At 38.4% G+C, this 72,089-nt stretch overlaps 3 protein-coding genes and 2 long non-coding RNA genes across 9 annotated transcripts in view; all 5 read left to right on the top strand.

Moving 5' to 3' along the window:
* The first annotated feature begins 10,331 nt into the window (after window positions 1-10,331).
* On the top strand, window positions 10,332-41,813 carry LOC129371613 (uncharacterized). Its single transcript, XM_055048302.1, has 22 exons — window positions 10,332-10,398; window positions 10,653-10,688; window positions 10,780-11,091; window positions 22,370-22,678; window positions 22,956-23,267; window positions 24,326-24,634; window positions 24,787-25,098; window positions 25,258-25,566; window positions 27,467-27,751; window positions 28,925-29,212; window positions 29,374-29,655; window positions 31,328-31,651; window positions 32,637-32,771; window positions 35,748-35,779; window positions 36,008-36,077; window positions 36,217-36,252; window positions 36,344-36,655; window positions 38,677-38,961; window positions 39,410-39,694; window positions 39,821-40,144; window positions 41,163-41,297; window positions 41,383-41,813. The coding sequence occupies exons 1-22, from the start codon at window positions 10,359-10,361 to the stop codon at window positions 41,685-41,687; spliced, it is 5,037 nt and encodes a 1,678-aa protein (XP_054904277.1). The 5' UTR covers window positions 10,332-10,358; the 3' UTR covers window positions 41,688-41,813.
* Window positions 11,203-21,235, top strand: LOC129371740 (uncharacterized). The gene is made up of 4 exons (XR_008607189.1): window positions 11,203-11,632; window positions 12,164-12,323; window positions 20,131-20,220; window positions 20,707-21,235. It is a non-coding gene; the product is annotated as an uncharacterized LOC129371740 (long non-coding RNA).
* A 9,890-nt stretch (window positions 41,814-51,703) lies between the features above and the next one.
* Window positions 51,704-58,846, top strand: si:dkey-8e10.3 (serine/threonine-protein kinase SBK1). Of its 5 annotated transcripts, none has more exons than XM_055048515.1 (5): window positions 51,704-51,816; window positions 52,780-52,817; window positions 53,641-53,806; window positions 54,926-55,128; window positions 56,504-58,846. In XM_055048515.1, the coding sequence occupies exons 3-5, from the start codon at window positions 53,644-53,646 to the stop codon at window positions 57,095-57,097; spliced, it is 960 nt and encodes a 319-aa protein (XP_054904490.1). In that variant the 5' UTR covers window positions 51,704-51,816; window positions 52,780-52,817; window positions 53,641-53,643; the 3' UTR covers window positions 57,098-58,846. The 5 variants fall into 5 exon arrangements, with proteins under 5 accessions (XP_054904490.1, XP_054904492.1, XP_054904491.1 ...); XM_055048517.1 differs by having other exon boundaries at window positions 53,644-53,806; XM_055048516.1 differs by having other exon boundaries at window positions 51,704-51,798.
* A 5,552-nt stretch (window positions 58,847-64,398) lies between these two features.
* On the top strand, window positions 64,399-66,130 carry LOC129371741 (uncharacterized). Its single transcript, XR_008607190.1, has 3 exons — window positions 64,399-64,447; window positions 65,389-65,415; window positions 66,045-66,130. It is a non-coding gene; the product is annotated as an uncharacterized LOC129371741 (long non-coding RNA).
* A 4,088-nt stretch (window positions 66,131-70,218) lies between these two features.
* LOC129371614 (uncharacterized) overlaps window positions 70,219-72,089 on the top strand; it is a 3,386-nt gene continuing 1,515 nt past the window's right edge. Inside the window, exons 1-2 of the mRNA XM_055048303.1 lie at window positions 70,219-70,444; window positions 70,577-70,900. Of these exons, the coding sequence (XP_054904278.1) occupies window positions 70,297-70,444; window positions 70,577-70,900 (472 nt within the window). The 5' untranslated portion in view covers window positions 70,219-70,296. The remainder of the gene's footprint in view (window positions 70,445-70,576; window positions 70,901-72,089) is intronic.

The raw sequence follows: 72,089 nt of genomic DNA on the forward strand, positions 1-72,089 counted from the left end.
TTGGTGGAGCTGGAGCTGTGACATGTGCTGGGTGTGACAGCGTTGCCTGCACTGTGTTTCTGCACAGCTGTCACTCAGACATTCGCCTTCATCTGCATCTTTTACAAAAGCTGACCCTCGTCCGCTCTGTCGCTTCTCCAACAACGTGCCAACATCAGGAAATCTTTGCATTAACGTCCGGGAAGAGATTTCTCCGAGTTGGACTGTTGACTTTTGTAGAGCTGGCCAGTAGATTGCATTATCTGTTAAGAGTAAAGGGGAAAAATAAAGCCGCAGCGAGTCCTGGATCCCCATGCCTGGTTTTTCTGAGCTTTGTTGCTTCTGCAAATATTTGTTTGGATGCTGCTGATTTGATCTCCAGCAGCAGCATCACTGAGCTGGCTGGTGAAAGCAGTTCTCAAACTGAAACAACACACAGATTGCATAATAACAATAAACCAATACATTTGAAACAGGATAGTTACATACACAGAATAATAAGCAGACATGAACAAATTTTTTCTCACGGTCCAGAGTTAAGCCAAACTTTTCTAGATTCAGCTTGGTTGAAATTGACAAAATTATTTCTATTTGCTAAATGTCAGAAAACCTGGCGAGAATATTTTTTTTACAAACGATTTTTTAACTTTGTGCCAGTCAGTTTAATAAAACAGTTTGTGATTCGCGTATTATTTTTTGACTGTTTCTTTTCAATATGAAGATATTAGTTTACAACTTTAAATTGTATTACCTAATGTTCCAGTTCACAATAGAGAGCACAGACTGCAACAGAGACATTCCCAACTTGGCTCGAAACGATCCAGACATTAACCAGCAAGACTGAAGTTTCACAATAGAGAAGCAGCTGATGAGTCTGAGATGGTATTCATACATTTTTTTACCATTTCTCTAGGCGTAGTATTTTGGGCTTCGAGGTGAATTTGTAGTCCGGAAAAATTTCCGGACTACAGCCGCACCTGAATATAAGCCGCAGAAGCTAAATTGCATGATTTGTACATATACAAGCCGCACCGGACTATAAGCCGCAGGTTTTTTATGTTTACGTAATTACCATATGGTTCGTGCACAGAGGGGATTGTTGGGAAAGAGGCAACTGTTTGGGGAATCTCCTATTTATTAACATTTTAACACAAATTGCATATTTACATATGATAACTGTTACAATTTAGTGCAATAGTAGCTCCCATTTATAAACATTTGAACAAACAAGTTGCATATTTGCCTAACGTTTTCAACCATTTAGTGCAATAGTAGCTACAGAAGCTAGAGAACATATAAAGCTACAACAACAAATAAAGTGCCTGTGACACGACAGTAAGTCTAAATTGCAGTAACACGGCTGCTTAAAATATAGGGTTATCAGCCTACCAGAAAAGTTATTACCATAACCCTCCTCTTCATCTTTGGTGAAGTAAACGGCTGTAACCAGAAAAGTAAAGTCATTAATCCTCATCTTTGTCTTCTTCCTCCGTACTAAACCCACAAAAGTCCTCATCTTCAGTGTCGGAAACAAACAGGTTCAGGGCTTTGTCAGCCACTCTCCCCTCTCTTTCGATGTCGCTCTCAAAACCAACGAACTCCTTTTCGTCACTGTCGGAATCGAACAGCCTCTGAAAGGCCTCAGGTGTGGCGGCGTCCTCCTCTCAATCACGCAGCAGTCCAGCCTTTCTGAACCCGTTGGTGATTGTGAATTTTTTTACACTCATCCACGCCATCAGGATCCACTCGCAAACTTGTGTGAGTGGATAATGAGGGTGTCTCACAAACTGTCTTGTGCTCGCAATGTCTGTCTTTCTCGCTGTCGTTCTGTCTCGTACCACTCGCGGTAGAAGTCTGCTTCCGGAGGATCTCCGCGTTCCCGTGCTCACGGCTACTTGTGTGTTGAAGCAAATGTGACGTCAACATGGTGGATGGTAAAATCTATAGATTTTATGGCAAGCCTTTTAACATAAATTTGGTTTTGCCGCCCTTACATTCCAGATATCTCAAATTGTTTTATGACTAGACATTTTAGCAATTATTATTATTATTATTATTAATTATTATTCATACTAGTCAGAATATATGTGCAGATATCTTAAATTACCATTCCGGATAGTCAAAATGTAGTTTTGTCTAGTCAAAATGCATTTTCAGATATCTAGAATATAATTACGGATAGTCAGACGGAACCAAATTTATGTTAAAATGGCTTGCCATAGAGATTTAGGTATCCCCCTAGTGGCCGTTAGCTGTAAAAATCCATAGATAAGCGCACTGTTATATAAGCCGCAGGGTCGAAAAATGGGAAAAAAGTCGCGGCTTATAGTCCGAAAATTACGGTATTTTAAATGTATTATTTATTATGATTCCTGGCCTTTCTTTATGTATTGTAATTCAATTCAGTGGTTTTACTTAATAGGACAAAATCAGGCTCTTTAAAATTATTTAAATTTAATCCCAAGATAAACAGATTTCACATTATTTTATAAATAAAATTTAAGCCAATATGAAAATTAAATACCCTTAAAAAGTCCATTTGTGCTTTCTTACAATACAAGACAACAGCAAATACCTCGGAAAAACAGCTATTATGTCTCATAGTCAACAGGTTTCTGAACAATTTTAAGTGGAAGACAAGAGCGCACTCTGGTGGTCACTTAAGGGTATGTTCTTAAACACTGAAAAGCTACAAAATCCACAGCATTAAATATTATGTGTATGATTCTGTTTTTATGTGTTAATGTAGCTCATTATAAAGTTTTCTCATAGGTTCAGTTCAACATTCCATGTATTTAAATTATAATGGGGAGCCTGAGTCTGCTTTCATGAATGGTACGATGTAATACAGTAGAAAGGAACTGATCAGATTAAATAGAGATAACATGCTTTATTATTCCACACTAATAATCAGACATAACTACAAGGGCAGTTCACAGGGGAGAGACTGTAATATACCATGGATTTTCTGTTCTGGCTTCAAATTTTTGGAATACACAACCATTACAAATAATACAAATTACACCATTGAAGTGTTTCAGAAAATCACCTAGTCAGTGGTTATCAGATGATCAAAACTGTTACTCATGTTTTGAATAATTTATAAATGAACTGTTTTTACATGATTTTTTCTCTTTTTTTAATGGATGTGACTTGTTTACGTTTTATAAATGCCTTACGTTAAATAAATACCTTTAGATATACTTTGAAATTTGTTATATATCATAGGCCTTATATATTGTTATGCATGTTAATAGTAATTATTTTTAGTCCCTTTCATCAAACTATTAGGGGACCTTTTTGACTGAATGTGGCATATGTACAGTCCCGTTGACTAATATGCATTTATAAAATAAAACACTTTATAAAATAAATAAATTCTAATTGGACACCAGTGATTGGTAGTTTTACGGTTCTGTATCTATTTTAATACTCCTACCACCAGAGCTGTGGTTTACATTTAGTACCACTAGATGGCAGTTTTTCATTTTCTTTTTTGCACCACCTTTCCCAGGTTTTGACTAAAAAGGCAGCTGGACCAAAATAACACAGAGTTTCACTTTTTTGGATCTGATGTGAATCGACAGCATATTTGACCAGTTGTAGCCAAGTGCTTGCCAGATCACAGATCATTGACTGAGACTTTCCATCATTGTGTTCCAGAGGTGAACAGGTCACCCAGGCTTTGACAAAGAGAAAATGCACAGATGAGTCATGTCTGAATGAAAGACAGTTCATTCCAGAGCCTTCAGCATGACATAACATGGGCCAGTGGACTTTACACTTCATTATCAGAGCTCGTAAAACAGACACCCTTTACTATAAATATTCAGGGCAGCTACTCTCACCTTCTCTGAGGATGAGAATAACGTACAACATAGGACTGCATCCTTCAGAGTGAGAAGAAATATTTTCAAAATATATTGAGAATGTTTTTATTTAAATAAAAATAATTACAAAAAGAAAAAAATACTTTATTTTGGTATTTATTTTTGTCTAGGCCATGTCATGTCAATTCCATCTTACAAAACTTTCCCTTCTTTTATCTGTGAAATATTGTCAGATTTAGAAATATCCTGTCCAGGAATGATGCTGAAAAACTAGCATGTGTCTTTCTCTTCCAGGCTCCACTACCGTTTTTCTTTATCATCAGAAAGTCCACATAATGCAGTTAAAAGCCTTCAGCTGATCCATAATGCTGCAGCAAGAGGTCAGATAAAAATCAAAAAGATGGATCATATTTCTCCTATTTTAGCTTCCCTTCATTAGCCCCCTCTTAAATCCACAGTAGAATTTAAAGAGGCAGTATTATGTAAAACTGACTTTTGTGACCTTTACATAATGTGATCTTATTCCCCAATGTTCATATCTTTTATTTCAAAGAGTTAGAATACTATTGCATCTGATTTGACAATTTCAGCACTTCCCTGTGCTGACCAATAATATATATATATATTGGTCTGGTGTAATATTCTAATATTGATCGTCATGTTTGTAAGTAGCAGATAGCAGAAAATCTTCCTGAGAGGAATGAAGGGGTTAAAACATTGATCTTTGTTTCACTTGGTGACGGAGTTACTGAAATAAATGAACTTTTCAATAATGGTTTTAATTTAGTGAATGTGTCTGTATGCTGTTAGATATGCTGATGATCTTAACAGGAAGAGGAGCCAAAATCATTTTCTGCTGAAAGCCCCATACGTCGGGCGAGTCCTACTTGTGCAATTAGTAGATAATAGTAGAATGACCAAAAGATATGGCATCCTGCACGATAAACACAGAAAACATGGCCTCAATCAGCTGTATGAGAAAATATTAGAAAACCTTTTGTTGTGTTTTATGATCCTGTTGAGATCAAAACCTCACTAAGACCTCTGCTGACATCGCTGCCTCCCTCTGAGTATTTCCACACCTCTGTGAGCCAGCCTCACATAGCATCAGCTACTCATGAGCTATTCTTAGAGATCCAGCACAACAGGAAAGCCGGCGCTCTAATCTTACAGTAGTTGTTGACAAAACAAAACACACCGTAACCAGCAACACGGAAGTCCTTCGGGGATTTGTGTCATCTGCTGTGATCAGGGATACATATCCAAACCTCTGCTGGTTGTAAAGTCTCTATGGAATCCCTGAGGCTCCCTGTTACACCCGCCACAGGAACAAGTGGACGTGAGGCTCATACCACACAATTATTTCAATTACCACAAACTGCAAGGCATGCTTGTAAGCAGAAGAACATCACTGTGTGGGTGTTGAGTTTGGAATCAAGAAATGACAAAAAGCCAAATGCTGGAGAGAGAATGACAGAGAGCGACTCCATCCTTGTTGCTTTCCATTTCAGTTTTCATATATTTTTTGGCAGCAATAGAAATATAAAAAAAAACACATCATTAGGACTCATGGCCACTTGGCATAATCTCAGCCTATCTGAAGCCACGTCAGCCTCTGTCAGTTCTAATCATTATAATTATTAATTTATTTTCTTTTACTGTCAAATTAAGTCATCAGTCATGTAAGTGTTCCGCAAAACAGAGACAACTCAACAACAAATTTCAAAAGCACCTCACCACTGACCTTACTTCATCATACAGCTATGAAATTTGGGACTGTTGTATAACTTCCCAAGGCCTACAGAAATACAAAGAGTTGGCTATCTTGTCTTCCTATTTTGACCTCATTTTTTGGCTGCTTACAGTTGAATCCCTACACAGATCCTGAAGACTAGCCAGCAACAATTAGCAAATACAGAACTATGCATCTGCTAAGCTTATTGTACAAATTACTTCTCAGTCCAACGCTCCTAAGAACTCTTGTTAGCGGCATAAATTGTCACGATGATGTGCTGAGACATGGACAGTTGGGATAAGTTGGAGTTTGTTAACCCTTGTATTATGTTGAGAAATAATTACATGTATGATGTTGTGGGTCATTTTGACCCGTATTGTGTAATTCATCTCAAAACAATCAAAAATGAAGTCAAACTAGTCAGAACTTTATTTTAGATTATATACACACTTATGAGAGATGAGAAGAACAGATACACAACTTGAACACTCTTGAGGGTTGGAGATGTCCCACACATTTCTGTGTTAAGGAGCCACAATGATCTTTATCTGTATCCTGAGAGTGGTCATCATTGTGTCCCAACAATGGGACATCAACGGAAGACTCCCAGAACATCCTGTAATGTATTGGTCAATTGTTTGCATGTCTGAGTGAGAAAGCCAACCTCTTTGTGTATTCACATAATAATAAAAGGCAGTTGGGGACTGAGAGCCGATGGCTCTTTTCCCCTTTTCTGTGGAAAAGTAATCTGTGTCTTCACCCTTCGACCTGTATACTCCAGCTAACACCAGAATTTCGATGTAGGCATGCAAACCAGTTGGATCCAGTTGTTTCCATTTTTCTTGAAAGAAACGTCTCCCCTCCAAGTTGGTCATCTCAAGAATTATCTTCTCTATGGGTGGGGATATGAAAAGCTGAAATGCTGATTCAATGTCAATAACTCTTGTGACGGAAAATCTTGTTGGACCAGGAGTCATTTTGATGACATTAGAAGATGACAATCTGCCTTGGCTTTGGTGTGGTGATGATGACCATCTTATCTTACCATCTTTAGATGTCCACGTCCCCTTTGTGAATGAGAATAGTTGCGTTTCTTGATTTTCATCTGATGAAGAATCGTCCTCTGAATCTTCCTCATCTTGGGAAAAATGACAATCTGGATCATCAACAGCATTGTCCTCTGGCTCTGAAGGATCTTCCGTCTCTGAAATTTCTTCATCGACATCGCTATCCCAATTCAAAATCTTCAATGAAGCTTCTTCTTCTGGAGCTCATTTTGGATGTATCTCTCAAAGAAAGGACTGTAAAAGTGACAAGGAGAGGGAAGAGAAAGTCCCTCCTCCACACACACCTGGTTCTCAATAGCTATTCTGAGGCAATCAAAACCAATCACATCAAAGAGGCATGTTTTTTTTGTATTTAAACGGCTACTTTATGTCTGGGTCAAAATGACCCACATCATCTTTTTACACAAATTGTGTGCAGACACTTCTCAACACATCAAAGACTCCAGATTTTACTCAGAAGTTCATGACCCTAGATGAGGAAAAGTCACAAAATTTCATGAAAAAAAAAAAGAATAACCTGCACTTTGGTCAACTCAAAAATTGAAACGGGTCAAATTGACCTGAGCATAACAAAAGGGTTAAAGACAGAGGCCCAATTTCAAGCCATCAAGTTACTAAGACATGTTTGATACATACAGGATATTTTTCATGGTATCATAGAGATTATATTCTACCATAAAATGGCGATATGTGTATGAAAGATACATAATACAACCCTTTAAAAAAGTTAACCAATTCAAATAAATTCCACCAGAATTATACCAGAAACCTGTTCTGATAAATGTGTAACTTATAAGAGGACATTTTCCAAACATCAAAGGTGGTGACTGTATGTTTCATTTTGAGTCTTTGTAAATAAAATCACATGATATTTATGTCTAAACTCTAAGCAAAGCTGCAAATACATAATTATCTGAACACATCTGAGACACTGTCCTCTGGATTAACATGAGCCAGCAGCACCAGTTTTTCAACTCAACCATAAATGTTCCAAATCTTAACTATTTAGCAAGAACTTACAGGTTTATGTAAAACCTATAAAAAGTATTCACTCTCTTTAATTGCTTCTGCAAATCAATCACAATCAATTATATTTGTCTATTTTGTCAAAAGGAAAGCATAAAAACTCAAGTGAAATTAAATTTTTTGACTTTGTTGTCAGTATGTAGAATGGTGGAATAACTTTTACCACATGTTCACATATCAAATGTTTAGCTCCATCTTTACTGATGTGCCCAGAAAACAAATAGTCTTTTCTCCTTAACCCTCTCCAGGCAGATGTTGCAGATTTGCAACAGCTTAATGCTACTTTGCTAGTCTTTGCAAGTAATTTGAGCCTGAGAGGGTTAAAAAAGTATTGCATGTCTGTTTTTCTCCTGCTTCTAACATTTGCAACAACTATGCATGTTGTTAAGTACGGAGAAAAGAAGATGGCTTTGTGCTTAATTAAGGTTTGTTGGGACGCTCAACTTTCTCACCTGGTAGTTTCCCTCCTCCTGTGTATTTATTGCTTTTCAGGAACAAATTGTTCATTGTAAATTTGATGGGATTTATCCCAAAACTTGGCAGAACAAACCAGGGTGACCATTTACAAGCAGTCAAAAGTTGTAATCCATGTTCATGGGAGGTTGACATGCTTGCTCAGCTGTGACTTCAGTTTGCCGTTAGCTTTTGAGGCAGGGATTGTTGATGTGTCATTCTGAATTCCTCTAAATTGAGGATCTGAAACTATTTTCTCATGCTTCTTGATAAATGCAAGAAAATTGTGAAACTGAGCTCTGATTTCCCATATGTCGTAAGGACCTCTGTTTCAATAATTTTATGTGTTCATTGGCACATCAAATGTTTCCTTAAAATTATGAAATCCACAGTAGTAAAAGAGATTCCACTTGCAACATCTTTGCGTCTTCATTGTGTAATGAAGAGACCTTCATTACTGAATTAATTTATTCAATGTATTGTATAGCACTGTAAAAACATTTGCACTTTCTCACTATGCACTTTATTTAGCACTGCACGTTTAAAATAGATCTATAAATTAATAACATTTTGCACTCAGGAAGTTTTAATTGTATTTATTGAGTATTTTAGGTATTAGTGTGTAGCCTTTGTTCTGGGCTCTGCACAGCTGCTCCTCATTGGCCAGTGGAGGTGGTTGACTGTGAAGAAAGGATAATTGATACTCAGAGCAATGAGCTATTGGTAGATAAAACTAAGTAAATGGTGTGCATAATTTATTAGGTGTGGAATGTGCTAATATAGTGACTCACCTGTCTTTTCTGTGTCCTCTCAGGATGTTTGGACAAATATTGTCCTAAGGGGCTGGACAATGATATAGTTTGTATTGTTTCATGGTGTACTGTTTTATGGTGTTTTAGTAAGGGTAAGGATAAAACATAAAAAAATATTTATAAAAAGGAAGTTGATGTGTTTATAGTAAAATGTATTTTATTCAATTAAGTGGAACAGGGTAAGATGGAACTACCTTATGAATTTTCAGATTGTTTTATCTGTCACAGCTGGGACTATTTAAGATTGCAATTTTCACCTGTGAGACAGATATTGAGACATTGAGATTTGTGAGACCAAGAGTGTGACTTATTGTTTGTGATGCTGGGAGGAATAAACCTGCTGTTCCACCTAAACTCTGCTTGATATCATCTATCTGCACTGAAAAATCCAGCCGTAAAAGGCCAACCTGTTACACATTGCAATGGACGACCGGGCTAATGCCTTTTCAATGAAAGCAGCTGGGACGTTTCATCCAAGGTGTTCTTTGAACAACTGTTTTGCTTTTACATACCTGGTCATGCAGCTACATGTTAACACTGTGCACCAGGCCTGTTAACCATCCAAATAATACAGCAGTCACTTCTGTTACTCTTTTCATCGACTCCTTGTTTATACACTCCGATGAAGGAAATGCACTGAAGAGGGTTTTGTCTTTGCATAGCAGTAAAAACATCTTCAAAGTCTTTCTTGAATTGTGTGACGAAAGATCCAGAAGTTGTGTTGTTTGTGGAGTCAGACTCTGACTCTTTAGTTGAGATAGGACCACTATCAATACGTTACTCACTGTTTCCCCTTTTTCCCTTCACTGTTTTATTGAGATGAAATGCAACTGTGGCTTTTTGGCTTTCCTTTTGATCAAATGATTTTGATAACACTTTTAGATTTACTTGGAAACTCAGAAGCTTGTCAAATTGCTAAATTTGCATTCGTGGCAGAAAGCAAAGCTTTAAGCGCAAGTCATTCTCTCTTCCTTGATGATGTTTGTTCATGTTCCTCCAAACCATGAGAAACATGGTTTGGAGGAAAAAAAACAAGAGAAGCATGGTCTGGAGGAACATGATTTCCTCTGTAGCAGTTGGAACTGCTACAGAGGAAATAATGCAGATTCTTTTGCCTTTCTGACAGATTAACAATTCCAAGAAACTGAATTACTGAGAGCCAATATCAGCTCTAAAAACACAAAACTTCATAACCAGATAACCATTCTCTCTATAAAAATTTCAACTAAAGTAATTATAAAACTATCTTTAAATGAAATCTTAAAGGAGGATCAGGTTAATCTGCTGTTATGACAACATGGACAATGTTACTACTTAAAGAAGTTTTTTCCTGAGCTGAGTAACTTTTAAAAAAACACACATATGTAAAGAGGAAGTGTCTCAGGAATGGACTCAGTGGGAAACCAAATGTGTTTCTGAACACCAGTTGAAGAACACAGTGAAGCTACATGCAGCTATGTGGAACAAAAAGCTTCAATTTTTTACAGGCTTTTTTTGTAAGTTCATATTTTCATTATTATCAATAGTATTTGTTTTATCACTTTCATGATAAACAGAGAAGTACGCAGCCCCCGAGGGGACATGGGGAATTTTTTTGTCTTTTGCGTCCCCCTGTAAAACAAAAGGTTTTGCGAGGGGACCCAAAAGAAAAAAAAATCTCCATGTCCCCTCGGGGGCTCCGTAGATAAGCAATGTCATAGTTTACATGAATTCTGTTAAGAAAATAACAGTCCAAGTGTTTATCTTACAGTTGTGCTTGTTTTGACTTCATCGGCATTCATTAGAGGTCAGATTTTCTTTTCTATTTCCATAGTACATAAAAGTATTTTACTCTTATCAGAACATTAACATCATCATATTCAATTTTGTTCTTATAGGTCAGGTCAGGTTGGCAGGTTCTGGATCAACTCGGTGCTCTGGAAGGGTTGAAATTTTCTATGGATATGCCTGGGGAACGGTTTGTGATGACGGCTGGGACATGACTGATGCTGAAGTGGTTTGTAAACAGCTGGGCTGTGGTACAGCACTCAGTGCACCAGGTTCTGCTCACTTTGGTCAAGGAGATGGACAAATCTTGCTTGATGAAGTTCGGTGCTCAGGAAATGAAAGCTCTCTAACCAGCTGTAGACACAACGGTTATTGGACACATGGCTGTAGTCATAGTGAGGATGCTGGTGTGATCTGTTCAGGTAAAGGAAAAATGATTTACAAATATTTAAATGTTCAGTTTTAAATATTCAGACATTTTAGTCAGTAAAGATTTTTGACTGAAAGCATTTGAACACAAAATATAGGTAGAGCTTATGTGTGGTGTGTTCACTGATTCTCATAATCAGCAGATTCCTCTGTGAATCTCAGACATTTTCTTGAATACAGTGCTGGTTTAGTTTGCATGAGTTTGATTATTTCTTTTATAGCAGCCACTATGTCTACACTGTAAAATGTAATAGTATATCTTACTCTAAAAGAAAATTCACCTTAACTCATTCTAGCTTACTCTGTTGACTATACTAACTTAAAATTAGCAAAGACAACTTTTTACTGAGGCAAGTTATCAAACTCATCAGCACCAAGTAACCCGAACTTGGAGTTATGAGTGAGCAAGTCGCATCTGCATAACCAGCAGAAAACTCCGCATCATTCGGCAGCTCTCGTTGAACGCACATGCGCAGTTAAAGAAGTACCAAACTGTCAACAATACGGCGGTTGCTGCAGCCAAGTTTTGTCAAGGTAAGTTCCACTGGTTTTTAGCAAACTTATATTTGTTATATCTGCCGTATAATTCATCCGTAAGTCCAGGTTTTGAGGTTAACTTTATGTGTAATGATTTAGCGATGGTTTGCCTGGGACTAACTTTAGTCTAAAATATTATGTTTATTTAGTAGCAACAAAATGGAGCGGCAGAGAGAAAAGCTGTCCGGGGCGCAAAATAAAAAAAAAAGGAAAAGGGATAAAGATAAAGATGTTGGCGGGATAAAAAAAGCTAACTTTCCACCACCTTTCAGTGTGGTGGAAAGTTAGTAGGCTTTCCACCACACTGAGAGGCTTTTTTCTTTCTTTCTTATCAAGTTCACTGCAAGTGGTAGTATTAATAATACCCAACCCGTGCCCAACTGAGATAGCAAAATATAAGTGAATCAACGTTGCAATATCTCTAGTTAACTTACAGAATTAGTTTCAGTGTCCTGCTAGTGAAAAGTAGTCCTGAGAGGTCCAACATCTCTATATGTTAAATATTAATTTGTCATACGTTTCTTTCAGATTCTGGCAGGGTTCTGTCGCTTGTTGATCAAAAACCTGGATTCAAAATTGTTCACACAACTTGACAAATGCACCCCTCGCTTCTTTGAGATTTTCAAGAGCAAGGGGGGAAGTGTTGGCCAGAAACCTCAGATGTATCTGTAACAAGTCAGACCCGAAGGTGAGTTTCTCAGATACAAAGTCATTATTTTATTTATGTAGTTGAGTCTGCTCTTAATTTGTAGGATAGTTTAAAGGCACTGTTCAGGTTTGTCACTGCTCTCAACCTGGAGTGTCGGTCAGAACACTACTTAGACTAGATTCAGTTCAGGACCAGATGTGATGCAGCAGGTGGAAGAAGGAAGACATGAGGCAGGATCCCTTTTACTTTCTGTATTCCAAGTCGGGTCACAGATCTTAGTCCAACAAGAGTAATTGGCATCAAGGTGTATTTGGTGGGTGTGGGTGAGTGCTTCAGGTATGTGTGTAGGTGTGTGTGGTCTCCTAGAATAAACAGAAATACAGAAATAAATTTCAGGTGTTCTATCATTACACATTACACCATACTATTACACCTTAGATAAACTAAGAAGGAAATAGATAAAGCCTAAACAAGCTTAACATCAGAATCACTATTCATAAGCGAACTAAAACAAATGAACTATTATCAATGCTTGTGCGCCTGTCAAGTACATCGCACAGCGCTCTACAACACACATATAGCCGATAGCTCGGACCTAACGGTAAATAACGGTAAAGGAATAAACTTCAAATCACTCATTTAACTTCAGTAAACAATCAAATATCGTAACTTACTTGTCAATAACGCACACTTATAAGGCGATCACACATATTCTGCTCCTCTCATGTATCAGCACAGTGGCTCTGTTACCCCACCTCCCCCTGCAATATCAGGAACGGTTCTCTTTCTTACGGCGATGTGATGACGTCATCGCCGCCCCAACTACAGTATGCCCTAAGTGGCAAAAGTAACGCCGAACAGAAATCACTACGAACATTAGTAATTAACAAACTTAGATTATTTAAGGGGTCTTTTGAACAGCTGCCCCCAAATGTGTACAATACATTTGCTCAAACAAAAGACTAGGTAGGGCGACCTTGCACCTGAGGGTCACTGTCCTCTTGAGGTATGGCAGGGAGGATCACCAGCCGGGCCACAGGTCGAGTGAAGTTCTGTCCTTAGTCTTCACATCTGCTGACCTGATGTGTCCATCAGGACTGGGGTGAACCTTGATGATGCGTCCCGTGGGCCAGAGAGCCCTAGGCAGATGAGGATCCACGATCATGGCGACCATCCCTTCTCTGATGTCAACTGCAGAGGTTTGCCATTTCTGGCGTGTCTGAAGTCCAGGTAGATATAGACGAACAAACCGGGCCCAAAAATGGTCAGCGAGCACTTGGGCATGCCTCCACTGTCGACAACTCAAAAGTTCATCTTTGGAGTAAACCACCTGCGGCAGCGAACCATCTGGCTGCCCCATAAGCAAGCAGTTTGGTGTCACAGGATCTGGATCTCTTACATCGGATGAGACGTAGCCCAGCGGCTTTGAGTTGAGAATCCCCTCTACTTCTACAAGTACTGTACGAAGGACCTCTTCTGTGATGGGCTGTGCTCCGACTGTAGCATACAGTGCTGACTTCACAGAGCGGATTTCACGCTCCCACACCCCTCCAAAGTGAGGAGCTGCAGGAGGATTGAAGTGGAACTGAAGTGTGGGAGTCTGAGCAGAAAAAGCTATGTCTGAAAATGCTTCCCTCAACTCAGCATTACCTCTAAAATTGGTGCCCTGGTCTGAATAAAGCTCAGCTGGTGTTCCTCTTCGTGAAATAAACCGCCGCAGAGCCATCAAAAAGGAGTCTGTGTTGATGGAGGTCAGTACATCCAGATGTACAGCTCTGACAGTCATACACTTAAATATTATTCCCCATCTCTTTTCCAAACTGCGGCCCATTTTAACTTCAAAGGGACCAAAGCAGTCAGTTCCACTGGAATAGAAGGCTGGTTTGAAGAGGTGGAGTCGGGCCAAAGGCAGGTCCGCCATTTTAGGGACAGTAGGTCTCGCCCTCCATCTTTGACATTCTACACAGGTTCTTTGAAAGCGCCAAATTGTTTCTCTACCTTTAAGGATCCAATAATGGCACCGGAGTTGTGCAAAAACTCGTTCTGGTCCGGGATGCCGCAGTCGACGGTCACAGTCCTGAATGAGCAGCTTGGTCACTGGATGAGAGGGATCAAGTACCAGTGGGTGAAGGTTGCAGAAGGTTAAGTCTTCAGCACGACGTAGACGGCCACCCACTCTTATCAGTTCTCCACTTTCATCCAGCTCTGGAGACAATGTTAGGAGACGACTACTCCATTGAACTGGTTTCCCTGCTTTCAGAAGGTGAAATTCCTCTGGGAAACTCTCTTTTTGAGTTCTCTTGATGAGAAGCATCAAGAGAGCATCAAGAGAGTACTCTTGATGCTTCTCATCATTTGCCGCCCCCTGAAGTTTCTGTACGGTTACATCCAGAAGTTCATGCCAGGTATCATACTGACTAATGTAGGTTAGGGAGGCAGAGGTCATGGCACAAAAGGTTGACCTGCGAAGCTCAGATGCATCTGGGGAGATTTCAGAGTTATCAGATGGGTCTTTAGGCCATTGGTCTTGCGGTAGGTATAGGATGGGAGGACCTTGACTCCATCGGTTTGGTCTTGCTAACTCCTGCAGGGTTTTGCCACGTGTTATGTTATCAGCAGGATTTTGGGCAGATTCCACATAACGCCAGCTCTGCAGATGGGTCAACTCCTGGATCTCAGCAATGCGCGTGCCCACAAAGACTTTGTAGCGGCAGGATTCAGTTCGCAGCCAGGTCAGCACAGTGGTAGAGTCTGTCCACATCACTGTCTTCTCAATGTGCAGAGAGAGCTCACCCTCAAGAAGCTTAGAAAGCTGGGCTTGCAGAAGCGCTGCACATAGCTCCAGTCTTGGAATGGAGTGAAGGCATTTGGGAGCTACTCTGGAGAGAGCCATAACAAAGGACACATATGGCTTGATCATTCTCTCCAGTCATTCTAAGATATGCCACAGCACCATAAGCCTGCTCTGACGCATCACAGAACACATGCAGCTCTCTGCTTGTCACCTCCCAGGCTACATCAGTGGGCAGGTATGGTCTGGGTAAACGGATTTCAGAAAGGAACTGCAGCTCCCGTTCCCAGATATCCCACTGTTGACGGAGGTCAGGTGGCAGCTGGGGGTCATCCCAGCCCCGATCCTTGTCCCACATACGTCTGACCAACATCTTAGCTCTGGTGGTGTATGGTAGTATAAACTCCAGTGGATCATACTGACTGGCCAGTACTCTGTAGATGATGCGCATGGTAGGAGCCTCATATTGGACTGGACGGTGCTTATAGCCAAGCATGTCTGAAGCGAAGTGCCAGCTAAGGCCCAGGGTTGATTCCGGGATCTCCGTCTTACTCTCTGCAAGCCAGAGCTCAGCACTGTCTGACCGATCTTCTTCTGGTAGGTGACTGATGGCACATGACTCGTTGCTGGCCCATTGCCGAAGGACAAATCCTGCTGATGACAATAGAGTTCTAAGTTGGTTCACCAGTTCTCTGGCCTCTGTGGCTTTTGGCACACTGTGTAGACAGTTATCCACATAAAAACATTTCTCTATGGAAGTTCTCACCTCCTCTCCTGGCTGACTGTGGTCTTTTGCATGGTATTGCAGAGCAAATGTGGCACAACATGGGCTGCAGGTGATGCCAAACGGTAACACCTGCCACTCGTACACTGCAGGTGGTTCCTCATGTTGTAAGTTACGCCACAGGAAGCGCAGAAGAGGCCAATCTTCGTATAGTAAGAGGACCTGGTGGAACATGGCTTTGATATCCCCACTTACTGCCCCGGCATGCTCATGGAACCTTAAAAGGACCCCGAGCAGAGAGGAACCAAGGTTGCGGCCAGGTAGGAGATAATCATTCAGGGTTTGACCTTTGTGCTGAAAGGAACAGTTAAACACTAGTCTATGCTTTCCATTTTTGGCTAACGAGGTGGTGAGGAATATACCACGCTTCATCTCCTTTCTTTAGCTCTTTAACTTCCACTCTAGGCACATATCCAGCCTTTATTAGTTTGTCTATCTCTGACTGGTAAATCTCAGCTTTCTTTGGGTCTTTGCGAAGCCTCTTCTCAACTCCTCTCAGGCTCGGCATGACAGCCTCAGGTGTGGCCTGCAGGAGAGGCATGTCTTTGCATCGCAGCAGTGGGGTGGCACAGTGGAAAATGCCATCGACTTCCACTCGGGCTGTTTTAGCCTCTAAAAGGTTCAGAGCTTGATTATCTTGCTTGGATCGGGTCACAACTTTATCATTCCTAAGGGGGATAATATCTGTTTTCCAGAGCTTCTGGAAAACAGAAGCACATGTCTCATTAGCTCATTCACTTGAGGGGGTATGGAGGTGACTAAACACTGCTGTGACCTTTCCCCTTGGTGTAGGATGCTGGAGGGGACCTTGTAGCGTCCATCCCAACCTGGTGTGGACAGCAGCTGGGTCTCCTGGTGGACCAAGTCGCACAGGTTCTGTAGGAGTAACGAGATGTGGGTGATCGCTGCCTATCAGGAGCAGAGGTTTTATCTTCTTAAAGGGCTGGATTGGCAAGCCAGTCAGATGCTTGTATTTCTTCATGTGGGAGTCAACAGGGTAAGTATGATCTGCTAGGTCGATACATTCAGTGGTGAAGGCATTACGGATGCGATATTGAGTCCTCTGCTTGGTTCTGGGGGATATAATGAAGGAGACACAGGATCCATTAAGTGTCTGAACATCTTGTCTGATGGTACATAGAGGCAAAGTCTCTGGTGTGCCCTGAAGTCCCAGTTTTTGAGCTGCTGAAGGCAGGAGCATACTTCTTTCGGAACCATCATCTAAGATTGCATAGGTTTCCAGAGTTTTGGCACCATGACGAAGGAGAACAGGAACAACTTTCAACAAAACTCTGCTACCTTCTGTTGGTCGATCAAGATACAACACCCCTGTCGGGTTCTCACTTGGAGTTTGGCTGGGTGATGCTGGCAAGGGCCCCTTTGCTGGACCTGTGTTAACATCATGTAAGTGTCTGCCCTGACACAGGTTACAAGACTTCTTCAGGATGCACTGTGCAGCATGATGGGCACATGCACAGCGCCAACATCTTCTGTTGGTCTTTATCCAATCTGCCAGCTGTTCCTTTGTCAGTTGTCTTACTGGTGCACATTGACTCAGCTGGTGCTCTTTAACATCGCAAAAGGCACAATAAGGGGGTCGTTTGGCTTTTGTCGGTGAACTACTTGGGGGTTTAATGCCTTGAGATAAACTGTCCGCACCATGGAGCACAGCAACTGACCATTTCCTGAATCTTCCTTCTCCTTTCATGCCGCTTTGTTTCTCCTTTAAACCTCTGGCAGGTAGTTGACCATCATAATCTTGACACCAAGACTCATATTTCAGCCAGTCAGACAAATCGATAAGGTTGTGGTTAAGTCCAGACTGCTTAAACATGCATCTGCGGAAATCCGCTCGCTGCTCACGGGGTAACTTACTAAGCAGGAAAGCAACATGTGAGCCGCAATAGAGCTCCATCTCTCCCTCAGGGCGAAGTGTCTTTAGCAGGCCCACCAGTGACTGGATCTGGAGAGAAAACTTCTCAAAGGCGACAACATCACCACGTCTGATGTCAGGTGAGTCCATCACAGTGGCAATTCTCCTTAGAGCCAGTTGGTGAGGCTGTTCAAACTTCTCATTTAAGGCCATCATGGTGTCTGTGAAGGTAGGCTTCCGCTACCAGTTTGGCATCCTCCAACTTTAGATGGTCCACTAAAACTTGATATTTGAAGAGCTCTGGGCTGTCAGGTGGTAGTAAGTTCTCTAGAGCCATCTTCAGGTGTGCAAATTCAACAGGGTCTCTGTGAAATAGGTTAGGGATGGTGGGACGAGGACCATGATAGGCTGTCTCTGAGCTGAAACTCTGATAGGGTGGCCTAGGATTTGGAGCAGTTGCTTGGGGAACACGAGGAGTGTGCAGGAGAGGTGCTTGCTGTATTGGTTGCTGAGGGGGACTAGCTGGAATGCTCGTGGGCATGTAATTGGTGGAGCTAAATCCCAGAGTGAAAGTAGCTGACAGATGTGCTGATGCATGCTGCAGTGAAGTTATAAGTGGAGCCTGACTGCTGGGTTGATAATTGTTCCTTCTCTGGTGATGACATAAGGCCATTTGTGTTGCTGGTTGAGCCAAAGGCTGACTGCGTTGGGTTAGCAGAGCTTCACCTTTCAAAATCTGAAGCTCACTCATCATTTTGTCCAGGCGCTCCAGGACCGGCGTTTCCTCCTCATCCTCAGTCATCCAAACTGGTGGAGGTGGCAGTGGCCACTCTTCATCCTCATTATTGACAGGTGAGTCAGGCAGCTGGACACATGCTGCTCCTTTAAGCTGTTCCTGCTGAGCCTCATGAGCAGCATTCATTATCTGAACCCAATCAGTCTGTATAGCTCTTAAATGTGCCAAGTCTGCTGAAATGCGCTGCTGTGACTGCTGAAGGAGGAACCTTTCATGCTGGAGGTCTTCTAACTCTGATCTTAGAGCCATGGCTTCAGTTGAGGTGGGAGGTAAGAGACTGTGAGGGGTAGGCTGTCTCCATAACCTTGCTGGTCTTCCTTCTGACACTAGCAATTGAGCTAACTGCTCCTCTTTGATCCACAGCTGACTGTCTCCTGGATCATGTGTGATAGGTTCGCTGAGAACCCATGCCTCCATGGCTGTTGGAGAAGCATATGATGAGGTAAGTGGAGTATTCTCGGCCAGTCCCTCCTGTGTAGCCATCCTTCCTCTCTCCACTCTGTGTTGGTAAGAGTTGAGACCGTTGAAATCAAGCTGATAATATTCATAACTTTGGGGGGGGGACGGATCTGACGTTTAGGACGTGCTCCACTTCTGTGGTCCTGATTTCCATCCATTTTACTAGGGTAAGGCAGTGACTCCGGCTCGAAGGACCATTAATGTAGTTGAGTCTGCTCTTAATTTGTAGGATAGTTTAAAGGCACTGTTCAGGTTTGTCACTGCTCTCAACCTGGAGTGTCGGTCAGAACACTACTTAGACTGGATTCAGTTCAGGACCAGATGTGATGCAGCAGGTGGAAGAAGGAAGACATGAGGCAGGATCCCTTTTACTTTCTGTATTCCAAGTCGGGTCACAGATCTTAGTCCAACAAGAGTAATTGGCATCAAGGTGTATTTGGTGGGTGTGGGTGAGTGCTTCAGGTATGTGTGTAGGTGTGTGTGGTCTCCTAGAATAAACAGAAACACAGAAATAAATTTCAGGTGTTCTATCATTACACATCACTATTACACCTTAGATAAACTAAGAAGGAAATAGATAAAGCCTAAACAAGCTTAACATCAGAATCACTATTCATAAGCGAACTAAAACAAATGAACTATTATCAATGCCTGTGCGCCTGTCAAGTACATCGCACAGCGCTCTACAACACACATATAGCCGATAGCTCGGACCTAACGGTAAATAACGGTAAAGGAATAAACTTCAAATCACTCATTTAACTTCAGTAAACAATCAAATATCGTAACTTACTTGTCAATAACGCACACTTATAAGGCGATCACACATATTCTGCCCCTCTCATGTATCAGCACAGTGGCTCTGTTACCCCACCTCCCCCTGCAATATCAGGAACGGTTCTCTTTCTTATGGCGATGTGATGACGTCATCGCCGCCACAACTACGGTATGCCCTAAGTGGCAAAAGTAACGCTGAACAGAAATCACTACGAACATTAGTAATTAACAAACTTAGATTATTTAAGGGGTCTTTTGAACAATTATCATGTTGGGAACAAAATACACAACCCCACTGTGTATGCAGAGCTGTTACTTGATTCTTCTTTACCACAGGAGTGATGTGTGTTTGATATGATTTTTCAGAGTACAGATTTTAGTGCGACGCGAACAGCAGTGCTCCGTGGCCTTCCTGTGATCCTTGGAGATGGGAACACAGACTTCAAGACATGATTTGTAGGTCATCTTTATTATATTTTTATAATTCCACACCGCAGTATGTCCCACTCAATTCTGCTCCTTATGTGACTTTGATAGCTTTAGTTTTAGTTACTGTTCTTTCACTCAGCCTGAACCAGTGCTACTGTACTTCTTACATGATGCACTGATGAAATATCCTCAATCAAAACACTTTTAGTGGTTCTCTGCTGTCTTTCGAAAGGTTTCAGTTGCAGTTCTCTAACGTCACACCATGTGAAACCCAAATGTCATCAAGAACAAAAACTGTACAATGAATTTCACTTTGCTGATGAAGTGCAACATGTAAAAATGTTATGAAATTTCCCTTCCAACATCATCAACACTTATTTATCACTGACACTCTTGGGAAATGCGCTCGCTGTACTGTCATAGAAGGCTGATGATGAGTGGACTGCCATAGGTGGGACAGCTGTAAAGTGTTACATTGTTATATAATTGTGGTGTTGCTTCTATTGTTGTTAGGATTGCGAAGACCCAGACATGTCTTACACCCCCATTGGGATCCTGGCCATCATTCCTGAGGACAGGCAGGCCTCCCCTGACTCCCTGCACCTTGAGTCTTCATCCATCATTTTGGAAGGAAGTCTTGTCATAAATGACCTTGGAAATCTTCCACATGCTATGTGCTTGCTGTTTGAACTTATTTATGCTTTGAATTTGGAGTACACTCAACAAGTACACCTTTGATTTCATCCAAAGGGTGTTTCTCTCACTTGGACATAAATCCCTAAAACCAAAAATACAATCATTCAAAAATATTCTGATGCAATGAGTGAATGTGATGTGACATTATGGATCAACGTTGATACCTTTACCCTTATTGTAAAAGTGATTTTTATTTCTTGTTTGATTCTCTTTGAATTGTTTCGATTCATTTTGAAGCCTGAGGGTCATTTGAAGGATTCAATATGAGATTGAAGGCTGCCCTAGAAAAAACGTTTATGGAAAACTTTGTTTCCAGGTTAGTGTGTCTGTAACCACACTTGAGAACCCTGTATTTAACGTAAACTTGTTTAATTATTAAACATTTTTTTTCCATTCAAACTGTTGTCTGTTGACTCTTCGTTTCAATAACTTAACACTTTTGGTTCTTCTTACTTGAACATATCAAGGCAATCGGTTTCCTGATATTTTGCAAGTAATGTGAACGCTTTAATGTGTAAGCATAATTTATTTTTTTATGCGTACTGCTTAACTGACATAACACACATGGAAGTAGTCATAATTGACATTTTATAGTCAACCTTACTAATGATTTTGAGTTACCCATACTCAAGTTTACTGCCATTACATGAGTTGTCTAAACATAGTTGTTTATAGCTATAACACCTTAAAATGAATTAGCTACTTTATTTGGAGATTTTGAGGCAATCGGTTTCCTAAAAGTAAAGTGAACTTATTACATTTTACAGTGTAGTTCTTTATTAGATGCTTGTGCTCTGTACCCTGTAAAATGTTCAATATAGCAGAATAAATCCATCCATCCATCCATGTGTTCATTCATTAGTAAATAATGCAGAATTATTGGCTTTCTCATATCTTCCAGATGAATGTGTAACACCTGTTGATTCTCCAAAGTCATGTTGTCATGCACCTGTATAGTTAAGCCTTTATGATAGGAATCACATTTGTTGATGTTCGGTTAATAAATTAGGTTTAATAAGTATTTCTTAACTTCTCCATTTCCTTTTCCATTCTATGAAAGCAGCAATTTTGAACTTAGTCTTTCAAACAAAGCTGTTGTGTGTTGATGCCATTATTTCTAAAGGTAGTCACATTAAACCTCTGATTTTTTTCTTTGTTTTTATTGTTGAGTCGTTAGATTTAAACCAGCTAAGCAACTGGTACAAAATGCACAACAGAAAGATTGTATAGCAGGCTGTGTAACACAGACATAAATTGCATTTGACTAAATCTTTGGCTTGAATATTAATGTAATTGCCCATGTACTGTGTTTCAGTACATGTCAGGGTTAATAGGTTCTGTGCTCCAAATTTGAATGAATGTTCATAACTAAGGTAGAGCAAAGCAGGTTACAAAGAGAAGACACCAATAGTAATGTCTTTAATTTGCTATTTTTCTTTGTAAAGAATAATGTTATAGTTTCTCTGTTTCCTGTAACCAGAATATGCGATCAGATTGACTGGATCAACTTCCTGCTCTGGAAGAGTTGAGATCAACCATGACGGCCAATGGGGAACAGTGTGTGATGATGGCTGGGATCTAACTGATGCTCAGGTGGTCTGCAGACAGTTATCCTGTGGTTCAGCATTAAATACCACTTCATCAGCAGTTTTTGGTGAAGGAACTGGTCAAATCTGGCTTGATGAAGTGAACTGTACAGGAAGTGAAAGTACTCTAATCAACTGTCAAAATTCAGGGTTTGGGACACACAAGTGTAAACACAATGAGGTTGCTGGTGTGGTCTGCTCAGGTGAGATAAAACTGAAATAACACATTTTTTTAAAGTTCACACACATTAGCCAGTATTGGTTTTGTCAGAAAGCATTTAAACAAAATAAAAGGTGCCGCTTATGTATAGTTTGTTCGCTGTTCAAAAAATGATTTGAATATCCAATCAGGACTATTAGAAAAACAGCTCATTCTCACAATAGGCTAATTTCTCAGTGTTTTCTATTTCCTTACTGTATAAAAGTATTTCATTCTCATGGGGACATTGACATAAATATGGTGAATTTTATTTCCTGAAGGTCCGGTCAGGTTGGCAGGTTCTGGATCAACTCTGTGCTCTGGAAGAGTTGAAGTTCACTATAGAGATACCTGGGGAACGGTCTGTGATGACGGCTGGGACATGACTGATGCTGAAGTGGTTTGTAAACAGCTGGGCTGTGGTACAGCTCTCGATGTAGTTGGTTCTGCTCGCTTTGGTAAAGGATTTGGAAAAATCTGGCTCAATGATGTTCAGTGCTCAGGAGATGAAAGCTCCCTAACCAGCTGTAGACACAACGGTTATGGGAGACATAACTGTGGTCATAGTGAGGATGCTGGTGTGATCTGTTCAGGTAAAGAAAAAATTATTTACAAATATTTAAATGTTCAATTTTGAATCTTCAGGCATATTAGGCAGTATAGATTTTTGACTGAAAGCATTTGAACACAAAATATAGGTAGAGCTTATGTGTCGTGTGTTCACTGATTCTCATGATCAGCAGATTCCTCTGTGAATCTTGAATACAGTGCTGGTTTAGTTTGCATGGGTTTTATTATTTCTTCCATAGCAGACACTATGTGTAGTTCTTTATTAGATGCTTGTGCTCTGTACCCTGTAAAATGTTCAATATAGGAGAATAAATCCATCCATCCATCCATCCATCCATCCATCCATCCATCCATCCATCCATCCATCCATCCATCCATCCATCCATCCATCCATCCATCCATCCATCCATCCATCCATCCATCCATCCATCCATCCATCCATCCATCCATCCATCCATCCATCCATAAATAATGCAGAATTATTGGCTTTTTCATATCTTCCAGATGAATGTGTAACACCTGTTGATTCTCCAAAGTCATGTTGTCATGCACCTGTATAGTTAAGCCTTTATGATAGGAATCACATTTGTTGATGTTCGGTTAATAAAATAGGTTTAATAAGTATTTCTTAGCTTCTCCATTTCTTTTCCATTCTATGAAAGCAGCAATTTTGAACTTAGTCTTTCAAACAAAGCTGTTGTGTGTTGATGCCATTATTTCTAAAGGTAGTCACATTAAACCTCTGATTTTTTTCTTTGTTTTTATTGTTGAGTCGTTAGATTTAAACCAGCTAAGCAACTGGTACAAAATACACAACAGAAAGATTGTATAGCAGGCTGTGTAACACAGACATAAATTGCATTTGACTAAATCTTTGGCTTGAATATTAATGTAATTGACCATGTACTGTGTTTCAGTACATGTCAGGGTTAATAGGTTCTGTGCTCCAAATTTGAATGAATGTTCATAACTAAGGTAGAGCAAAGCAGGTTACAAGAGAAGACACCAATAGTAATGTCTTTAATTTGCTATTTTTCTTTGTAAAGAATAATGTTATAGTTTCTCTGTTTCCTGTAACCAGAATATGCGATCAGATTGACTGGATCAACTTCCTGCTCTGGAAGAGTTGAGATCAACCATGACGGCCAATGGGGAACAGTGTGTGATGATGGCTGGGATCTAACTGATGCTCAGGTGGTCTGCAGACAGTTATCCTGTGGTTCAGCATTAAATACCACTTCATCAGCAGTTTTTGGTGAAGGAACTGGTCAAATCTGGCTTGATGAAGTGAACTGTACAGGAAGTGAAAGTACTCTAATCAACTGTCAAAATTCAGGGTTTGGGACACACAAGTGTAAACACAATGAGGTTGCTGGTGTGGTCTGCTCAGGTGAGAAAAAACTGAAATAACACATTTTTTTAAAGTTCAGCTCATTCTCACAATAGGCTAATTTCTCAGTGTTTTCTATTCCCTTACTGTATAAAAGTATTTCAATCTCATTGGGACATTGACATAAATATGGTGAATTTTATTTCCTGAAGGTCCGGTCAGGTTGGCAGGTCCTGGATCAACTCTGTGCTCTGGAAGAGTTGAAGTTCACTATAGAGATACCTGGGGAACGGTCTGTGATGATTACTGGAGCACAGTTGATGCTAATGTGGTTTGCAGACAGCTGGACTGTGGTACAGCACTCAATGCAACGGGTTCTGCATACTTTGGTCAAGGAGATGGAAAAATCTTGCTTGATGATGTTGAATGCTCAGGAAATGAAAGTTCTCTAACCAGCTGTGGACACAGAGGTTATGAGAGCCATAACTGTGGTCATAGTGAGGATGCTGGTGTGATCTGTTCAGGTACAAAAAAAGATGCATATCTAATAGCTTTTAAGTGTTCAGTTTTAAATGTTCAGACATATTAGCCAGTTTTGTTTTTGGCTTAAAGCATTTAAACACAAAGTGAAAGGGAGTGCTTATGTATGCTATGTTCACTGATCAGTAAATTATTGTTAATAGACTCTGTTATCAGATTGACTGGATCAACTTCCTGCTCTGGAAGAGTTGAGATCAACCATGACGGCCAATGGGGAACAGTGTGTGATGATGGCTGGGATCTAACTGATGCTCAGGTGGTCTGCAGACAGTTATCCTGTGGTTCAGCATTAAGTACAACTTCATCAGCTGCTTCTCGTGAAGGAACTGGTCAAATTTGGCTTGACCATGTGAACTGTACAGGAAGTGAAAGCGCTCTAACCAACTGTCAGCATGCAGGGTTTGGGACACACAAGTGTAAACACAACGAGGATGCTGGCGTGGTCTGCTCAGGTGAGAAAAGTTTAATTTCACTGAATCCTGAAACAGAAAAATGCTGAAATTATCATAAGTGAAGGGAAAACTCTCAGGACTTTGATTCAAAATCAATTAAAAGCACATCTGACAAAAAAGACATGCAAGAGTATACAGTCAGTGAATATAACTAACACTGTGTTCAATGTTGGCTTGTTGATATATATAGAAGGATTATATATTTCATAGACATATGTGTGAGTAACTTGACTGCAGAAAGAACTGGGCTGGCTTTGAACGCTCACTAGTTGCTTTCATCTTGTTGTTTTACTTGCTGCTTTAACATTAGCTCGCATGTTGTCTACAACTGTTCATCACATCATAATAGCATAAGTTATGCTACCATATTGACGTCAGTAGTCAGCACGTATAGTCCACAGACGGTTGACTCTTCATACTCTATGGTACTGATTGTCTAATAGTCTGGTGACAAATTCCTTCATATCCTACAGAAAAGGGTTGGTTTTTTTCTGTAGAACCAGCCCTAGATAACTAGATGTCTATTTTTTTATGATCTAGTTTGTTGGATTTTTATTCGTTATCACACTGCTTTTATTTAGGGTCTGTCCTGACCCTGGTTCTGGGTTAGGACAGACCCAGAACCAGAACAAAATATGGAGAAACAACATTCAGCTTCTATGCACTACAAATCTGGAATAAACTTCCAGGAAACTGCAAAACAGCCATAACACTGAGTTCCCTTGAATCTAGACTAAAAACTCAGTTGTTTAGCGTTGCTTTTGAAAGATAATCATAAAATATTAATCAATAATCTGATGTGCAATGATGACAAAATATGATGCTGTTGACTGTGTGCTCTATGATTTGTATTTTTGGGTTTTTATAATGTAAAGCATTTTGAAAGGTGCTTTGCAAATAAAATTTGATTCGTAGTATTTTAGCTAACTCTATTTGTATATCTAATTTTAAATTTAATCTAGGGCTTTGCACATTGAGTGGAGTATGTCACATAGGTCGACATGCTAGTGATAGTCAAAAATGCTATTATTAGCAGTTTAGCTATCTTTAACGTTGAGCTAATTTCAACTTTTACATGCAGTTTTTCACACTACATGGAGTGTGTTCCTGTAGTTCAACATGCTACAGCTAGCATAGATGCTATTATTGGTATTTTGTCTGGCTTTACCTTTTTAGCTAATTTGAACGTTTTCTTGGGTTTTTCATTTTACTGTAGGTCAACTTGCTAGTGATAGCTTACATGCTGTAATTAGTATGTCAGCTAGCTTTGACTTTTTCACTGATTGTGCCTTATAAATTGCTATGACCTTGTAGTTTAGCTTAGAAAGCAGTGTTTTGCACTGATTTCTAATCATGTTTGGGTTTCGTTTTTGCATTGACTTAAAAGTTTTCACTCTTCAACAGTTTTTCTATATGTGTTTTGCAAAGTGTTGCTATGCTCTGCTGCTTCTTCCCTTGACTCATATGTCTGCATGTCTTCTGCAGTTGAGATCAAATGATTCTTATTATGTTAATGTTCTGATTTTCTCTGAAAAAAGCATACACTTGATTGAACTCACCTGGTTTACATGCCATTGATCAACTCTCCATGTATCAGCTCCCTGGTTTTCAGGGTCAGACTATTCCATGTCCTAGTCCGGAGATGGGCAATTCTTGTCCTCAAGGGGTCAGTTTCCTGAGAGTTTAAGATGTGTCCTTGATCAAAAACACCTCAATAAAATGTCTGAATAATGTCACTATGCAGATGATTATTTAGCAGGTCTCTGGTTCTCCAATATCATATTTTTATTTAATTCATCTATACTGGGATACATCTAAAAGTTACAGAACACTAGCCCCCAAGGACTGGAGTCCCCAATTTATGTTCTAAATCTCATCTTAACTACTTTCTATTTTCCAGCGAATTTTCCACAGCCCAGGATCTCTATTAGCCCTGCTTCTGTGGTCAGCTGGGGTCAGGAAGTCAACATCACTTGTTATATTACAGCTGCTCCTTTAAATGGAACATTTATCCTCCGACAGACTTCAGGATCATTCAGAATGACTCAGTCATCAGATTCCAACTCTGCCACCTTCAACATCCCTAAAGTGGCCATCGATCATCATGGAGAATTTCAGTGTCAGTTCGAGAAAAGGTTGTCTAACCAAACATTATCCTTCCTCAGTAACTCTGTTAGTCTTACAGGTAAGACTAAATAAACTGCATATCTAGTGAAACTTCAGCAGTACAGAAATGTATTCTCTATTTGTTTTGAGAACAGAATCAAATAATTCATTAGTCTCCCAAAAGCTCTGGGAACATTAATGATGGCTGCGTTTCACAAAATATTATAAATCTCTAATGAATGACTCAGCAATCTTTACCATCCCAAGAGACATTTTTACTCTCTGTCTCGGTAAATAAAACATTTTAAAACTCATCAACTTTGTCTGACCTTTTAAATAAAAGACAACTTATATTTTTTTTATAAATATGTACTCAAGCAAGTTTATCACTTTTATAGAAATAGATTTTCATTGCTATAGTTACATTTTTAAATGAAGAGAGACGTAACAGTTTTGACAAAACAGGACAGAAACATTTTCTTTCATGAGATGTTGATATTTTTGAAAAGTGATGTAAGAGAAACCCCATCGTTTCCTACCTAATGCTAAGAAAATTAGAGCAAACGATTATTGATTAGTTTCATTCTTTTGTGGATATGCAATGCAATTATTTTATGAAAACTCTAAAATATGCTCCAAACTTCCAGCTGTCATTATATTAATCTTTGAAAAACATTAGTTGTTTTTTTTTCTTCTTCTTCTTTACTCTGTTACTCAGAATCAATGTGGGATTTCCAAACTGACAGTAGAGTCCTGAGGTTGCATGCTCTTGCTTAATAAACTCTTATTCTTACATCTTACCTGGATTATTTCAGATTTTATTTAATCTTTCTTTCCACATATTTTGGATAGGGCTTGGTCCCATCTGATTGACAAAAATCTATAATTAAACCCATCCCAAATTCTCAAACTGCTGATCCTGAAACACCTATGAATTACAAGGGCATTAGTTTACTTAGCTGTGTTTACTACAGTGTTCTTAATGAAAGGGTTTAGACAGAAAAAAGCCTATTTTATTTATTGGATGAGAATAAAATGTGTTATTTATATGTGTTAAGTATTTTTTTGTTTCGCCACAGTTTATTTTGAAGCCCTGGCACCTTAAAAAGAAGATGCTTTTTGTTTAAAGACTATTTATGTCTGTCCGCTTGTTTGAATATGTTTTATTGTCTTGTAAGCCTGGATAAGGACTGGGCACCTGTAAGGTTGTATGACACATACAATAAAGACCACGACTACTCCTGTCTTTCAGTGAGACTTCCAAAGCCCAGCATCTCTTTGAGGACGGATGATGAGGTCACCTGGGGTCAACAACTCAGCATCACTTGTTCTGTTGAAGCTAAACCTTTCAATGGAACATTTATCCTCCGACAGACTTCAAGATCATTCAGAATGACTGAGCCATCAGTTTCCTCCTCTGCTACCTTCAACATCTTAAAAGTGACTCTGGATCATGATGGAGAATTCATGTGTCAGTATGTGAAAAGGATGTCAAACCAAACATTGACCTCTGACGAGAGTGACTTTGTTCGTCTTAGAGGTAAGATAAATTCATTCATATAAAAATGCAATGAAAATCAAAATATTTTTTTTTGGTTTTAGAAAAAAATTCAAGTCAATAAATCCCATTATCCATGGGTCCCTAAATATCTGGCGATATTCAGGAAAGATAAATTTCAGTAACAAAATCCTCTTTTTCAGTGAACCTTCCCAAGCCCCGCATCTCTATTAGCCCTGCTGCTGAGGTCACCTGGGGTCAGCAAGTTACCATCACTTGTTCTATTGTAACTCCACAATTTTCTTTTGGAACCATTACTCTCCAAAAGACTTCAGGTTCATTCAGAATGACTCAGTACACACCTTCCACCATTTCTATCTTCAAAATCCAAAATGCGACCCTGGATCATGATGGAGAATTCCTGTGTCAGTATCGGTCAAGGCAAAGATTCTCCTCTAGCCGCAGTGACCCCATTCATCTTACTGGTAAGATTAAATAAATTGAGTAAACAATGACAAGTCAGAAGTGTAAAGATCTTTTTTTTTTTTCAAATTTACTCTAGTTATGAGAAAAGCATGCCAGCCCATTGAGTTCAATCATCCATCTCTGTCCTAAGAATTACAGAAACATTCAGAAAAACTAAACTTGATTAGAAATCACTTCTTAATGGGTTCCAAGCCCAATTCAGCAAGTCCGCTGGCATCCTGATCCTCTACATGGCACCTAGAGGACAACTCCAAGGGCCCCTGACTGACAGGTGGCCCCTGTCTATTTCTTATAGAAATAGAAAAAATTGGGGGTCCTGTCAATAAATCAAATAGTGCTATAAAATTGTTTTATCCATATTTGCACTGAGCACCCCCCTGGATCTGCATGAGATGATTTGTTTCTGCTTACTTCAAAAAGAACAATATGAATCATGTCTCTTTGCACATACTATATGTGAAGATTTTAAAATAATAATAATAAAAAAATGCTCACCTATACTTTTAATAATTCTGACATAAATTTACAAAAACAAAAGTAAACATTTCAGAAATCATTAAAACATTACCATATTATTCCGAGATTATCTGGCCTACATGTAGAATAATATGGGTGTTTTATCAGATTAATATATTCGATGGTTTTTCAAAGAAAAGTTAACAGCTGTTTTAAAACATAAGACCCAAAATAGTAAATTATTCAAAACCTATGGTGCGGGATTTTTGAACAAGACTGAATGAAACTGAACACATTGTGATAAAGTCTCATCCCCTCTTTTTCATTATTCAATGGTTTATAGGCATTTTCCAAATAAAACATACATGAACAATTCACATCCAACATTATAAAAATTAAGTAAAAATTTTGCTTAGGAGCTCTGTTTCTATTAGACATTTTATCCTAGCTATTTTGTCCAAGCACTTTCTGTATTTTTGTCTTTATATAATCTGAGGAGATATGTCAATTTTACCATGATGTAGAGTTCTTCTGTCATCCTAATCCACTGTTCGTGATAAGAGGGTCCACCTTTCTCCATGTCCTCCAAATAGCTTTCTTGGTAGAAATTAACATCATCTTAATCAGATACCTGTCCTTTACTTTTACATTTTCTTTGATATTGTTATAATTACACAGAAGTCGTATCATACTGCTCACAGGAATATCATATCCCAAAATAATCTTTACAGCTGGCGAAAAGCTTTGCCTTTCATTGGCTACTCTGGGCTTGGAACACTGATTATATGAAATGTTACAAAGTCTAAGGCAGGGGTCTGCCTTCGAGAATCTAATTACTGTGCATTGAAGTCAAGTGTGCCTCCCCTTATGTGTTTTTACTGCATGACTTTTAACTCTCCAAACAAAACATTCCCAGAATTCATTCAAGGCAGCAAGTTCTTGACTCTGTTCCCTTTGTGTTCATAAAGCAGGACAACAGCTCTTCTACTTGTCACACAGTTATTGACAGAATCCTCATTAAAAGTGAAAGTGTTTTTTTTTAATTTTTTTTTATTTGTTTGTTAGAGAATCTCAGTTACAAATAAAACTGTAATATTTTCAAGCAAACCTCATTCATTTGCATCATAAAGCCTAACTGGATAGCCATAAAATATATATATATTTTCTTTTTTTTATAGTGTATATTCACAAGATTGTATTTTTCTTTACCCACAGTGAATCTGTCCAGACCCATCATTTCCCTGACATCCCCAGTTGGAGGGTTGGTCTGGGGTCCAGGAGGAGCAGAGGTTACCAAAGGTTACGGCTTCTCCTTCATTTGCTCCATTGACCCCAGATTTCCTCAGGGAGATTTCTCTCTCATCTTCTCTGGATCCAACATCAGAGAAACCAGGCCAGCAGTCAAAAACTCGGCCTCCTTTAACTTCCCAGCTGCTGAGTTTGAACACCAGGGCAACTACAGCTGTGTGTATGAGGTTACCATGGCTACACAGAGGTTCGGTTCTGCTGAGGCAGAACCCATTAGTCTGGTTCTTAAATGTAAGTAACAATAGAATTTAAATCTAAAAAAAATGATTTAAATTACATAGTGTGTTGGGATGCTGTGGTGGCACAGGGGCTTAGCACAATCCACATGGCCTTAAACCTGGTCGTGGTTGTTGCAGGTTAGATTCCCAGGCTGGCTACTTTTGCTGCATGTCTTCACCTCTCCCATTTTACCCACTTTCCTGTCAATTCACTATCAAATAAAGGGCACCAGAGATAATAAAACCTTTAAAAACAAAATGACATACTGCGTATTCCTGTTCTCTGTCAAAGCTAGGTAAACAAGCCAAACCAGAAACAATATGTCTGTTTTCAAATGATGATTTCAGTTACGAAAAGAAATATACAAACCATGTATCTGCCTTTTAAAAAAAATTAATTTCTCCCATAACCTAAGAACTGCTTGTATCATAAAATGTGGTCTTGTGTTTTGCTTTATTTGCACTTTTGTCAGTCTTTTTGAATCCCATGTTTTCTTTCAAGTTAAGATTCCCCCAGAAAACTTGCAAAGCCCGGTGGCCGGGGTGCTGAGGCGGTATTGAAAGATGTTAAGTTGACAGGAAATGTAAAAATGTTACTCGGTTATTAAATGTTACTGGAAAACATCATCAGTGAAATCCCATTTAAAACCACAACTAGTCTTAAAAACGTGTAATCAAAAAATGCAATTAAAATGAATATCAATTATTTGCATTTCTTTGTAATTCCATAAGGCCCCCAGGGCTTCAGGGGCCTCATATTTTAACAGTGTTTTAACCAGGAAGGTGGTGCCGGTCGGTTTGACTAGTTTTTTCTAAAGTAAATCTTTGCTTGAAAATTACTTTTATTCAAGTAAAAAAAAATATATATATATATGAAAATGTATTGCTTTTAAGCAGCTCAGCAGATCATCAACTCATTTCAGTAGAACATGTCCGGTTTCAGGAGTTGGAATGTTTCGAGCAATGTAAACACTTTGACCAAGCGTTTTCTCTCCCAGCCTCTTCACTGCTGCTGGTTTCCTCAGTCTCCAGTGGAATCCTGCTGCTGGTCCTGCTGGTGTCTCTAGCAGTCTGTCTGGGCTGCAGGAGGAAACTTTGCTCTAAACGGCCCAAACCGTCTGGCCAGAACCAAAGTCTGTAATCAAGAAATACGAGTTTTGCATTTAAAATGAACTAATTGCTATTCTGCAGTTTATTCATAAGTTCTTTTGTTTCTCTTTGTTTCAGTATCTTTCCGGCACTTAATCACAAAAGACGACGAGAACGATTATAATGACTAGCAAAAATATTGATGTCAAGCAGACCCTGATCTAAGACGATTCAGTGGAGTAGAGATAAAAGAAGCAAAACAAAGATCTGAAGAAGATGAAGAAAGCACTGAAGATGAAGATGATGATTGTGTGAATGTTGATATGAATTATAAAATAGCTATTTAGTTTAAAAAAAATGAAAATTTAACATAGATTACATGTTTGATCTGCAGTGAAGTACATTATGGCATGTTTACATAAGTTTTGGCAGAGAAGACCTGCAAGGGCTAAACACTATCAGAATCGCTAACATATGTCTGCAACCTAAAGTGTAATTATTACCTGATTAAAGTTTTGTAATTCACATCCAATAGTGTTATTTTTTAAATCGTTTCTCTTGGCTGAGCATTTGGTAATATTCATATTTTATATGAATACCAAAATATCTTAATTTTCACATGAATATTTTAAAAACATAATGACAGGAGCAGACTGGGTTGAGCTCTCCATAAGCAAACAGGTTTTGTCTTCTGCCATGATTTGTCTGGAAGATCCGTGAGCAGAAAAGTGACTCTCATGTCGACTCTTTATTCACTTTCTGATTGCTTAAACCCGGCTACCACATTGTCTGACGGGCAATGCATTTAACCTATCTAGGAGACATTTCTGCATCTTTTCCAGAACTTGAGTTTCTTAAGTTGGCGGGAAAAACTAAGCTTTTAGTATTAAACCCAGTACATTTATATTAGGCCAGTAGAGCTTCACTGCTGCCTCAAACTGATTCTGATCCAGCCAGCCTTCCAGTCTGGACATCACTTGAGAGGTCATGATTTACAGCATGTATGATTTGCTTATAGGGAGACCTACTAGTAGAGATTCTCCATAAATATTTGGGCGGGTATTGGGGGAAATTTTCTGACCACAGAGTCAAACAGCTTCAATACAAGCACGAGGTCCCCTCTGCTTATAATTGTAATATTAAAGACACACATATATTTAATATTTATTATATTAAAGACATATCATATCTCATCTGCTATGTGTAATTCAGCAGGCTTATGCCAATTCAGGGAGAGTTAAACTCACATAATTGAAAAATACAAAGTTTACACTGACAAGGAGTCACTTAGTTTACACAGACGTTCTGTTTTTGAAATTTTTAACAACCTTTCGATTGCTGCAGAACCCAACGCTGTTGATGTTTTTGAGAACTTGATAAGATCAGACAATAAAAGGCAACTGTGATCATGCATCACAATAATATTACTAAATTGTGAAACTGTTCTCAACTGTATGCAAGCAAGCATTGATCAAACATACAGACATTTCATAAATTATATGACTGAAATTTTCCTTTGTGAGCAATTCCATCACCAAGTGAAAGACATTATATATATATATATATATATATATATATATATATATATATATATATATATATATATATATATATATATATATATATATATATATATATATATATATATATATATATATATATATATATATATATATATATAAAATAAAAAAATTCCCTTCTCACCCACCGCGGGTGGTTCTTATCCTCTGAGCTTGGGTCCTCTACCAGAGGCCTGGGAGCTTGAGGGTCCTGCAGTATCTTGGCTGTGCCAAGGACTGCACATTTCTGGACTGAGATGTCTGATGTTGTTCCTGGGATCTGTTGTAGCCACTGCTCCAGTTTGGGGGTTACTGCCCCGAGGGCCCCGATGACCACAGGCACCACTGTGGTCTTCACCTTCCAGGCCCTCTCCAGTTCCTCCCTGAGGCCCTGGTATTTCTCCAGTTTCTCGTGCTCCTTTTTCCTGATGTTGCAATCACTTGGTATTGCTACATCTACCACAACGGCTTTCCTCTGATGTTTATCCACTACGACAATGTCTGGTTGGTTCGCCATTACCATTTTGTCTGTCTGGATCTGGAAGTCCCACAGGATCTTAGCTCTGGTGTTCTCCACCACCTTTGGGGGTGTTTCCCACTTTGATCTCGGGGTTTCCAGTCCATATTCTGCACAGATGTTTCTGTACACTATGCCTGCCACTTGGTTATGTCGCTCCATGTACGCTTTCCCTGCCAGTATCTTGCACCCTGCTGTGATGTGCTGGACTGTCTCAGGGGCCTCCTTGCACAACCTACACCTTGGGTCTTGTCTGGTGTGGTAGATCTGGGCCTCTATTGCTCTGGTGTTTTGGGCCTGTTCCTGGGCGGCCAGGATGAGGGCCTCTGTGCTGTCCTTGAGTATATATATATATATATATATATATCATACATGTGTAGTTTAATTACATATGTTTTAACATATTTATATTTTGTAGTATGTTTCATACCTGCTTAACGGTTATTGTGAAAAGATACTATTAATCTGACAAGCATCATCAGGACGTAAGTCCTAAGTTATTAAAAAAGACTGTATGGCATAATTCACGTTTAAGTTTTGGCCATATTATTATCACAAAAAAGCAAAAGCCTGGGTGTAAAAACTGGGTGTATCAGCGCCCCACCGTTCCTCCTTGTCCCCAACAACTTGCAACACAAACTTACACCATAACCCTCGACACAAGCTTCTCTTTTAGAGCTGACATAAAATATAGATTCTACTGCTTTTTCTTTTTTGCTGAGGAAGTTGTGCTGTTGACACTCCCTGAATACTGGTAAATACTCAGGAGGATTCGGTGAAACTTACATGTTTCAGACACTGTCTTTGAGGTTAACACCATTACAGTACTCACACTCCAGAGTTCCTTGAGCCTCTGCAAAGCACTGCATGGGAGAACACTCATCATTCTACTTATCATCCTCTAAATTTCCCTTAGGTGCTGTGTGAGGTTGTTTGTCTTAAAGCCCACTTCAATGCTACCACATCTGCTGAGGCTGTGATTTCAGCTATAAAACAAATGTTACATTACATCTTAAAGGCTGCTCTGAAGTGCAGTGAATGAAGGAGGATCAGGTTAATGTGCTTTCATGACAACATGGACAGTGTTACTGTTTAAAGAAGTGGTTTTTTCCTGAGCTCAGTAACATTTTAAAACCACATATGTAAAGAGGAAGTGTCTCAGTAATGATCTTAGTGAGAAACCAAATGTGTTTCTGAACACCAGTTGAAGAACACAGTGAAGCTACATGCAGCTATGTGGAACAAAAAGCTTCAATTTTTTACAGGCTTTTTCTGTAAGTTCAAGTTTTTATCATTTTTGACAACATTTCTTTGTTTCATAACTTTCCTGATAAACAGATAACCAATGTTATATTTTGCATAAACTTCTTACTATCAATTAAGAAAATAACAGTCCAAGTGTTTATCTTACAGTTGTGCTTGTTTTGACTTCATCAGCATTCATTACAGGTCAGATTGTCTTTTCTATTTCCATAGTACATAAAAGTATTTTACTCTTATCAGAACATTAACATCATCATATTCAATTTTGTTCTTATAGGTCAGGTCAGGTTGGCAGGTTCTGGATCAACTCGGTGCTCTGGAAGGGTTGAAGTTTTCTATAGATATAACTGGGGAACGGTTTGTGATGACGGCTGGGACATGACTGATGCTGAAGTGGTTTGTAGACAGCTGGGCTGTCGTACAGCACTCAGTGCACCAGGTTCTGCTCACTTTGGTGAAGGATTTGGACAAATCTTGCTTGATGATGTTCAGTGCTCAGGATATGAAAGGTCTCTAACCAGCTGTAGACACAACGGTTATGGGAGACATAACTGTGGTCATAGTGAGGATGCTGGTGTGATCTGTTCAGGTAAAGGAAAAATGATTTACAAATATTTAAATGTTTGATTTTAAATGTTCAGATATACTAGCCAGTGTATTTTCTGATTGAAATCATTTTAACACAAATTGAAAGGTAGAGCTTGTGTGTTGTTTGTTCACTGATCAGAAATTGATTCCTATGATTTGTAACACAGTTACTTATTCTGCCAACAAGATTTAGCTTTTGCATTAGATGCAGAACAGAAAGTAGCAGAAGTGTCAGGAACTAAAAATACATATATCTGATTGGCATGATTACATTTATTGGACTTTATCTAAATTGAAGCTCTTTCTTTTCTCTCCATTGTTTGACCACAAATATTTCTAGGAGACATATTTCTTTGAGAACAAGACTCTCTGGAGGATATAACCTCCTGTGTCTCTGTTGTCAATGTACAGAATCGTGGGATGTCTTCGAATACAAGTCCCATAAATCACATGTTTAGCTTTGCCTTTACTGATGTTCCCAGCACACAAACAGCCTTTCATCCTTTCAAAAAACATTTTGTCTCTGTTTCTTTAGCTTAAACTGATGACACTCCACTAATATGTGTTGTTCACTAGAGGAAAAACAAGATGGCTTTACTGAAGGGTTAAGGCTTGTTGTGTTGCTGAACTGTCCCACCCTGCAGTTTATTCCTCCTTATATTTATTGCTGTGCAGAAGCAAACAATTAACAATAAAAGACAGTGACAACACAACATACTGTAAGATGTGTTGCCATTCCAGTCAGATTAATATTCTTGAAAGTCCATAGTTCATTTTCATTGTAGATCTGGATTTATACAACTATCATACATCAGTTAGCCCCTATGCAATACATTAACATTTATAATAGCACTTAAATGATCACTTTTAAATGTTCAGATGTAATGGCCAGTACATTTTTTGTCTGAAACCAACCTATACACAAAATGAAAGGTATTCTAATGTTTGATGTATTAACTGATCAGAAATTGACTGAATCTCCAATCAGTGCTATTTAAAAATGACCTGATTCTCATCATCGGCACATTTTTCTGTGTCAAGACTCGGCGTTTCTTGAACATGGTGCTGGGTTTGTTTATATTATTTATAATATTTTCTTTCATATTAGCGACTGTGTTTAGTTCAACAATCAATCACTCCTGTTTATTTGTATGGCATGTTTCAGCAACAAGGCAGTTCAAAGTGCTGTACATGGTGAAACCACAAGATGTCACAAAAACAAAATGCAGTCAACTATTGAGAAACCAGTGACAATCATTACATTTAGTCATCATCAAGATCATCAATACACACATTATACACTTAGAGATCTGGAAGGTTGTTGCAACAACAGCAGATCTTTAATGTATTGTGGTCATGTTTAAGTTTTGGCCATATTCTTATCACAAAAAAGAAAAAGCCTTCCGATAACTGGGTGCTTCATCACCCCACCGCTCCTCCTTGTCCCCAACAACTTGCAACACAAACTTACACCATAACCTTCGACACAAGCTTCTCTTTTAGAGCTGACATAAAACATAGATTCTACTGCTTTTGCTTTTTGCTGAGGAAGTTGTGCCAGTGGAAGAACTTTAGAATTGGGATGATTTTTTTTTTTTTTACATGGAGTGTAATTCAGATGTAAATTGCTTATGAATGAATCTTTGCCCTGCGATGGACTAGCGACCCGTCGAGGGCATCACCAGTCCATCTTGCCCGTTGACAGCTGGAGATAGACACCAGCTCCCTTTCTGACCCCAAGGAGATAAAGGTGTCAGGGAATGAAGGACGGATGGATAAACCTTAACCTTGTTTAACAGAAGTGTGCTTTATTTTCCCATTTACTGTGTTTCAGTGAGTTTGTAGTTTCCACTCTCCAGATTTAAATATTTTTATAACATTTTATCATGTGATCAGTCTGACAGAGGTGAAGCTGCCTGACCACAAAAAATAAATAAACTGACAGTAAAAGATGATTATTTTCAGAGTCATTCAGTTGCAGAAATAAATAAACTTTTATTCTCGCAACTTACTGTTTTTCAGCGAGCCTTCCAAATCCCAGCATCTCAATAGGCTCTGATGAGGTCACCTGGGGTCAACCACTCAGCTTCACTTGTTCTATTGCTGCTACGCCTTTAAGTGGAACATTTATCCTCCAACAGACTTCAGGATCATTCAGAATGACTGAGCCATCAGTTTCTTCCTCTGCTACCTTCAACATCCCTAAAGTGACTCTGGATCATGATGGAGAATTTAAGTGTCAGTATGAGCAAAGGGTGTCAAGCCAAACATGGACCTCTCCCTTCAGTAACTCTGTTCGTCTTAGAGGTAAGATTAAATAAATTGTGTGAATAGTGAAACTTCAGCAGTACAATCAGTTGTTTAAAATGGATTCACTATTTGATTTTCACTCTCAGTGAATCAGATCATCCATTAGTATATACTGACATTAGCAAATTTATCATTTTTAATATAAAAAAAAAAAACAATCTCCTTTGGATTGTATGGTTGTAAAAAAAGAAAAAAAAAACAACAAAAAAACATAACCCCTTTTTGAAAAGACAATTGAAACATTTTATATCTTGGAAGTTGATATTTGTTGTAAAGTGATATAAAAATCTTCCACATAGTTCAGAGCCCAGCTGCCAGGCACTGTCTCCATCGGGCCTTCAGACCACAAAAAATAAATAAACTGACAGTAAAAGATGATTATTTTCAGAGTCATTCAGTTGCAGAAATAAATAAACTTTTATTCTCACAACTTACTGTTTTTTAGTGAACCTTCCCAAGCCCAGCATCTCTATAGGCTCTGATGAGGTCACCTGGGGTCAACCACTCAGCATCACTTGTTCTATTGCTGCTACGCCTTTAAGTGGAACATTTATCCTCCGACAGACTTCAGGATCATTCAGAATGACTCAGTATTCAGTTTCTTCCTCTGCTACCTTCAACATCCCTAAAGTGACTCTGGATCATGATGGAGAATTTAAGTGTCAGTATGAGCAAAGGGTGTCAAGCCAAACATGGACCTCTCCCTTCAGTAACTCTGTTCGTCTTAGAGGTAAGATTAAATAAATTGTGCAAACAGTGAATATTTAGTCTACGAAATATTTATGGAAAATCCATAATTCATCTTCTCAAATGCCTTTATGTGGAAAAATATTTTTCTATTCCATGTTTACTCCAGTGAATCTGTCCAGACCCATCATTTCCCTGACATCCCCAGTTGGAGGGTTGGTCTGGGGTCCAGGAGGAGCAGAGGTTACCAAAGGTTACGGCTTCTCCTTCATTTGCTCCATTGACCCCAGATTTCCTCAGGGAGATTTCTCTCTCATCTTCTCTGGATCCAACATCACAGAAACCAGGCCAGCAGTCAAAAACTCGGCCTCCTTTAACTTCCCAGCTGCTGAGTTTGAACACCAGGGCAACTACAGCTGTGTGTATGAGGTTACCATGGCTACACAGAGGTTCGGTTCTGATGAGGCAGAACCCATTAGTCTCATCATCAAATGTAAGTCACTATGTATATTTGAGAGAAGAATATTTCAATGTCAAACGTTGAGTAAAATACCTTACTGTGTATTCCTCTAATCTCCTCAAGGCAATATTATTAATAATCATCATCATCATCATTATTATTATTATTATTATTATTATTATTATTATTATTATTAATAATATTAGATAAACATGTCAAATCAAGAAAAACACAACATTTGTTTTTCAAATGATGATTCCAATCATAAAGCAGAATGTCTGTTCCCACGTTTTCAGCCATTTCCTCATTTCTATTTAAGCTACTTGCCCTTCCTTTCAGCTGCATCTTGTTTCTAATCTACCACCTGATGTACGTTCAGAAAGCAATACTTAAAGTTGAATACAGATATTTTCATACACCAACTAAAAGTACACTGTAGCTTTTGTAATGGCAGCGGAGAAAATGAACAAAGGTGTTCAGTCCATGTTGGTCTCACTCCTAAATATTGAATTAATTTCTCTCCTCGCAGTGGAGGGTGGTTGTTTACAGTGCAGAAAGTTTCTGGCAAGCTTCTTATCGTGGAATTGGCACATTACATGCAACAGAAGCATTACTTTCTCAGCAGATGTAATAGAAAATTTCATTTTTAGCCTTATTTCATCTTTGATGGAACAGATGATATTTTTAACCATTTATTTTCTGATTATATCTGCTGTGACTGTAATTTCTGCAAGATGTGTTTTTCCATTAAAGAAGCTTCCAGATGTTTCCACAGCTGTGATAGCAGAAGAGACCTGAAGACAGTTAGGAAAAGACTCACAATGCCCCAATAGACTTGACCATGGCTTTGTCGTGGCCATTCCCACTTACTAAACAGAATGGATAAACAAAACAAAAAAAACCCCAATATTTTTAATGTATTACTGCTGGGCAATTTCAAGTTAGGTGGTCTGTTACTGTTTGTTAAATAGGTTAAGTGTTCCTCAGCCTGAAAACGTTTGTAAAATGCAGGTTTTAGAGCCATCAACTGACCAAGCGTTTTCTCTCCCAGCCTCTTCACTGCTGCTGGTTTCCTCAGTCTCCAGTGGAATCCTGCTGCTGGTTCTGCTGGTGTCTCTAGCAGTCTGTCTGGGCTACAGGAGGAAACTTTGCTCTGAACGGTCCAAACCGTCTGGCCAGAACCAAAGTATGTAATCAAGGGATACAAGCTCATGTCTTTACAATAATTTCTACATTTTATTCATAAATTCATTTGTTTCCTTTTTTTCCAGTGACTTTCCAGCAGTTAAACATACAAGACCTCGAGAATGATTGCGACGACTATGAAAACATTGATGCAATTCGCTCAGTAAAGAAGCTGGAGATGGACAGAGAGTCAATAAGTGATGATGTTTATGTGGAAGCAGAGCCTAATTTAAGACAAATCGGTCTTGGTGTCAAGGTCCATGCGTCATCAGAACAAAGATCTGAAGATGATGAAGAAAGCACTGATGAAGAAGATGTCTACGTGAATGTTGATGCAACCTGGAAAGATAATGTGGTGCAAGTTAAAAAATTTGAAAATGAGTATCAATAGATGAAAGTTGAAAATTAGTAAGACCAAAATAGATACAAAACAAATATTTAGCTTCAAAGAATTTAGTCTATATAAGAATATGGCTGTGCCTGGGTCATAGTGAAGTACACAGTACATGACTGCATAATTACATCGTCTCATATATATATATATATATATATATATATATATATATATATATATATATATATATATATATATATATATTATATATATATATATATATATATATATATATATATATATATATATATATATATATATATATATATATATGTACATATAATTTTTTAATTTTTTAAATAACATCACCTTAATAAGACAGATTACATTTCTAGCTGCCTGTAGCTTTTAATATTAGCACAAAGCAGGATTACCATCATCTGCCAAGTTTGGCATGAACACTTGATTAGATCAAAAAACCTATGTGAAAATAAAATGGTCGCTGTGTCGTCGTGTGCAAAGTTGTGGGAGGACAAAAATATCAACAAGATCATGTCATTACAAGTGATTTATTAAATGAGAAAAACTAACAAGAGAGGAGACAGGAAGGACTGAGTGACATTTCAGCTGGAGAGGTGATTTCTTAAAAAATGAGGTGGTGTATTAAAAACTGGTGCAACTTTAAAAGAAAGCAAGTAACTGAAGCTGAGCTAGAAGAAAATGGTTGACCAACACAACCACAGAATGAAGAAAACAGAAACACCAGACATCATGAGAAATAATTACCATTCAAAACAAAAGTAACAAAGGAAGTGAAACACAGATTTCAGGGAAAGGCAAGTTTTAAAAGAACAAAAGAAATAAGATTGACAGGGAGAGTGAGTCAAAGTGTTGCTCCTTTATTGTTGGTAAATAATTAGTTTATTCTTTTATTAAACATCAGAACATTTTTGCAGTCTTCTAAATATATTATGATATATTGTTGATTCATTTTGTTTTGTTAAATTTATTAATTTATGTTATTCTTTGCATGAGCTTAGACTGCCTTTATTTCTATTTTTACTTTAACCATTGTAATTAGTGCCATAATGTTTCATGTGTTTAAATGTAAAAAGCCTGAATTTAACTTCATATCAAAATAACTGCTTGAATCCTAAAGACAAATTAAATACTGATGTAGCTCATCGTCTGTATTTCTTTAAAAGTCATTGTGTGAAGTCTTAGCTGTGAGAAGGGAGGATATCCTGTAGTGGTCTGTAATACAGCAAAGCTTTCATAGCTTTTTCAAAAAATACTTTTCAAAAAGGTTATAAAAACCATCATTGCATACAAAAAGGCAGTATAAACTATTACATATGGTCTTAGTTGATTAGTACAGTTTTTCCAAATGTTTTTTGACATTTGAAAGCTGAAATTGAACTCAAAAATAACCAAAGATGTTGATATGTGGGTACAAAATATAGCTTCTCTCCTCACAGACAGACATTTAAATATAATATCACCTCGATGTAAGGATTTGGTTTATCTGTTTCAATTTAGTTTCTGTGTCGTCTTGTCTGCCCTGGTTCCTCCCATCTGCGTCTCGTCTCGTCTCGTGTTCCCTGATTACCTCTTGTGTATTTAAACCCACCTGTGTCTGTGTTTCCCCAACATGTTATTGTCTTGGCTGTCATTTGTCCTGTCGTTGTGTTGTCAAGTTTTCCAGTGCCACCAGGGTCTAAGCTTGTAGCTTCAGTGCTCACCTGGACTTAAATCATCAAACTCAGTTGCTGCCTCTGTGTCTGTGATATGTGGGTCCACACCTCCACAAAGCATGACACCAAAAGATTTTAGAGGGTAAATGACATTTTCATTTGAAAAGATTCACAAGATTTAAAAGCTTTTTATGCTGATGTGAAATTTAAAAATGCTTAACGGAAATATTTGCATGTGTAAGAATTACTAGTACTTTGGATTTATGCAGCTGTCTTGAAAATCAATAAAAATAAAATGTGAAGACCAAGAATGGAGCCTTGTGGGACCCTCAAAAGAAAGTCAGGCTCAGAGGATTTGATCCTGTCAACACACAACCTTGATCAGTTTATATATATATATATATATATATATATATATATATATATATATATATATATATATATATATATATATATATAAAAAATTCCCTTCTCACCCACCGCGGGTGGTTCTTATCCTCTGAGCTCGGGTCCTCTACCAGAGGCCTGGGAGCTTGAGGGTTCTGCGCAGTATCTTGGCTGTGCCAAGGACTGCACATTTCTGGACTGAGATGTCTGATGTTGTTCCTGGGATCTGTTGTAGCCACTGCTCCAGTTTGGGGGTTACTGCCCCGAGGGCCCCGATGACCACAGGCACCACTGTGGTCTTCACCTTCCAGGCCCTCTCCAGTTCCTCCCTGAGGCCCTGGTATTTCTCTAGTTTCTCGTGCTCCTTTTTCCTGATGTTGCAATCACTTGGTATTGCTACATCTACCACAACGGCTTTCCTCTGATGTTTATCCACTACGACAATGTCTGGTTGGTTCGCCATTACCATTTTGTCTGTCTGGATCTGGAAGTCCCACAGGATCTTAGCTCTGGCGTTCTCCACCACCTTTGGGGGTGTTTCCCACTTTGATCTCGGGGTTTCCAGTCCATATTCTGCACAGATGTTTCTGTACACTATGCCTGCCACTTGGTTATGTCGTTCCATGTACGCTTTCCCTGCAAGTATCTTGCACCCTGCTGTGATGTGCTGGACTGTCTCAGGGGCCTCCTTGCACAACCTACACCTTGGGTCTTGTCTGGTGTGGTAGATCTGGGCCTCTATTGCTCTGGTGTTTAGGGCCTGTTCCTGGGCTGCCAGGATGAGGGCCTCTGTGCTGTCCTTGAGTCCAGCTTTTTCCAGCCATTGGTAGGATTTACTGATATCAGCCACTTGGGTTATTTGCTGGTGGTACATCCCATGTAGGGGTTTGTCCTCCCATGATGGTATCTCTGGCACCTCGACCTCCGTTCCCTGTTGTCTGAGACATTCACTGAGCACATTGTCTGTTGAGGCTTTGTCTCTGATGTATTTATGGATCTTAGTTGTTTCGTCCTGGACAGTGGTTCTCACACTCACTAGTCCTCTGCCTCCTTCCTTGCGGCTCGTGTACAGTCTCAGGGTGCTGGATTTGGGATGGAACCCTCCATGCATTGTTAGTAGCTTTCTGGTCTTAATATCTGTGGCTTTTATCTCCTCCTTTGGCCAGCTAATTATTCCAGCAGGGTATCTGATTACTGGCAAGGCATAGCTGTTTATCGCACGGATTTTGTTCTTGCCATTGAGCTGGCTTCTCAGGACTTGCCTTATTCGTTGGAGGTATTTAGCTGTGGCTCCTTTCCTTGTGACCTCATCGAGGTTGCCATTTGCTTGTGGTATACCTAGGTACTTGTAACTGTCCTCTATGTCTGCTATTGTTCCTTCTGGGAGTGAGACCCCTTCTGTGTGGATGACCTTCCCCCTCTTTGTGACCAGCCGACCACATTTCTCTAGTCCGAATGACATCCCAATGTCAGTGCTGTAGATCCTGGTGGTGTGGATCAGTGAGTCGATGTCTCGCTCACACTTGGCGTACAGCTTGATGTCATCCATGTAGAGTAGGTGACTGATATTGGCCCCATTTTTGAGTCTGTATCCGTAGCCAGTCTTGTTGATAATTTGGCTGAGGGGGTTCAGGCCTATGCAGAACAGTAGCGGGACAGAGCATCTCCTTGGTATATGCCACATTTGATGGACACTTGTGCAAGTGGTTTGCAGTTGGCTTCAAGGGTGGTTTTCCACAGCCTCATCGAGTTTGCAATGAAGGCTCTCAGAGTCCTGTTGATGTTATACATCTCTAAGCATTCAATGATCCAAGTATGCGGCATTGAGTCATAGGCTTTCTTGTAATCAATCCAAGCCATGCACAGGTTGGTGTGTCGGGTTTTGCAGTCTCGGGCAACTGTGCGGTCTACGAGGAGTTGGTGTTTGGCTCCTCTGCTATTTACACCGATACCCTTCTGTGCCGTGCTCATGTGTTTATCCATGTGTTTGCTTATCTTGGCCGCTATGATGCCTGACATGAGCTTCCAGGTTGTGGAGAGGCAGGTTATTGGTCGGTAGTTGGGTGGGACTGGACCCTTTGATGGATCCTTCTGGATTAGGATTGTCCGCCCTTCAGTTAACCATTCAGGGTGAGTCCCACTTTGTAGCAGCTGGTTCATTTGGGCTGCCATTCGCTCATGGAGAGCAGTGAGTTTCTTTAGCCAGTAGGCATGGATCATGTCAGGCCCTGGTGCTGTCCAGTTTTTCATACCTGAGACTCTTTCTTGGACATCTGTCACAGTGATGGTTACCGGGGCTTGCTCAGGGAGGTTGCTGTGGTCCTCTCGTAGAGAGATCAGCCACTGTGCATTGCTGTTGTGGGACGCCTCCCTTTCCCATATGCCTTTCCAGTATTGTTCCGTCTCCAGCCTTGGTGGTCTGCTCTGTTGTTATTGTTACCCTGCCATTGAGAGTACACCTTAGCTGGTTGAGTGGAGAAGAGCCGGTTAATCCTTCTGGATTCATTCTCCCTTGTGTATCTCTTTAGGCGGCTGGACAAGGCTTGGAGCCTCTGTTTGGCAGTCTCGAGTGCTTCAGGTATGGGCATCTGCCTGTACTTTATGGGTACTGGTCTTTTCATTGCACCCTTGTGGAGCTCTGACAGTTGGCTCACTTCCCTCCTTGTTACCTTATATATATATATATATATATATATATATATATGAAACCCTGTCTGAGAAGAATAATATCTGAATAAAATGGAGGAAGAGTCAAAAGCAATGCTAAATGCCATAAATCTGGAGAAGGTGCATGTGAATGTGATGTCAGCACCGTCGTTGGCCTGGGTACAGCCGTTGGCAGGTCGATATCACAGTTGTTTGTTGGTCTTTTCCATTTCTGTATTTAGAACAGATTCAATGAGTCAGATGTCAAATTGCTTCCTTCTTTTAGCTGCATCCAAGTTCCAGAGTATCAGTCTGGATCAATGACCAAGAGAATCACAGACTTGCTATACATCACTGAGGAGTGGACAGGTCCCAGAGATCCTTCTGGGCGTCACTCACAGCATGAGCACAGCATCTATTTAAAGAATTATAACAACGAGTGATGCTGGAAGTATATTATGTCTGGAATTACATATTAATAGGTTTGATTATTATTATTATTTATTATTTGTGCAATTTAGCTTTAAATATGCAAGAGTTGTAAGATTTTTTTGTGACATAAACTAAGAGTCTGAAAGCTTTATATGCTTCTGAACTACATATCTCTGAAAACAAACCCTAATCGCAGCTCAGTGAGGGATGTTGTCCATTTGCTGATAGGTAAATATAAAGCTTCAGTAAGCAAATGGTTATGAGTTCATATGTGTACGTCTCCATTAGACTGGCAGATCCCACCACAAAGTGGGATGCCAGTCTGTAACCGAACCCAGGCAAGCTGTCCTCACCTTCTCTATCAACACGCATGCTGTTGTAAATTCCATTTTTTCTTTCCATCCACTTACTAAGTTTTCTATATTAAGGTACAGTGCACCACCCCCCAACCCCCACAACTATTACAGTGCTTCACATACACAGCAGAGGTATGCAGTAGTAGCCTCATATAGGCTTCAAGAACTTATGATGTCCTTCATTTATGACTTTGGTTTTCAGCAAAGTATTTAGATCAAGCACCAAAATGTTTAGTAAGTAATTCCTCAAAAAGCCTGCTAACAACTCACAGAGTAATAGATCAGAGGCGCACTTTGTGTGAAACTAAATTTTAAAGGAAGAATGAGTCTTCAAACTGTAGTTTCAGTTTTTATGGAATGAACAAAAGCTTGTAACTTTTGGATACAAGCTCCAACAGTCTTGGACGTCTTCCAGGTAACTTGCATCAGCGTCAGCTCTGCAGTTCTCGCACACTTTGCACATAGATTCAAGACTTTTCTGTGAGGTTATTACATCTTTGCCATTTTTGGTTTGTAGTGTTACTGAATAATAAAATATACTAAAGTAAAAACCAGGAAATATCCGTACCCACAATTGTACATAGCGAGTGTGTGTCATCACACCAAGCTAACAGAGTTCTGAGCTTTAAAGCTGTAGGTCCCACAGGGACTCATCGGACCTTTACAGACATCTAAAGATGACTGACATGGTTGAACTGACGGTCAAAGAAATTGTGAACTGTGACCCTCCGTTTCACGCATCAGAAAACCTTAGGTCAAAGTTCAAAAGTCTTCACATCTGGACATAACACAATGTTAGATGAAGCATCATGTTTTTCAGTACATCCTTCATGATACAAATGGTAATCTTGGTTATTCTCAGGTGAATAATGATCAGTTTTGTTATCCTCATGTTTATAAAAACTGATTATTTAGTTGTCATGGAAACATGTTGGTCAATGATTAGGTGTTTGTTAAAACTTGAGAGTTCAAAAGCAGCAGCTGGAGAATTTGTTAAAGCTGTGAGGGAAAATTGAAACTGTTCATTTGTTGATGTGGAATATATAAATGACCGAGGTACGAGGCGTTCCGCCTGTCACCAAGGGTTTGACTAGAACGATGCAGAACTTCATGTCCAGGATTTCTATTACAGTCATAGTGATTCCTGATGATGGGTCTATCAATCAATCAGCTTTGTTTATACCTTTAGATTTGGTTACAATTAGGTGAGTCAACATTCTGGCCTACTAGGAAAGTGGGCATGAAATGACAGTAAATATAAATATAATTTTGATTGGAAGTAGTCAATATTAAAAACCAATCAGAGCCAGGAAGAGCTCTGATTGTCAGTCTCTCTTGTCTACACACCTCTCTCATCCTCCCCCTATAGCATAGGTCTCTGCTATGCTATTACTTCTTCATCACAACTGCCCTGTTGTCAGGAAGGCTGGTTACCAGAGACACAATTAACTGTCTATGTTGTTTTTCTCCCATCAGCACATTGAGGAACGCATTCGCAATGATTATTGACAGTGATTAGACCCTCCCTTGGTCTCTGATTAATTGTTTCTGACTCCATTTTTGCAAACAGTAGCAATGGAAAAGGCATAGAAGCTTAATTTTCTTTTTATTTATCTGTCTCATAGCAAACTTTCACAGCATAGTGACATTGAGGATTTAGCCACAATCCACCTGTCGGTTCACTGGGCCATTTTACTATTAGGTTCAAGCAGATCTTGTTGTTAAGAGAGAGGATACTGAACCGGGACACTAAACAGGACGATAAAACCGACTCAATGATAATCGGTTTTATCCACAACAGCTGGTAATGCTTGGAGTCTGATGCCATGCTTGTATTTTAACTTGCAGCAGGTTCAAGCACAATCAAAGCCAAAATAACAAGAGCAAGTGTGTTAGTAGGTAAATTTCCAAAACATTGCTGCCCCTTTTTTTTTATAAAGCAGAAAAAAATTGAAGTCTTTTATCAAAACTTGTATCTTTATCAGAAGAAAAAGTACAATAACCATCCATCCATTGTCAATCCTCACTTATCCTTGTGGGTGATGGGGACTGGAGTCTACCTCCAGTAGTGATTGGACAACAGCCTGGATGGGTCACCAATCCACCACAAGAAGAAAATTATATGCTGTCATTATTTCACATTAGTCTGTGTTTATTAGATTACATTAAGCTACACTACATCTGTTTGCTCTTCCCAACTATCCTGAGGAACATCATGACCTTTCCAACAAGGCTAGATTGAGATAAGTTAAGTAATCAGGCAGTTTTTGACTATTATACATGAAGTACTCCCTAAACAGACTTTTCCTCATTGTCTTTGCACCACAATACAGCTGCCCTTCAATATTACAGGATTACCCTGTACATAATAAAGTAACAAGAACTTAATTCGCACATTAGTGGCAGATTAACATGGTACTTGATCTGGAGACAGATTTTGAAATTCTGTTTCCCTTTATTGTTGGACAGAGTTATTCATTTGCTGCTTAATTTCTGCTTCTGCTTCCTGCTACAGTTTCACTCTTTTTGCACATCAATTGAAACTGATCCTCTGTCCTGTTCCTCTTTGGTAATTAAGAGAAAACCAAAGTGAAACAGTCTGGCTATACAACATATGCTTACAAGCAATAAACTGCTGTTCACGAATGAGCTGAGTCACAACAGTATGGTTTGGAACAAGAGTGACGTGATCGCGTCACTGCCTCACAAACTTGACTGAAGACAGACGCCAGAGGAATGTCACGGATCAGAAAACTGCATCGCAACTTCCTGTATATGGTCTAATTCTTTACATGAAAACTAATTCCAAAACGTTTCTAAAATAAATAGTCTAAACGTATACACTGAGCTGCTACATCAGTTCTCACACCTCAGTAAGTGAATTCTTCCAGGACATGGAGGACAGAAGCGGGAACATTTGGACTGAGACTCTGTCTGTGGCGCCTTGAAGACGACTCAGCACAGTCCTAGAAGGAAAAGATCTCAAGTATGACATTAACCCATGTATGTGGTGACAGCGTAACATGATGATCACAAATTTCAGAACACACTCCACTACATAACTACAATTACTCACTCTGGCTGTAAGCTCATCCAGCAGTAGCAGGGAGCTTTCATTAGGAGGTTTTGGACACTCTACATATAGCTTCATATTACTTGCCTCAGAATGTTAAAGCTGTGTGCTTATGTCGAGTAGATCATTAAATTTAGGTGTCTTGTCCAAAAACATACAGACATTCTGGCTGTTATTTCCAATAAAATGACCTCTGTAGTTTGAAGCTGAGCTATGAGTTCTTCACACCTCATTATACTCCAGAAGGATTAACAAAGTATCTGTTTCTTGGGATCATTTGTTTAGCATGGCAGCTTGGTTCCCCCAAAAATAACCACTATGGTATGAAGACAGTGTTGAGTGAGTTACTGGCAATTGAAGCATAGATTAACACACACTTTTACTCTCACACTGGTACAACAACACCCCCATTAAGTCTTCCTGGGATGAAGGTGACATACTGAGGGATTTGTTTCACATGAGTGGCACTACTTGAGTGCATTCCCAACTCAGACACCTTGATGAAAGTAAGAATCTCTCTGAGCTGGTACTAGACTCGTTGGGAAAATTGGGAATGTCAGACATTATCGATGGAGTTTGAACTTTAGGAGGTTATAAAATGCTAAGATATGTCGCACTGCAAGGCAGAGTGAAACAGGAGCAGTGTCTGTAGCTGTCACTGCTAAACCTTGGTCATGGTTTGTTTTGTTTGGCTGAAGCACTGATCAAAAGATCAAGCGAAGATAGAAAAGACGATAGAAAAAGAAAAACCAAAAGGACTTTCTAAATTTAAGCATGTGAGTTTTTTTTTTAATAGACAAAAAGACTCATAATACCTTTCATAGAAAAATCAGTTGATAAATGAATCTGAGAAAACTGAATAACCGAAAATTGGGATTCCACTTAACCAAATCACACCTATTTGTCTTGTAAAGCACATTTGTTGTGCTCTACAAGATTACATTATAGCTATGTGAATAAAGTTAACTGACATGATTTATCCTATATTATTGTCGATTTATTTATATGGCATAATAACAACAGATGTTGACCAACATACTATACAAATCAATTAAACAATAACAATAATAATGAGATAGTTAAAAGTAAGATTAATACAAAATACAAATGTACTTCATAACTGTATATATATAAAAAATCTCAAACAGTTTGAATCAAAAGCCAAAGAATAAAAATAGGTCTTGAAAAAAGATACAAATGTCCAGAAAGTTTAGATAAATATTGACAATCCTCTGCAAAGTTGTATGAAAGTTCTAAGATAAAAACTCATGAACCCGAGGAAGGAAGATTAAACCTTCAGTGTTCCCTGCAGAACCTTTAACAATTCCTATGTGTGGATCCAGATTATTTTAAGTTCCCAAATGACTGAAACTGAGATTTATAAAATCCTTTGCTGTCCTGCTATTTTGGAAGTACGCTCGCGTCGCCGAGCGGTTGCCATGTGATCGTTAAACCACTGGGTCTTTTGAGACTCTGTGTCCTGTGTCCAGTTGGCCATCCAGCTCACCTGGTCTGTTGGACCAGTCCCTTCCTGGACATCATTTTCAATCTGACTTTCAGACTGATCGTCTCACAGAAAGGTTGGATCTTCTTTACAGGTTGGATCTTCTAAGTGTCTGGATCTTCTAAGTGTCTGCACTAAGATAAGTTAGTTAAATAAAATGATTTAGACATTTTTAAATGCTGGTTTAATGGTCTCTAAGGAGTTAATAGGTCTGGCCACATATAAAATTTGCTGGGGTTAAGCTATTTTGTTAATAATTTATCATACTGTATAAGAAAACATTTGAGTGAAATGTGCCTGCTGTCCAGTGATGTTGAATTCATTCATTCATGAGAAGCTGAAAGTGTTTGGTTAGTTATTCCAGATACTCTGGTGGTGCTCCTGCTGTTCTTCTATTAGTTAAATGAAAATTCAACCACAACATTTACTTCCTTAATAATAAATTATTAATTATAATAACATGCTACCTAAGCCAGACATTTTAGTAATTTCGGTCATCCAACACTAACTAGGACCATTTTCGCTGTATTTAGCAACCTCCTGAAGACCAATGGGCCTTATGTGGACCACAATCAAGTCATGATACATTGGACAATTTTGTTTTGGGTGAGGGGTTAGGTTTAGAAATAAGGCATGAATTACATTTGGTTATGGTTACGAAAATACAGCTATTGGTTAAGATGAGTGAAAATGTCTGGATTGTGCATAAAGTCCTAATATGCGTAGACGTTCAAAATAGTTTGTGTGTGCGCATTTGTTTATAATACCTTATGGGGACCATTTTCATGACACATACTAAGTTGTGTGTGCATATGTGTGTGTGTGTGTGTGTCTTTTGCAGAGCCAGCTTGTAATCAGCTGTTAAAGCTGGCTCTGATGTTTCACAGCATTTGAACACACCGCAGTGAGAGGGACAGTGCAGAGCTTCCAGAGTTACACTTGCTGCAGCAGCACTAGTGAAATTGGAAGAAGGAATAAGGAGGACATTGATTCAGCATTTGCAGAGTATATTTACCAGCTGTAGACATTCTGTTCATTTGCACTCTTTGCTATTCAGATTCCAGTGACGGTGTTTTGGAGCAGCCTCGAGAAAAGGTAAGCATAAAGAGGTTTTGAGATGTTATCAATATCTACTCATTGTTATCATCAATTTAACAACAACAGCTCAGAGTTTAATAACTTACTATTGACATACATGCTGGATAGTTTACTGTATGTGTCATTAAACCCATATAAATAATGATGAAGACATTGTTAAAAAAGAGTGAATTTTCAGAAATTAACTGAATAAACTAAAACAATAGTAGTTGATAAAAATCTATTTTAAACACTATAGGTTTAAACCAAAAAAATTACATCATTTTGTGCTACTGTCATTATTAGTCAATGTGACTTTTAGTGACTGTTGTAAATTATACATGTAAAAAAGAAGTTACATTTTTTAGTAGATTATGTGATGAAGATTCCGACCAAGAATAAGACAATGCATGCTGTGTACATGACAGCGGCAAGACCACATGATTATCCATCAATATTATATATATATATAATATATATATATATATATATATAATATATATATATAATATATATATATATATATATATATCAAACAACATAGAACAAATCTTTTCTGCAGATCAACATAATGCCTGATTTCATTGTTAGCATCATGGACGTAAAAGCTTTAAATAGACAGAAAATAGAGAAAGTTTACTTTTTGTTTCAATAAAAAGTTTTTTTTGAATCAAAGTTACTCAAATTTGTATCAATTTAGAGATTTACTTGATGCTAGAACTCAGGTAAATGGATGCTTAAACATGCAAAGTAGATGATTTTTTTAAGGTGAGCCCTGTCTCTTAAATTTTAAGCAAGCAAAGAAAAAAAATCAAATTTATTTATTTTATGTTTTTGGAAGAAGATGATTGAACTGGGTCTCGCTGAAGGGTGCCTCATCGATGAGCTGATGGAGTTGACGTCGCAGAGCATCGGTCAGCTGGAAATCCAGGAACATTTCAACATCATCAAGGAGATCGGACGGGGAAAATATGGCAAAGTGCTGCTGGTCACTCACCGTTTTAGGGGTAAGAGTCATTACTATCAGTTAGTAATAGAGTTATTACTACATGGTGGCTTATGAATCAGCCTCAGGGGGCAGTTTCTTTAAATGAACGACATTATAAAATGTACATTCATGTAAAGCATTATTCATCAAGTCTTTTCATTGTTTATATTCATACATCACCAAATCTTATTTATCTGAATTTTTAAAAACATTACTGGACAGCTATGAATTTTCAAATCTCAAAACTGTCCTATTTAGGAAAAATTGCTGAGCTATTAAGTTATATTATGGAATTCTGCAAAACATGACTGTTGAATTATGATGTTCCTGGTTCTTCTCTGTGTCCTAGGAAGTTCCACAAGGTTCTGTAATAGGCCATTACAAAACTATAGTTTTGCCAACAACTACTCTGTATTCTTGTGTAGAATCTTACAAAATCTATAGCTAATGGTCGTATAAGACATGTCAGTCATTTCAAAGTGGTTCTCAACTGTTCCAGAACTAAACTGGAACAGTTTAGTTCTGGATCTCGATCCACAAACTTTGCTGTGAAAGTGTGAAACACTTTTCTTCTGATCGTTAACTGTTAGTTTGAAACTTCAATTATTTGCTAGTCTGGATGTATGTACATGGAATTAACCAAGAAAATCAATATTTATTTGCTGTATAAATGGAGCCTGAAAGTACTGTTCATTATTTCGCTCAAAAAGAGAAACTCAAGATTTATTTTCATTCTATCTAAAATTACACAAAAAGTAAAAAATCTTTTTTATACAATAACTAAACAATAACTAAAAGCCAATTATTGTATCTTTAAAGGGTCATAAAGTCAAAACTTCTGTACAGGGGATCCATGATTATCAAAGGGCAGCTGAAAAACATTAACATTTTGATCAGAGATACTCAGCTGAACTCTTTTGCTGCATGGTGGCTTATGAGTCAGTGAGTAAAGCAGTTAATTGGTAAATGTAAACAAAATATACAGATCAATGCAGACCACAGTTCTGAAAAACCAACAGCGATCAGCATATGGAAATAAATGTGTTGAAATAAACACACATGTGGCACCTGAAACCTGAAGGAAGCAGTAACGGTGCTTGTTTCCCTCATCGATGGCTGCCCTGTGGTTGGTCTGCAGGGACTCCAATGGCCCTGAAAGTGATGCCTAAAGCCTCCACTAAACTGCAGGGCTTTCTACGAGAGTACTGCATCTCCCTACACCTGTCCTGCCACCCCTGCATTGTGGGCCTGTTTGGCATCGCTTTCCAGTCCAAAGAGCACTACTGCTTCGCCCAGGAGCTGGTCATTGGGAGGGATCTTTTTGCTGTCATCAAGCCAAAAGTGAGAAGTCATTCATTGTTTAAGTAAGAATTATGACAAAGCTGATAATATATTTATAAACATTTTAGAGTGAATGTTTATTGTGGGTCAAAATGCTTCTAATGAAGCACAAGTTAAAACATTCAGAATGTCAGATATATGAATATATACACCGGGCGATAGATAAAAATGTTTAGAATTACTGACAGAAATCAGAGTTTTGAAATTCAACAGAAATTATGAGAAATAGATCTCCTTATGATTAAACAGACAATTCCTTCACACACCTCTTACATATTACAATAAATCTATTCAAAATAGTCAACATCTCTGAAGCACAGGCCTCCCAACACACACCAGAGAATAATTAACATGATCTTAAGTTCTAATACTGTCCATAATTCAATAAATGATTCCTGTCTTAGCAATATGTTTCAATACAGAGTTTGTAAATATTTAGTATCAATTAGTAACGTTAGAGGAGGAAGAACCTTAGAAGGCCCCTTCACAGCCCTAAAGCTTTCTAAACAACTGGGTTGGTTTCACTGCTACACCTGGGCTGAAAGCGTTGGTTGCCCCCTTGTGGTGGCTGACGTTTGTGATGCCCTGACAAAATAAATTGGTCAGAAAAATTATAATATGAACACAAAATGTCATTTTTGTTAATTTATCTTAACATACAAATAGTGCAATAAACCAGAACAGCTACCTGGAAGTTAAAAAGCAGCACACTGAAATTCCTGAGCCACTGCTGCAAAGGAATTTCAAAGATTTGAAGGATTGTTTATGTTTCTTTTGTCATGTATTAAATGTTTAAACATTTTTCTTATTCTTATTTGAAAAAATGGCTTCAGTAGGGTCTGTAATGGTGTGATCTAACAGTTACTTAAATTACAAATCTTTACTACTAAGCCATATCAGTCAATAAATAAATAGTTCAGACTACATTACATTATAAAAACACAAAAATAAAAACATCATAAAACAAAGCCCAGTCACCATTAAAGAAACCAGTAAAGTTACATTTCGTGGAGCGCCATCATCAAAGTCGTTAATGGACATAAAGTTTGTTTATCAACGCTCCATTTATGATGTGTCAAAAGCACACATCTAGTCTTTATTTAAAGGCACATGTGGTGCATTTTTTGTTTGTCCCTTTAATAAAGATTAGTGTAGTAAATCAGAATTTTCATGTAAGATCTTGAACATCTCATTATTTTTGAGATTATGGAAAGTTAAAGGTAACAGATATTAATCCATCGGTATCTAAATTACATACATACATAGATGCATTTAATTTCATAGAATGTAATGGCTCAGGTTTTCCACCAGGTGGAACTGATACTCTGCTTTAAACCAATGACTTGTAGGTTGCATATTTTCTTTCTTCATCCAGGTGGGAATCCCGGAGTCGTCAGTAAAACGCTGCGTCCTCCAGATCTCCAGTGCGCTGGAGTTCATCCACAGCCACGGTCTGGTCCACCGGGATGTCAAGCCTGAAAACATCCTGCTGCTGGACTCTCACTGCCGACAGGTCAAGCTGGCAGACTTTGGCCTGGCCCAGAAAAGAGGAACCCTCATACGCTTCATCACAGGGACTTTACCGTACATGGCCCCAGAACTTTGCAGGGTGGCTCTGTTGGACAATCAGAAAGAGGTGACAGTGCCTCCTCTGAGCGTGGAGCCCAGCTTGGACACCTGGGCCTTTGCAGTGGTCATCTTCTGCATCCTCACCGGTTACTTCCCATGGGAGCGTTGCATGGACTCGGACAGCTTCTATCAGGAGTTTGCCGACTGGTGCGAGACGAAGAAGAAAGTTTACGTGGAGGATGACATCCCTCCTTTGTGGAGGAGGTTCACCCCAGAGGCTATGGAGATGTTCAGTCTGCTTCTGGCTCCAGATGCGTCACAGAGGAGTTCAGCAGGAACAGTGAGAGCCTACATGGAAAGAGACTGGCTGAGAAAAGACCATGGCAACCAGCTGCTCTAGATAAATCTGCAGAGTGCTCATATTTGGAGGCATGTTCTGTAAAAAAATATGTTGATTAAAATCAAACCAAAAACATGGAGGTGACAGTTTGTGTTTACTTGTGTCATAATTAAAAGGCAAAAATGTTTATTTGGTTCGATTAAAAGAGCCAGTGTGGCATACCAAAAGTAGACATCATTTAAATATAAATCATTAAATTTTGTTTTAAAATTTTCATTATTTTAGATCATGGAAGGTGAAGGCAGTGATTTCCTGCCTTCAACTGTCACTTTCTACAATAACTCTGAAGAGTTGAATTCATATGAGTTACAACTATATTTAGTTTCCCTTTGAGATGAATAAAGTATTTTTGAATTAAATTTGAATTGAACTAAGTATGTGTATCACAGAACAACATTTATGATTCAAAAGGATGAACCAGAAACCCTTGAAAAGAAGATTTTTTACATAACAATGTACAAAACAAAACAAAAAAATACATTTAAGATTTTCTGAAATACAAATATTTGATCCAAAACGTTAGCAAGTAATGTAAAAATTGTTTCCTCAATAGCTCATGTATAGCTACTGTATCTTTACAACATAATATTGATTGAAATTCTAATTTCAAGACCAAGAGGTGCAGTTTTGTTGAATGTTACGTGAAACATGTGATTTTACATGGATGCTGATGTTGCTAGCAGTAAACTAAAATGAGCACAAGGCATTTTCCAGTCTTCTGACATTTATGGACAACTCTGATGGACAGTAGCCTTTAGTCCTGGAGTTCTTCTGTATTGATTTTTTTAAAGACCCTTGATCTTAAAAAGATCTCTTGAGAAAGATCACTTTTATCGTCTGTCTGACAAAACGTGACTCTGAACTTTGGGGGCCTTTGAAAATTTATGACCCTCGTCGGGTCGTGGTGGGCAGGTGTGTGGCTGTTGTAAATCCTTATGGAGAAACATTTTATAAATAAGGACACACGCACTCTCTCTCACACACACACACATGCGCACGTGTTTAGATTAAAGTGTTTTCAAATACATATGTTGGGCTGTGGTTACTTCCTGTATTAACTAGAACTGTGTACTTTTTTGTTGAACAGTTGCTATTTAGTGATGTAATAAAAGCATCAGTTTTTATGTGTGGTTGTTCATGAAAAACATTTATGTTCTTTATTTTAAGAAGGAAGTTGAAGAACATTCTTGCTGTATTTTTGTATTAAAGAACAACATGTTCTTTAGAATATTATTAGTTCAGCATATTTCTGTTTCTCAAGTGAATGTAACAGTAAATCTAAGTCATTAATGAGAACTCTTGATGTCTTTTTGCAAACTTTAGACAGGACTTCATATGACGTCTCAATATTTGTTTTCAACTTGCCATTCTTCAGTGAAGCTCAGTCTGATTGAATGGATCACTAAATGCTGTGCTGTCACCATTCTGTCAAGTCACAGTTCTTCATTCAAATCCATCCTGCTTCTTGGTGTCTTTTCTCATTAATGCTCTTTTTGCCCAACCTGTCAGGTTAAGTAAGGCAGAATGTTGTGCTTGCTAATCTTGTTTTCATGTTAGACTTGTTTCCCTTTCTCTCTAGTTCAGCTCTCAGCATGTTATCTTTAATTTAGTGTTAAATATTCCCCTCATTAGACTCAGCTCGTTCCCATGTCATTGATCACTACTTTTCTGTGTTTAAGCTCTTTGGCCAATTTGTGAAAGAACTTTAATTGTCTTAATTTGTTCCATCATTAAATCTCTTCACCTCTCTGCCTCCAGTCTGCCTACTTTTGGGTCCATGCATTTCTAGTCAAAACCAAGAAAGACTTTTGACTAGACTGAGTTTCTGCTTCTCTCTGGTTCATGTTTGGTTTTAGCTTATCAGGGTGTTTAAGAATGTCTGGTGCAATTGAAAATGTGACCAGCACTTCCTTGACAAGAGTACACAAACTTAAAAAAAAAAAAAGGAGTTTGAACTTCCCCGTATCTTGGTTTAATGGAACCAAGTGACAGAATCCTGTGTGATACCAATTCTCAGAATTAGTGTTCAAGTTCCACATTTCAGTCAGTGTGGATCACAACACTATGCTTTGAATTACAGAAGTAACAAATTAGAGGCTTCTGTCTGTTTTATAGCTATTCAGCTTAACAAAGTTAAAATGGTTAGAAAGGAGTCACAGTCGATGCATTTGGACTCAGTTATGGATCCATTCATTTTATTCTCATGTTAGTCAAGTTTCTTGTCATTAGTAACATGTTATTAATCACTGATTACTTCCTTCAGAAAATACTCAAGTTACTTTACTAGTGACTTATATTAAAAAATAATTACTTAATTACTAAGTTACTTTTAAAAAAAAGCTCAACCTGAACATGCTATACACTGTGTTCCAAATTATTATGCAAGTGATATTTTCTCAGATTTTCTTAAAAAGGTCAATGCAAATGATGGTCAATATAATTTTCGAGTCATGAATTATTACAGTATAAATCAAATTTTACTGAACAAAGCTCCCCATGAGAACAGTATTTTTGTTTTTCAAAGATAAAAAACTCAAAATGTCCTGTTCCAAATTATTATGCACAGCAGATTTTCTAAATATTTCATGGATTTTAAAGAACTGCAAATGGTCATTCTTCGAATGTGCAGCACTAAGTGGTCACATGTACTAAAATCAAAAGCTGTTTCAATCGAAGACATCTTAACAGACCCAGTTGAATGTTAACTTAGGACCTTCTTTGATTTCACCTGCACAATTCTTGCATCCATTGAACTTGTGAGTTCGTGGAAAGTTTCTGCTTGAGTTTCGTTGCAGGATGTCAGAAAACCTTCCCAGAGCTGCTGTTTGATATGAGCTGCATTCCACCCTCAGACCTTCTGCTTGAGGAAACTCCAATGGTTTTCAGTGGGGTCAGAGGTCAGAGGGCGGATGGTGACCACACCATGAGTTTCTCCCCTTTTATGCCCATAGCAGCCAATGACACAGTGGTATTGCATGCAGCATGAGACGGTGATTTGGCATGCATGAAGACAATTTTGCTACTGAAAGTCCGGCTCTTCTTTTTGAACCATGAAAGAAAGTGATCAGTCAGAAAGTCCATATATTTTGCTGAGGTCATTTTCAACCCTTTGGGGACTCAGAAAGGCCCGACCAGCTCTCTCTCTCCATATGATTTCTGCCCAAAAAATGACTCTACCGCCTCCTTGCTGACGTCACAGCCATGTTGGGACGTGATGGCCGTCCACTACTGCGTCCATCTGGATCATCTAGGGTTGCACGGCAGACATCAGTGAACAAATCTGTTTGAAAATTAATCTTCATGTATAGCTGGCCCCACTGCCACCGTTTCTGCTTGTGAGCTCTGGTTAGGGGCCAAATAGTAGGTTCATGAACCGCAAGTGGATTAGTTGATGCCACCTATCTGAATAAAAAAACATGTGATCGTAGGGACCATTTCCCAGGGTGTTTAGCAACATGTTAGTGTGTTGCATCATGAGGCAGATGAAGTGTGTTACATTGTCTTCTTGTGCTGTTTAAGGCTGTATAAAAATAAATATTCTAAAGGAGATTTTAGTGTCATAGTTAATAAACTGCATTATCAGATATTTTCATCAAGTAAGCTGAAGAATACAGTAATTATAGTGTACAAAAAAATTCTGGCCAAAAATTATTGCAATTAAAATAGTTATTTTAACTTGATAATGTGAGAGAAAATAATGCAGGAATATGTACTTGTTCAACTGCGTGAGGATAGATTTCTTGCATAATGTGCAATAACTGTTTAGTGTAAATTACAGCAAGACGTTATAACAACTCACAACTGAAGATTGAGCTGACAGAACTTATAAAGTAATGCTTAGACAGCTAAGTTATTACTAAATAAACTTGTTTAGACTTAAAATAGTTTTTGTTTTCCAAGTTAAAAGAAAAACGTTGTTCTGGTTGACTTTACCTACATTTGCTCTCTGCTCACCTACCCTTATCTGGATGTCGATAACATTCTTGTTGCTGTATTGTCAAAGTCCAAGTCAATAAACACATTTCGGTCCCCCGACTAAATAAAATCAGAATTTTATTTAGTCTTTAGATATTTACTTGGGTCTTATACAATAAATTGAACAGAAGACACATTTAACGATGTGAAACATTTAAGTATGACAGAATTACAAAAAGAGATTAAATCTATATGAGGGAAGCACTTTATAGTGTTGGAGAATCGGAAGGTGCAAAATTCTTAATTATATAATTAACAAACAGTAAAAGACTCAGGGATGAGTTCTTTACTGCCAGCCATGACGGGTCGGGAGATTTATCATCACTTCTACCACGGATGCATCATTACAATATCAAAGTTTCTAAACCTCTTTTATACTTCCCAGTATCCCATTAGTCTGTGTCTGGAAGTCTTGACTGACCAAATATTGCTTTTAGTTTTTACGTCAACATTCTGGCAGCCCTTAGACTGAGTGTGTATTGGACCTCTTTCGAACAATTGAAGACATTTGTCCCATCTCAGATTAGCAAAACAAGTCAATTAATCACAAATTGTTATTCTTATCTATCTAAACAGCTTCCCAAATCATATTTTGGTCCAGCTTTTTATTTTCGTTAAGACCCAGCTGGGGGTCATAATGAAAAAGTATTTCCACTCTTACAATACAACTGCATGATGTTTGAGAACTACGAGCAAAAATACCATAAACATTAAGCAAAGCTTAAAGACAATAGCTACCAGAACTTCAGAGCAAATTTTAAATGAAATGTATAAGCTGTGGCTGTTTTCAATACATTTTTTTAGACTGAGTGGCTTTAAAAAAATTGAAGAGGAAGTGGATATGTGGTCAGAAGTCGAGTTCCTTTCAAAATGTTTCAGTCCAGTTGAAGAACACAGAGAAGCCTTAAGCAGTCATGTGGAACAGAAAGCAGAGGAATCATCTGTTTCTTAAAGACTTTATCTGTAAGATAATATTTCTATTTTTTTCTATGCTCTTCCTCTCTTTCTTTAATTTTCTTTCTATGAAAAATAAATTATATATTTTACATAAATCACCTGCCTTCTGTTAACAAAATGATAATTCAAGTTTTAATCTTGCAGTTTTTCTCGCCTTAACATTTTCTTCATTCACTAAAGGTCAGTTTATGAATTAGTTTTCCCATAATAAATAAGTGTTTTTTATTGTTATCAGAATATCAATATGAATATGTTGAATTTTGTTCTTATAGGTCAGATCAGGTTGGCAGGCTCTGGATCAACTCGGTGCTCTGGAAGGGTTGAAGTTTACTACAACAATACGTGGGGAACGGTCTGTGATGATTACTGGAGCACAGTTGATGCTAATGTGGTTTGCAGACAGCTGGACTGTGGTACAGCACTCAATGCAACGGGTTCTGCTCGCTTTGGTCAAGGAGATGGAAAAATCTGGCTTGATGATGTTCAGTGCTCAGGAACTGAAAGTTCTCTAACCAGCTGTGGACACAGAGGTTATGGGAGACATAACTGTGGTCATAGTGAGGATGCTGGTGTGATCTGTTCAGGTAAAGAAAAAAATGCTTTACTAATTGTATTTAAAATTTTATTTTTAATGTTTAGCGTTTAGATCAGGTTTATAAAAACCAGTCCAACCCAAACCTATAGACAATGTGTCTGAGACAGATCTGCCCTGAATAAAGCTCAGTTACAATTATACCTCTTGCAATTATTAGGTATAACTGTATAATTTATATGCAAGATCATTTATTGGTGCCAATTTACTTCAGTTTGGTAGACTGGTGATCAGCCATTTTTTACATGTGAAGTTGATTTTATCCTCTGATCCTATCCAGCTTGGCAAATGTCTAAGAATCAACCACTGTCCTCTTTTGCTCTCCAGATGAGAGCCCACCCGCACGTTTACAATTAAAAGTCACCCCACTGTTGCCCATTCAACTTTTTTGCTATATTAAGAAACATTTAAAAAAAAAAATTATTGGCCAAAATTGGAATTGACATGTTAAGCTTTTAAAAGTTGGCCAGAAAACTGCAATTGGTGCTCTTCTAGTCTGAGGCCTAAGTAAACCCAACATGGTATTTTAATTAAGCTTTCACTGTTATCAATTTTTAGACCATAATTTCAGAAAGCATTGTTAACTTCTCCCTCTTAGCATCTTGCAGCTCCATTTTGTCACTTGTAACCACAGCTTTAGTCAAGTGCAAATAAGAATTTAACATAAGATTTTAAATAGTGTCAAAGCTGTGTGCATGTGTTGCACTTCTTACAATCCAGTGATTAACTGTACCTTACTTCCACCAAGCAGGTAAGCTGTCTTATACTCTGTACCAAGTATATTTAACGACTTTATATTGTGCATTCATTCTCATTTGGTAGTTTTATTACTTGTGCCACAGAATTCAATTTCAGGTGAGGCTTGAACCATACACTGTAAAAAAGGAACCTCAGGGGTTATCACATTAACAAAAGAATATCATGTACTGTTAACTAAATAATTGCATGTTTGAGCCAAAAACATGATACAATCATGTTGCATAAACAAGATATTCCACAACTTCAACGTTTATAAAATTGAATCATGTTGAGCGAACATGATTCATTATAGTCAGACGATCCTATGCTGAAGACCACGAGTGAGATCACGCGATATCACGCAAGTTCACGCAAGATTACGGGAAATCACGGGATATCACGCGAGAATACGCAAGACAATCGTTTTTTTTCTCGCAAATGGAATAAAATGTATTCAAGGTGAGATAACGTGATTCAATTACGTCAGCTAGATCTTCCGCCAAAAAAAAAGAACGTCGGGGCGTATTACATTAACAAAAAAATATCATGTACCTTTCACACAATAATGTTGGGTTTGAAGCGAAAACGTGATAAAATCATGTTGGATAAACAAGATATTCCACGACTTCACATTTATAAAATTGAATCATGTTGAGCTAACATGATTCATTATAGTTAGACTGATATTGTGCTGACGACAACGAGTGAGATCACGGGATATCACGAGAACACGCGAGACAATCGGTTTTTTCTCTCAACTGGACTAACGTGATTGAATGACGTTATCTCAACTTGAATACATCTAATTCCTCAAGCTCCCAGGCCTCTACCAGAGGCCTGGGAGCTTGAGGGTCCTGCGCAGTATCTGCGATACTAACAATATTCAATATCAATATTTGTCAAAGTTAATCTAATAAAAAAAAACACAGTGACGTCAGTTCCAAAGCGCTATTGTGTCAGACTCATCTCCCGCTGAAGAGGATCCAGCGACATCAAGAGATTACGGAAAATCACGCGAGATAACTGGCTTGTTGGGTTTCAAGGGCAGAGGGGAGATTCCTGGCGTGCATCTACTTAATTTGAAGAAGGTAAGAGTCAAAACTATTTTCATCCAAATCCATATAAAAATATGTAACTTAAAATTTCTCTACCATTTGCACCATTTTCTACTTGTTCCATACTTGTGTCACATTATTTCATGTTCTGTAGATTAAGTCGGTTAGGTTAAGGCAGATAGCTTTTTGTTTACATTTATCGCCGCACCATGTTAGGTACATTCTGTGCGAAAAAACTCTGCAGAGCCATATGTAGTGTAAGGGTCACAAAGCTGCTGCCAGAGACACAAATGGACCCCAGAAATGTCACAGTTTTGCTCCTCCTGAGCTCCCTGGAGGTTTAGAGGATTTTTAACACACGGATCTAACATCAGTCTATTTCTAACTATTTAATTCTATTTCAGTAATGTTACTATGGAGGTAAATGTAGATACACACACTTTGGTACCTTTCTATCATCATCGAGATTCTTAATTAATTATGGTAATAAAAAGTCCTACATTTCAGTCGGTGAAACCTGCAGAAAGCATTGCTTTCTGAGCTTTGTTAAATACCTGTTAGTTATGGATTTCTAGTATATTTTGTCAGGCTAAAACTCTCAATGGATTATCCATTATTACAGACTTGAGCTTTCTATTTTTTTTCTTTAAAATACATATTCCTCTGCTGTAAAGATGTTGTTTTTTTGGACTCTTCTTTGTTGTCCCCAAATAATTGTAGCTCAGAAACAATATTGAAGTTCATTGGTTTAATTTTGAAATGTTGATGTTTTTTGTGTTGATTGTTTGTGCTCATTTTGACCTGTTACTATTGCTTCTATCATGTTCAATTCACCATTGTTCTGCACATATGTGCTTGCATGTGTCCAGTGGTTATATTCATGAGGCATTCAAGGGACTTGTACTAAAAGATACAACTCAGTTCAGTATGAATTGCATATTTTAATGGCTGAAAATATATCTGATCTCTTTCAGAACATCACCTGTCTGTAATCCACCTGCGTAAGTACTGGTCAACGGGCTCATCAGCTATCAAGTTAAGATTTCAGTGGCTAATAGTAAGTTTTGCCAGATCTAAAGTGACTGAATGTAGTGTTAGAGAGCTTATAAAGCTAGAGTTCAGCTAAACATTTATTTGGCCAGTCTGTTTTATTTGTCTTTATTTGCGTGGGGATGTGGAAATGTAAGGAGTGTAGTCTCTCTCTGTCTCGTAGATATGACCTGTTAAAACATTTTACACTTAAACACCGGCATATGCGACGTTATCCATGCCCACACATAGACTGTCCATGTACTTGTAAGACATGGAATGCTTTGCATATTCACGTAAGTAGAAGGATATAGACTGTGTTGACCATTCTGTACTTTTCACATATTTCTTTGGTGATATTCATGTCTTTATTTAAAACATCTAACAGCTTCAGTTAGATGTTTAAATGAGATGTTAAACTCAATTTTAGTCATGGCATAATGAAGGGATACTAACAATTTTAAATATCTTTCAAATAGACTGCAAGCCACTGATCACTTTGTTGTGACTTCCTTTGAATGTAGCTATGTTTTCAAGTGTGTGAACCTATACTGCTGGAGTTTTGAGATTGTTCTCATTGTTTTTTGATCTGCATATTTAGGAAGACACTGCTGAGGTCAGACGAGAGTGCATCCTCAAAGGTCTGTGTGTACCTAAATGAAGATCCAGAGAAGCTGGTGAGGGAGTACATGGTATGTTAAATTCTCTTTGTGTTTACAATAGAACTCTAAGAGTTGTTAAAATACTTTCACCAACTAAGGTCCATGAGTGACTCAATCAATGTCAGTCTTAATTTATTTATTTAATTACATGTGAATTGTCTCCCCCCCAATACCCTTCCCTAACTCCCTTTTGATGAATGAAATGGCCAAAGCCGAGACTGTCCTCGGAATCGTCATTTGAGCAGAGGGTGCAGAGGCTGCTGATGCACATCTGATGTTGGGATTGTCCTGGAGGAGGTGGAAGTTATGAACAGCTTGGGCAGTGTATCTTCTGCAATAGTGATGCTGCTGGGACTAATCTACGCACTAAACTTGAGCTACACTCAAGTTTAGTGCGTTCAGCACTCAACTTGCTCAGTAACTCAAGCATACCTTTGAAGTAATACAGAAAATAATAATGAAATTGGATGGAAAGAACTTATCAAAGAAAGCACAAGTTCTCAATATGAAACTCACTGCTAAGTTGAGTAAAGTTTCATATGGAAAATGAGTGTTTAAAGTCTGCAGTAGAAAAGATTTATATTGTTACAGTTCTCTAAGTTGAGCAACTATACTGACATGTTTTATGTTGTAAAGAATTGGCTGGGAAATGAAACTGTAACCTTTTTGTAGTTGTTTTCTATTTCAATGTCCAACTCAGCTGTGTTTTGTGCTGTGTAAAAAAACGATGTATAACAATTCTGAAAATACAATTGTGTTGTACCTTTTCTAATTGTTGAGTGTTCTTCCTACACTTTCACCTAGTGCTATCTTAAAATGCTTGATTAACGCTTGAAAATATGTCTTTGAATTAATATCATGAAATAATGGAAAGGATTTCCACATGATTAACTAGCTGTCTTTTAGCATGAAGCATATTTGTTGAGCTAACTTGCTTTTAGTGAGTTGGACCTACTGAATCAGGTAGTGTGAAGGTACCACTGTAAAATAAGGTGGTTTCAACTAGATTTACATTCATCTTAATGAAGTAACATCAATGATTTGGTCCTAAACATTGCAGATTAGTTGGGTGGGCTGTATTGCATTACACTGGGTCACGCTATAGTAACTGAGTTAAAGGAACCTTTAAAGCATATGTTGAGCCAACACATTTCATTTGAATTTGAATAACCTTAATGAATGGAGTAGAGCCAACTCATTTGATTTACAATCATCCATTGCATTACCATAATTCTGGTTAAGCCAACATATTTGGTTTAAATTAGAACAACCTTAATGAATTATGTTTTGCCAACTCATTTTGTTTATATAAGAATAACCACAATATATTACGTTGAGCCAACATGTTTGATTTAGAATCACCCATTGAATCACCATTGTAACAAGTTGAGCCAACACATTTGCTTTACATTGGAATAATCTTAATAAATTAGGTTGACCTGACACATTTGCTTTAAATAGGAGTAACACAAGTACATGGTGCTGAAATAAAGCAAAGTAATCAGGTGGAAATCCTTTCCATAATTTTTTTATGTTCATCCAATGACTTATTTTTTTCAGTGTAAAGGCAAAGTTTTTTGCAGAAAAAATGCATCATCTAATGAGTAATTTGATAAAGCATTTGAAGACAAAACAAGCCTACAGTTATAAGTGACTGTCCGTCTAACTGGTAAGACAAAATAAATTCTGTAAACACTAAAATATCAGGAGTATAATGAATTTAATACGTATTCTCTTTTTGAGAAAAGCATCAGAATGATTTCATTCATCTCTTAAACTCTGAGCAGTCAGGACTTTCTCCAACTCAACACCAACAAAACTAGGGCTATACTCATTGGCAATGAGCTGCAACTCACTTCACATCAGAGGCGTCTACTTTTCAGACCAGGTCATTGACATTTCGTCCTCTGTGGCTACACGTAGCAACATCCATTTTTTTAAGAATCTACTTTACTTGGGTTTCAAATATATGAAGATGGGCTGAAAACTTGATGTCAAAAGACTGTCACTAGTTGGCTAAGGAATGGAGTCACTGATGGCATCACAAGAGCAATTTTCCATATGTAGAAACTCTCAACAGAACATCCATTGAACTGACAAATTCAGAAGCAGATTGTTCAACGTAGCTTCCATTGTTGTCCATGTCCTCCATTGTACAGATCACATAGTGCTGCTTTTCAGGTATGAAGACCTAATAATAGAGCTATTTCTCATACAGTGACACTGAGTTGAGAAAATGGTCAAAGTTTGTTATCATTTGGTTTTCTGTTTGTGAGAAACAGAGGAGAAAACAATAAATCACTGTCTCCATGCTCCACTTCCTGGTGAAACACTGTTACTACAGCCAGAAACATTTGAAGAAATACATATTCCACTATTTTTTATTTTGTGGGCTCACACCACTGGACATAACACTTACATAATAACGCTTATATGAGAATGCACCATGCTACCTAAAGCAGGAGTGTCCAAAAGGCGGCCCTCGTTCTGTCTGGTGTAGAATCCATGCGTTAAAACTAAATGAAACTCTTCTTGATTCTTTACTGTCTGACCACAGACTCCCTGACTTAAGCGTTATTGTAACTCATGCTGATGAAGACGTTTTGTCTTCTGGCAAAATTCAAGAAGACATTCTGGGAACTGAGAGTTCAGCATGTCTCTTAAATATTAGGTCCATAAAGTCGTACTGGGGAGTTTTTCCAGGGTTAATATGAGAAAAGAGAAAAGAGCAGGACAACTCCTCTAGATGTGACCCAGTCAGTCAGACTGATCAGAGAGTAAAATAGAGTGAAGTTGTTATTTATTTATTTAGCTGCAGAATATCAATTTCTAACCTGTGAAACTTGTTTTCAACTGAACCTCATCCAGATATGTCATTAGTATTTTTACCTTCTAAAGCCCAACTGGAAAGATGACATTGAGTTGAAACACCACAAAGTTTTTTGAAAAATGGATTCACTATTTGATTTTCACTCTCAGTGAATCAGATCATCCATTAGTATATACTGACATTAGCAAATTTATCATTTTTAATAAAAAAAAAAAAAAACTGTCTCCTTTGGATTGTATGGTTGTAAAAAAAAAAAAAAACATAACCCCTTTTTGAAAAGACAATTGAAACATTTTATATCTTGGAAGTTGATATTTGTTGTAAAGTGATACAAAAATCTTCCACATAGTTCAGAGCCCAGCTGCCAGGCACTGTCTCCATCGGGCCTTCAGACCACAAAAAATAAATAAACTGACAGTAAAAGATGATTATTTTCAGAGTCATTCAGTTGCAGAAATAAATAAACTTTTATTCTCACAACTTACTGTTTTTCAGCGAGCCTTCCAAATCCCAGCATTTCAATAGGCTCTGATGAGGTCACCTGGGGTCAACCACTCAGCATCACTTGTTCTATTGCTGCTACGCCTTTAAGTGGAACATTTATCCTCCGACAGACTTCAGGATCATTCAGAATGACTGAGCCATCAGTTTCTTCCTCTGCTACCTTCAACATCCCTAAAGTGACTCTGGATCATGATGGAGAATTCAAGTGTCAGTATGAGCAAAGGGTGTCAAGCCAAACATGGACCTCTCCCTTCAGTAACTCTGTTCGTCTTAGAGGTAAGATTAAATAAATTGTGTGAATAGTGAAACTTCAGCAGTACAATCAGTTGTTTAAAATGGATTCACTATTTGATTTTCACTCTCAGTGAATCAGATCATCCATTAGTATATACTGACATTAGCAAATTTATTTTTAATATAAAAAAAAAAACAATCTCCTTTGGATTGTATGGTTGTAAAAAAAGAAAAAAAAAACAACAAAAAAACATAACCCCTTTTTGAAAAGACAATTGAAACATTTTATATCTTGGAAGTTGATATTTGTTGTAAAGTGATATAAAAATCTTCCACATAGTTCAGAGCCCAGCTGCCAGGCACTGTCTCCATCGGGCCTTCAGACCACAAAAAATAAATAAACTGACAGTAAAAGATGATTATTTTCAGAGTCATTCAGTTGCAGAAATAAATAAACTTTTATTCTCACAACTTACTGTTTTTTAGTGAACCTTCCAAATCCCAGCATCTCAATAGGCTCTGATGAGGTCACCTGGGGTCAACCACTCAGCATCACTTGTTCTATTGCTGCTACGCCTTTAAGTGGAACATTTATCCTCCGACAGACTTCAGGATCATTCAGAATGACTCAGTATTCAGTTTCTTCCTCTGCTACCTTCAACATCCCTAAAGTGACTCTGGATCATGATGGAGAATTTAAGTGTCAGTATGAGCAAAGGGTGTCAAGCCAAACATGGACCTCTCCCTTCAGTAACTCTGTTCGTCTTAGAGGTAAGATTAAATAAATTGTGCAAACAGTGAATATTTAGTCTACGAAATATTTATGGAAAATCCATAATTCATCTTCTCAAATGCCTTTATGTGGAAAAATATTCTTCTGTTCCATGTCCATGTTTACTCCAGTGAATCTGTCCAGACCCATCATTTCCCTGACATCCCCAGTTGGAGGGTTGGTCTGGGGTCCAGGAGGAGCAGAGGTTACCAAAGGTTACGGCTTCTCCTTCATTTGCTCCATTGACCCCAGATTTCCTCAGGGAGATTTCTCTCTCATCTTCTCCGGATCCAACATCACAGAAACCAGGCCAGCAGTCAACAACTCAGCCTCCTTTAACTTCCCAGCTGCTGAGTTTGAACACCAGGGCAGCTACAGCTGTGTGTATGAGGTTACCATGGCTACACAGAGGTTCGGTTCTGATGAGGCAGAACCCATTAGTCTCATCATCAAATGTAAGTCACTATGTATATTTGAGAGAAGAATATTTAAGTCTGATAGACTTGAGTTAAATACCTTTTCTATAACTTGTGAAAGATAATATTATTATTAAACAAAGTTAAAGGAGACAGAAAATAAAAGCATTGTTTTCAAAAACTATATCTATTTATTAGAGGAGACAAACCATCAGTGTTTCCTAACCCTGATTCTCAAGACACCTTTCCTGCATGTTTCCCCACTTTACTGCGCCTCATTCAGATGATTACAGTTCAGCAGACACCTGTCAGGTCAAATCTCTGGCGCCGAAGCAAGGAAACACCTAAAACATGCAGGGCAGTGAGCCTTGAGGACCAGTGCTGGAAAACACTGAACACATTGAACTTTCACATTGTGAAAAAGTATTTTCCTCCTCAACCAAGAAACTTTGTTGACTTTAGAGGTCACTGTCTTCATGAGGAGGTTCTCCTCTAGGTAATGGTTCAATTGGTTTCTTGGAGTCTCACAGCCCGTTTTTTATTTTTATTTTATTTTATTTTTTTTACTGTTTTCTGATCTTTTACACCACCATTTAGAGTCCTATCCGCCTCTCTTTTGTGCTCTTCCTCACAATCTTTTGTGCTTTGGCTCCACCCTCAGCACAAGAGGACGTAATCACTGTATCTCCTCTGAACCTAAACATCTCAGTCTGGCCTCTCTGCCTTTATCTCCAACACATGTAACTCAAGCTGTCCCTCTGACCCACTCATTCCTGAGCTGACCTGTCCTTGTCACTCCCAAAAAAAACCCTGAACACCTTGAGCTTTTCAATCTCTAGTTCTGCCTGCTGTAATATCACCATTGACAGTAGCTGTATTTCCATTGAACAGAAAGTTGCACAAATTGAAATTATGAAAATAAATTTGCTGAATGGAAAACACCAATTCAGAAGAAAAAAATTCAGATTTTTTTTGGTAAAAGTTTCTGTGTTAATATGACATGGTTTTCCAGCCATACTGAAGCAGATGTACAGTATTTAGCAAAACTGCAATGGAAACAGTTTTTTGTTGCTTTTTGGACAATGTGCAGCTGGCTCCACCAGGGCTCTCACAGCATCACACAGGTCATAAAAGGTTTGGTGTCATCCCAACATGTTGAATCCATAGCTCTTCTGGAAAATGGGGGACTATTCCCCAAAAACACCACAAACAAAATCGCTCCCAAATT

Source organism: Poeciliopsis prolifica, unplaced genomic scaffold, assembly GCF_027474105.1.
Source record: "Poeciliopsis prolifica strain line A6 unplaced genomic scaffold, Auburn_PproV2 SCAFFOLD027, whole genome shotgun sequence".
Lineage (NCBI taxonomy): Eukaryota > Metazoa > Chordata > Actinopteri > Cyprinodontiformes > Poeciliidae > Poeciliopsis > Poeciliopsis prolifica.

What these genes read in the sequence shown, in the direction of transcription:
- si:dkey-8e10.3 (XM_055048515.1), top strand. Translation starts at nt 53,644, where the DNA reads ATGATTGAACTGGGTCTCGCTGAAGGGTGCCTCATCGATGAGCTGATG. An exon ending in GGTCACTCACCGTTTTAGGG is followed by an intron (nt 53,807 to 54,925) that starts GTAAGAGTCATT and finishes GTTGGTCTGCAG; the next exon opens with GGACTCCAATGGCCCTGAAA. An exon ending in TTGCTGTCATCAAGCCAAAA is followed by an intron (nt 55,129 to 56,503) that starts GTGAGAAGTCAT and finishes TTCTTCATCCAG; the next exon opens with GTGGGAATCCCGGAGTCGTC.
- LOC129371613 (XM_055048302.1), top strand. Translation starts at nt 10,359, where the DNA reads ATGTGGAACAAAAAGCTTCAATTTTTTACAGGCTTTTTTT. An exon ending in TGCTGGTGTGATCTGTTCAG is followed by an intron (nt 36,656 to 38,676) that starts GTAAAGGAAAAA and finishes ACTGTTTTTCAG; the next exon opens with CGAGCCTTCCAAATCCCAGC. An exon ending in TAACTCTGTTCGTCTTAGAG is followed by an intron (nt 38,962 to 39,409) that starts GTAAGATTAAAT and finishes ACTGTTTTTTAG; the next exon opens with TGAACCTTCCCAAGCCCAGC.